Below are 72,089 nucleotides of genomic sequence, written 5' to 3' on the forward strand. Positions count from 1 at the left end.
CCACATTGCAAGTGGATCACAGAAAGCAAGTGGGGAGCAAAAAAGCACCTTGCTGTGTGAAATGGGTTTGTCTCCGGTGAGGCGGGGTGGTGTTAGACACCAGCGTTGCTCCTGCTTCGCTGATACTCCACGGGGCGCTGCAGCAGCCACGGCCAACCTGCTGGAAGGCGGCGGGATGGGGAAAGCCGCACCTTCAGCCACAGCGGGTTGCAGGGACCGGGGGGGGCTGTGGATGCAGAGAGCGGCTCCTCCGCGGCTCCGAGGGCAGGATTTACCCCTCGGCTCCACCAAGGCGGCTCCCCCGGGGCCGGGCGGGGCGGTCTCTCCCCGCTCGCCTCCCTCGGCTCGCCGCTGGCCCTGTGGGCTGGCCCCGGTGGCCGCCCCGCCCCGGCCCGCCCGGCAGCCTAGAAAAGCGGGGCCGGGGGCCGGGGCCCTTTCGGCGGCGCCGAGGTGTCCCGCGGCCGGCCGGCCATGAAGAAGGCGGTGCCGCAGGCGGCCGCGCTGCTGCTGGAGAAGCTGCTGCTCCTCGCACACCTCCGGCCGCTGCCCGCCGCCGGCACCGGCACCGACACCGACCGGGGGGAGCCGCCGCCGGCAACGGCACCGGCACCAGCACCGCCCGCCGCCGGGTGCTTGCAGCGGGGCGACCTGCTGGAGGTGCCGCGCACCCTCTTCGTCCACTTCGGCATCTACCTGGGCGAGAACCGCGTGGCACACCTGATGCCCGACATCCTGCCCGCCCTCACCGACGACCGGCGGCAGATCCAGCGGGTGGTGACCAACAAGCGCCTCATCCTGGGCGTCGTCACCAAGACGGCCAGCATCCGCGTGGACACGGTGGAGGACTTCGCCTACGGCGGCAGCATCCTGGTCAACCACATGGACCGGCTCTTCAAGGACCGCCTGCTGGGCAGCGAGGAGGCCGCCCGCCGTGCCGAGAAGCTGGTGGGAGCCACGGCCTACAGCCTGCTCTGGAACAACTGCGAGCACTTTGTCACCTACTGCCGCTACGGCGCCCCGGTCAGCCTGCAGACCGACAAGGTAGGGGGGCAGCGGGGAGACGGGGGGCGTAGCGGGGAGAAGCCCCTCAGGTGTCGCCTCCTGCCCCTCTAACCCCGCCGCCCTGCGTTTGTCCGCTTGTTTTTTTTTGCAGTTCTGCGAGACGGTGAAGATGATCATCCGCGACCAGAGGAGCGTGCTCGCCTCGGTGCTGGTGGGCTTGGCGGCGGTGGTCTGCCTGGGCCTGGCGCCCTCCACCACGCTGCCCACCATCCTCGTCACCTTCTTGCTGTGGATGGCGGGCTGACGGCGTTCCCGAGGGCCTGCGGACGGCGCCTGTATATAGGATGTACACTACTGTATTTATAAAAGCACAAATTACTCACCGGCGTTGTGTAACGTTTCTTAACCTTGTGTGCTGTTTTCCAGGACCGCTGTGTCTGGCATACAGCGCATGAGGCATAGCTTACTGTGTAAGCCGAGTAATAGATTTCCTGAAAATCTCAGTCGGTACATTCTCGCGCACCCTTAAAATCACTAAAAAGTAGGGGTGCGATGCAGTTCTGCTCCTTGCCTTTAGCCATAACTGATTCTGCTGATATCCTTCACGTGCTTTAATTTCTTAGCTGCATACCTGAGTGCCTCAGCTATTGATAAAATGGATGGTGCAGTGCCACAAAGCGGTGGATATGGAGAACAAACTACTTGCCTCTTACTTTGACAGATATGCTTAATATTCAAAAGTTACTGTCTTTTTAAGAATATCCTTTAGGGGAGATACAAGTAGGTAAACTGCCTCTCTCTGATAGCCAAAAGCAGCCCTCGCCTGGGTGCTCTGTGCTGCAGTAGTGTATCCGGCTGTGGTCCTCTGAGTTCCCTTCTGGGAAGTGCTCACAAATTTCTCATTTGTATTGATTGAATAAAGACTTGCTACGTATCGAACAACTTTCAAGGAAAGCCTGCAATACCTCAGCATTCTCCTTGCTGCTGGTGGTGGTTGGTATGGCTACAGAGGGGTTCTCGTTGGTATGGGAGAAAACCAGTTTGCTTTTTGAAAGCTAGTGACATATAAATATTGCAGATTTCCAGTCTTTCAGGGCATGTGGCTGGGAGGAGAAGGAAAACAAATATGAATGCCTATCTAGTTCCCACTTTCCCACAGTAACTGGAACTACGTGGGTGCTGTAAAGCATCAGGCGTTGTTGGTGTGGTTCCTGTGGTCACTGTATTGTTTTGGATATTGCCTTAAAACAGGATGCCTCTTCGTGAAAGAAGACATATTTTTATACTCGTCCCTTGCAAATAAGTTGTAAGCCAGCAGTCGGTGCTAAAAATCCCCAGTGTTGATGCCTTTCTATCAAGAATGTGTAAAGCTGGATTTGAAATCAAGTTCATCTAACTAATTGTTTCAGTGCTACAAAACATTGTTTTGTTGTCATTTTTCTTTGGCAATGTCTTAATGTATGCAGAGAAATTGTTCAGTTCCTGGAATGGCATGCTATACACGCACTTACACGTTCATGCACTATGCTCACCTTCTTTTCTAGTTAAAGGCAAATACTATGGTGTCTTTTCCAAGGACTCAAGCTCAGATTCACTTCTTTCTCAGCCGTGTTCAGTATCCTGATCAGCTCTGCTACCAAAGTTTCCATTTTTTCCTGTTTCTACAGTAAGACTCTGATTAACTATATTCTACCCCCGCTACTCCCTCCTCTAGACCTACAGCTGTTTGAAGATTGGGTTCTTGAACTGTGAGCCTCTTTGGCCGCCCTCTAATCTTTCTTCTTCTGGCTCCTCTGTTATAACCGACAAAGAATGTAAAGACCGGGGTGAAATTCCAGTCTCATAGGAAACAACAGCATTATTGCTGCAGTCATCAACTGAGAGGGGATTTCAGCCTAGCTTTCAGGACACGATCAGTCTGCAGCCTAGCTCCTAAGCAGCTGGATATCAATTACTGTTGGGTCCTTGTAAACAGCTTCTGTTCTGCTTTCAAAGATTGTAATGCTCCACGTAACTGTGGCTGGTAACCCTTTTAAAGTTAAGGTGTGTTTTTTTTTTTAAATCAACATGAATTGCTTTTTCATAGTGTATGCATTAGTAATATTTACATTAAATTCCAATGTGTTTTTTTACTTGCTGTGCATAAGGTATGAACTGTAGTCACTACTGTAATTATATAAATAGAATTTATTCATTTGAAAATGTCTAATGGTCTCTTGATATGGTGTATAATGCTGTAGCATTTCTCTTACATATCCCAGAAGGGCAGTGAACAGCCCATTAACATGCAGTTACATGGTGTCTGATTACAGGTGGGCTTTTATTTTCCCCTTTATTTAGCTGGGATTTATAAGAATTCCAATAATTCTTATGATTCACTTACACAATAAACAGCGGGGTCATGACCAGTAACCAGATTGTGAGTGGGATTGTTGGAAGGCAGAGAAAAGTTCCTGCTCTAGGAACAGCTTTGCTGATGGTGTTGAGCAGGAAGCATTCGGATTAATCTGGGGGACTAAACTGGGATTTTCATAGGGGTCTCTACAGAAGAAATGAAGCCAGCTCCTTGCGGACTTCCAGAAGCATTAGAAGAGAATTTTCCTTCAAAGCATAAAGTTTTAAGAAGCTTATGAAATACTATGAAATAGCCTAGGCTGTCCTGCTGTGTCCATTCATCAGAGACAAGTAATAGCATAGGTAAAGGCAGAGAAGTTCTGCTGTGTGGTAAGGAGTTTTTCCTACCAACAGTAATTCTAGAAGAGATCTGGAAATTTTGTGAAAGTCAGGCATGAATTCTCATGTTCAGCTCAGTGGGTGGTGTATGTGCTCTGAAATATTTTGGTAAATGTCAACGTCAACTTTTTTCTGTAATTGCTTGAGTAAAAATAAGCACTTGCCCTAGGTGGAGCATTGCATTTCAGGCTTGAGCTCAAACTATCATGCCATTGAAATGAAGGAGCTACTTATAAAAGAAAACCGCGGAAAACTGTGGAGTAGCTCCACTGCTTAAAATTGTGTGTGTTTAGGAGCAGCGTTGTTCATTGGTGACTGTAAGCAGTGGTGATGGGAAGAGTAAGTATGAAGCTGCAGGTCTTCTAGTGGTGGGGCTGTTTTGAAAAGTTGTGTGGTTAAACCTCGATGTGTAATGGGGGAGTGTAACCATCACCCCAGTGCCACTGGGAAATGCAAGTAGTGAAGACATCGAGTGAAAAGGATAGATATTTCACTTCAGGCTTTCCAAAGAAAACAAAAATAAAATGGGCATTCATAAGGCTCGAAATGTTTTTACAAAACGTGTGTTTAAAAGAAAAAAAAAAAAAGTTGCTAAATGGAGAAAGCCATTAGAACACTGAGCTTTCTGTTTGTGTTTATTTTAGCTCGGAGCGTAAATGATTACTCATTTTGTGGGTGAGCACAGCAGTCATCTGCTGCTTGATTTCACCTTTGGGTCCTCCTGTGCTGAAGGAGAGTGCTACATAGAAATGCCATTGAGGCTTTTAATGAAAAAAAAATCAGCAATAATTGCTGTAGTCAGGGGGGGTGGGGGGGGGGAGGGATTAAACCTGTGTGACTTGACATCATCCAGACAGGTTTTAGAAAGCAAGCTGCATCTACAAGAAACATTACAGCTGCGATCTCTATGTATTATTTACTGCATGTTCTCACACTAAATAGTCTCACACCACTGAATGATCCAGAACTGTGTTAGACGGTCTAGATAGCTAGCATCTCCTTTTACCATTGAAATTGAAAAGCTCTCAGGTGACACTCAAAGCGAGTTGTGATGTGGGCTTTGTAATTGCTCAGGACTGATCTCGCTAAGCACTTAATTGCCAAGAACAGGCTTCCTGCTCTGAAGGGAAGATGCTACCTACGGCTGGCTCTTTGCTGGAGTGCATTGCACTTTCTGGTAAGCCTTACAAAAATCTTTCAGGATACTGCACTGATAAAGTAAACTATCTCCTCTACTTTGTGAATATATCACAAAGTATTTGAGGGCTGTTTTTTGGCATGTTTTCTTAAAACTCAATTCTTGTCTGTATATCATGCCACAGCTTCACTTCTGAAGTCAAGGGAAAGCTTAGGGTACAGTCCTGAGTGCAGAGGGTGAAGGGGAGGAAATGGGGCAATCTTTAGGATACCTAAATCACAGTTACACTGACTGCAGCACAGCAGCTCTGTCTGGGACAGAACTGGAGATTTTACACTTAAAACAGCTTCTGTCTCACAGGTTAGAAATCTTTTTGTGAGGTGCTTTGTTGATTTTTTTGTTTGTTTGTTTGTTTCCCCATTTATTAGAGTACTTTATCAAGCCCTGTGCCCACGTTTTACTTGCTACCTCTTCTTTATAGCATATCTATGAACTGGAAAAGAATCACTGTCTGCTCTGCGATAGCGTGATTTTGAGCAACTCAGCTGCCCAGTCCCCTACAATGAATCACATTCAGACTGGGCACCCAGCTTTAGGTGTTAAGGCAGTGAAAGTGTGGGGGGGTAGGTAATGTAGGTTTTTTTTACTTGCAAAATCAGGGCATATTAAGCATGCTGTAGGACCAGTCAGTGAGGGCTGTGTGCGTGTGAAGACTGAGACACTGCTTGGTTTGGCATGCTGGGCACAATGTGTCTGCTCTCTTGTTCCCAGCTGGAGTTTAGGGGGGCTGAAATGAGGTTGTGTTAGGGCTGAGACTAAGGGAAGGCAAATTAAGCTGTTTAAATCGAGAATTACACCATAAATGCCACAGGCTGTAATCTAAACTGCTCAATAAAATGGGCTAGAGTCCATCTTTTGACACAGTGGTGGTTCGCTGTGACTCATGCCTATATAGCAACACCCTCACCAGCACAGCGTGGCTGCGCCTCTCACAGCTCTTGGAAGCACTCCCCAGCCTGTGCTGTCCCAAGGCGAGCTCCAAGAGAGCACTACTTAATGTGGGCTGCGTCTGGGATCATGCAAACAGCCGAGTAATATGGACGACCACCACACGAATAGACAAACCTATTCTATGACCTCCTTTCATAGATTCACCTGGCCAGAATTTTAAAGTAGACCTGGCTTAGCCCATTTGTTACTGAAAACCTTGAATTCCTTCATGGAGCAGCACTTGAGTGGAAATGGCAATCCTGTGTTCTTAGGTGTGCACTAATGTGATGTCTACAGCATTTCTGGGGACATGGGAGGTCTGGTCCTAGGGCCTTCTCAGTCTGCCTTCAGGAGAATCACCAAACTTTTGATAAAACTATGAGGTGGCTGCCCTTCACCTTTCCTAATTTTCTCTCATGATTAGGTCAGTTGATGACTGAAGTACTTTTATCAGGTTGGGCAGCACCTGTGGCTCCAAGTTTGAAGGACAAAATGGCTCCCTGTTCCCTCAGGGTTGGAGCAGGTTCTCTTGGGGCTCAGTGTGTTTGGCACCCCGAAGAGGGCTGTTGGTCCTCATGGTCCATGGGCCTCAGTGTGGTTCTGAGTGGGAACCAGGTACCTAGGCTTAGTCAGGAACTAGAAATGCTAAGTTTGGGATGTTTTCCTACTTTGACACAACACAAACTTTCAGGCAGATATAAGGAAGAGGCTATCAGGTTGGATCAAAGATTTGCTGCTTTGGTGTAGTGGGATTTTTTGGTGAAGTGTTCAGATACCTGCTGTAACTAACCATTGCCTTTAGTTTTTCTTTTTTTTTTTTTTTTTTTTTTTAATTCTTTCATATGTCTCCCATGTCTGTAACTGAGACAACAATAATCTTCCTGTCTTCTTTCCAGATGCCAGACTTGGTTAATATTTGCATAAGGTTGTGAGTTTCTTGCATTGAACATACCAAACAAATGAAAACATGGGTCCTTACCAGAAGGCAACTTCATTGCCTGTGAAACCCGAGTTTTCTGTGAGGCTAAGGAAATATACTACTTTATATAATTAAGAATACCAGCAAATTAAAGGTTATGCTCTGCTAAACTTGTCAAGCTACAATGTTCTGTACAAAGCTAATGTTCTGCATAGTCTTAGGCCAGACTCAGACTTGCACCTGTTTTCTTGCAGTTTTGTTGACAACACCTGCACACTTCCATGTAGCACTACACAGAAGCACAGGGAAGAGTGGGTCCGTTACTGCCACATAGTAGAAAAGAAATGAGTAAGTAATTCTACTCAAAAATGGGGATATGTGGGTGTAAAGATAACGAGAGGTATCCTGCACCCTTGGCTGAAAGATTTAGGTAGTTAGGGTTAGGTGTTAAACACAGTAACTTTTGCCATTTCCATTTGTGAACAAGATTATACTTAACTCCAAGGAAATGCTCAGGAGCAGGGAGGCTCCTGGTTTCAACCACATTCATTCAGAGTTGTTCTAAGCAATGTGCACAGTATAAGTAGCCCGGAGCCAATGATTGCCTGGTGGCCTCCAGAACCTGAAGTGTTATAGCTGTGGAAAACACGTAACTGCATCTAGCCCTAGGGGAAGAAGGCTATTTGGTTTGACACCATGCTATCACATCTCTGTTGCTTGTGAAACCCGAACAGATACCCTCTCGTGATCCTGTCCTGTTTTGTAGTCATACCAACTTGCCTGAAGTATGAGCTTAGGCTCTGATTCATGCAAATATGCCCCAGACTCTCAGTTCCATGCCAAACCTCATGTTATTCATGAGTTACTTTCCATAGGCTGTAGCTCAGCCAGTTTCTGAGGAGTCCTTCCCGAGGTATCTAACTCTTCCAAGTTTTGGAAGAGAAGACTGAATGCGTTACTCAGGGCTGAGAATCGCTCCAGACTGGAAGGTGTCTAAGGCCTAAAGTATACTTGAAGATGTAGCTCATGACATTTACAGTCATGTTGCTGTATCCCATTCCTTGGTCCTCCACAAAGCTTGGGAAGCTCCTCTGGAAATCAAGGTGTGTAATAGATTAGGACATGACCTGGACAAACAGAGGTAAACATAACCTCTCCTCATCCAGTGCATCAGCCATTGAGCACTGACAATTGCATGGAAAAGGTGACACTTTATTTTTTTATTTTATTTTATTTTTTAGGCATTACGCCCAACTTATGTTGGCTAGCAGACTGCTTTGGTCACACCATAAGAACAACTCAATTGTCATTCTAAATAGTTATTTGTACAATTTGATCATTTGCAGACCAGGGTTAGACTAGAAATGCCTTTCAAAAACTTGCCTGGAGAAAGCAGTATTTCTGCTTGGCCAGCAAACTGAAATTCCAGTGAGGAATGGAGCATTTCTATTTCTGATATATTTGAGCAATTCCAGTAACTCCTAAACTGTTAAAGTATTGAAAATTATACAGGCAGTAGACCTGATACATAGTCATGAAATACATTTCAAAATTATAATGAGGTTTTTATGACTTGTAAAGCGTTTTTTTACAAGCAAGCTGAAAATATCCACCCAAACCAGTTATAGAAATTACTTTCCCTCAATAACTTTCTAGTTTGCATTTTCAGTTTAGGGAATGTATGTGTTAAAATCTCTCTCACAGACAGTACTCAATCCTGCAATTAAATATAAATCTGTGTTGGCAACAACCATTTTTTTCTTATGGAAAAGACACTGAATTTGTGACGTTAGTTGTGAGCTCGCTATATCTGAGCAGGAAAGGAACGTGGGACAGGAGTGAGACATCTGCTTATACAGAAAAACACATTTGATCCTAACAAAAAAATAGGTTACCTAAAAGTTTAGATTTTTTTTTTTTTTTTTTTAAATCACTTTACTTGCAATGCATATTTAAAAATACCCCAGCAGGACACATTCTCAGCAATTCACCAGACCCACCACCAAGTACATAGTACTCCAAGCTTTTTTATTATAACACCACCATTCCGTTACATTTCTTCCAGCTAAAATCAACAGTGGCTTTGTTACTGGCTTCACATGGAACAAGACTAAATATGATGTACTCCCTTCCATTCCCTGATCTCCCCAATATCTTGTGCCTGCGGCAACGTAATGATGGTGTTCAGAAATAAACATCCTGAGCACTAAGGAACTTGCACTGAATTATGATTTGAAGAATCTTACAGGCCATAAACTGTGCAGCTTTATTTTTCATAGCTTTTCAAATCTATTCAGACAACTGCCTACAGCCAGTTCCTTCTGTGCTGCCACTTGCATTTCTACCTAGCTTTTTGCCAGTTTAGGTAATGCACCTTTCAGCTGGCTTCCCAAGGTCTCTTCCTGTGAATACAACTACTCCCATTATTTTTTAGGAAACTTGGACTCTTGATTCAGAGCTGAGACAAGCATATCCTTTACAACCAGACACTGTTAGCAGCTTAACTACCTTTGAGGGCCCTGAGCTTATAGTGGAGGGCCAATTTTTTTTCAGCAATATGGGAACAAAGGAATGAACTTGGCAATATCCAAAGGTCGGTTTAGCCCAATATCATTCTCTGCCAATGAGCAACAGTGAGTGCTTAGGGGCAGGGTATGGGTACAGGCAGAGTCTTGATGTAGTTTCAAAAATTTCCATAAGCAACAATTCATGATGTTCCTGTTTTGAAGCCTGCATTCATTACATCAAGTGTAATGCTCACCAGTGAATTTACCCTACCTGAACTTTTCTTATTCCTATTTTAACTTCTCTGTCTGGCCTCCAAATGGTTCAATGGCAACATTAGTTACGACTTATACAGAAAGGCACTTTATTTTAAAATGACTGTCTGATGATTAAATTAGCTGTTCTTCCCTTCTTTTACTACAGGGAACAATGAATATTCATTTTGCATGCCTTTTCTCCACTTAGCCTTAGAATTCTCAGATGTTCCTGGTACGGAACTCAGATTTAGTGCTTTCCACACATTCATGCTGGGATTCTTCTGAAAATGGTTCATTTGGCACCATTCTTCCGGTACAATGGCTGCTTTCAAAAATTTATTACACATTACACCCCTCAGTCCCACAGTATCATGCTGGAGTTTCTTTAGCCTTGAATATGTCCAGCCTTGCCAGTTTGTTACTTTAAGTTTACTAATTCCTCATAAAGCGGCTTCTTTTGATCCCTCAGTTTAGGACTAATGTGAGGATATATTTCCTGTAAAAAATAATTGTGAAAATTAATGGCTTTACTGTGGAAATCTCTTTTTTTTTTTTTTTTATTTTAAATATTGCTGATACACACACACATACACATATATATATAAAGCTATGGCTAATCACGGAACCATGGAATGGTTTGGGTTGAAAGAGACCTTAAAGATTTCCCAGTTCCAACCCTGCCATGGGCACGGACACCTCCCACTCGATCAGGTTAGTCAGGGCCTAGTTCAACCTGTCCTTGAACACCTCCAAGAATGGGGCATTGACAGCTTCTCTGGGCAGCCTGTTCTAGTGCCTCACCACTCTCTGAGTGGACCTCTAATCTAAATCTCCCCTCTTTTAAACTATTCCCCCTTGTCCTATCACTGTCTGTCTGTCACTCTCCATCTTTTTTATAAGCCCTCTTTAAGTATTGAAAGGCTGCAATAAAGTCACCCCAGAGCCTTCTCTTCAGGCTGAATATCCCCAGCTCTCTCAGCCTTTCTTCATAAGAGAGGTATCTTTCCCCAAAGGCCCTTTCTTTATTATGTGTCAATTCTCTGACTCTGGCAAATGCCTGACTTATGGTTTATTTTTAATGAGGCTTTTCGTTATTAGCTTTTATGTTAGCAAGGTGGTCTGAAACTTTTTTACCCTTGTTCCCTGGGGTTTTTGATGTAATGAGCTTACTGCGCTCCCTGTTTGGGAGGGTTGCCCTGTCTGAAGGGCAGCCCTCACAGCAGGCCTTCGCCTCCTGTGGCACGGGAAGGAGGGTGGCTTCTCCCTGGTGCCCTGTGTGGGCAGGAGCATTGAAAATCCCCCATTCGTCAAGACCTCGACGTGGTGTGGACGATGTTGCACCATCTGCAACTGATGGGAGAAGGGAGTTGCAGGCCTTGCTCAAAATAAGAACAGCCGTGGCTGACAGTCCTTCTGTTAAGATCAGCTAATCCCACCTAGTGGCTTTCCAGGGAAGGTCTTGCAGTCGTTCTTTACCCATGTTCTCCCACAGGCCTGTCAGCAGAACGCTGTGCCAGACTTTTCAGCAAACTGGGATCACTTAACGCTGGCATTGGCCCGTCACGCACCGCTACATCCATGCTTTTGGAGCTGGCAGAGCTGAGTAAGTATTGAAGCTTACTGAGGAGGCACAAAAGTGTTTGTGCTAAATTCCCGTTTCATTGGTGTAACACCTAACCAGAAATGGGGGAGAGACAGCTAAGCTGCAGAGTACTTTGATTTCTTCATAGGTGTCCACAGTGTGGTGGTTCCTGATTTAGTTTTTCATTGTAGTTTTGATTATGTCTCTTGGCCTCATAAGGAAAGCACAAGTTAGGTACAAAAAAGGCATTTAAAAATAATGTTGTTAGCCTTACTCAGTGAATACTACCACACACACACACACACACACACACACACACACACACACAAAGATAAATGATGACTTTCTATGTGTGTCTAATATATGAAAGCGTATGAAAGAACCAACAAAAGAACCACAAAAAAGCAGGTTGCATTGTTTCAGACTTCCTTAATTATGTCTCTAAACATAGCACTATCTCCTTAAAGTCTCAGGAAAAATACAGAGTAAATTATAAGGAAGTATCATAAGTTGTTTAATTGTAATTGGCATTGACAGTCCTGAGTTTCCTGAGCTTCCTGACTTAAAAGCTAGTTAGCAGTTCACAGCAGCTGGATAATAAATTAAAAGGATGTGAGCTTGATAAATCAATGCCTTTCAGGATTGTGAGAATAAACTGGAATTCAAAGTCAAGTATGAGTAGCCTAAGGAAACAGTGAACACTCCACTTTTTAAGCTACCATGAACATACTTTAAATATTTCATTCTAGGAAAAATAAAAACTGAACCTTGTTCTCCCCTGCTGCACTCAATATAATTTATTTCCAGAATGATTAAATATTCAATAGGTAAATCTTTAGTCTACCTTGTAAACCTTCAGTTAATATCTAGGTCAGATCAGATATGACCAAAGACTTTACAGTTTGATGCCTGTTTGGTTCCAATGCTGAAACCATGCTATAAAACTTCCACAGAAACTACCATAAATTAAAATATTTTCTGACAGGATTTGCAAAGAAACCAAAAACTGAGCAGTGACTGAGATGGAACCACCTCTGACCTTTCCAAGTCCTCCAGTGAGGACTGGGACACCAGTGGTATGACTAAAGGAAGCCTGCTCTGCAGCTCCTTGTGCTTCACATCGGTGTGGAAAGAAAATTCTGGTCTCGAGTTTTGTTACAAAAGTATTTCAAAAGTGCCAGAAAAGCCAAATTTCTTTAATTGCTGCTGTTGCAGACATGCAGGGGATATGCTGTCATTTCAGGTTATTGTCTGCCTAAAAAAACAGATGGAAAAGCATTGTGTAACTGTGTAGAATCAAAATACTGCAGTACTAAAGGAAAGGATTCTCCATCTTCTGCAGCTCTTCCCTCCTTCCCGTACTATCTTCCCTTCTATTTTCTGACATTTAGCTCTTCTTTCACCAACCCTCTGCAGTGTTACTTTTTTCAGCAATTCCAAGCTGCTCCTTCCCTTCTCTGGGTCAGCTGCATTCCCAGAGAACAGCCATTTCATTGATTAAAGGTAGGGTTTGTCGCACAGGGTTTTGAGAGCAAGATATAAAGGTGGAAGAAAGCAATAGCTCTGGAGGTCATGATGGAAAAAAATGAAGAGATTTTATACACCTCATTATAAACATTTTACTTCACTGTACTCAGTGATATTGGTTTAAAGTTGGTTTAGTTCAATTTACTTCAATAAAACTGTTGATATTCACGTTCATCTAGGTGAGCACAGAACATGCTTCAGAATTGATATTCTTTTCATATTCATTGCACATCTGCATGTTAAAAATCATATGTGTGTCTTGAAGTGGTTTACAAAGGAAAGAAAACAATTCTGTATGATGATTTCTCTACATTGTTGCCCCTTATGCTTCTTCCAGCAATATCAGATTTTATATTTAAAAAGGATTGCAACTCTTCAGAGGCAAAAAGCTGAACAAGAGCAAATGGTACTTTTCAAGAAAACAGACCCTTCGGGCACTGGGATGCCTTGTTAGGAGGATCCTACAAAACAGGCATTACAGCTACTTGATGAACTGGAACCTGAAAGAAAGTGGACCGACTGACTGAAATTAAGTCTTTCTGGACAGCTTGGTATAATTAGATTTACAATCATATTATGTCTAGGTTTTCTACAAAGACCTTTGTTTAAACTTCAAAGGATGTCTGCTTCCTTTTAAAGTATTTCCACTACCTACATATCAAACCTGTCAGAGTGCAGAAATACTACATACCCTCTTTTCCTGCTCCAGGCCATAGTAAAATTTACTCTGACCAAAAGAATTAAAAAAAAAAAAAAGAAGAAAAAAAGGAAAAAAAAATCTTATGCTTCTATTAAAACATATTACAACTGCAGTGGCAGTCCACTCCAGGAATATATGCTGGGGCTTGCTAGCATTCCAATGAAACAGAAGTTAAAAAACATCAAGGACTTCTGTGTTACAGCTACCTAAAATAACTTAAAGGAAAAGAAAAGCAACCGTCTGATGCAGTGCTATAAAATAAAATGTGTAAGAAAAGGCCTCTTTCACGTTTTCAAATTTAGCCAAAGGAATAAATGTCATAATCTTGGCATCTCTGCCCTCATTCCTCATCCATCAGATTTGTGACAGTTTCAAAAAGACATTCATGAAGAAACTAACTCAGTGTCTCCTTTATATTAAGAGGAATTGAATAAAGCTTTAGGGCAAATAGCACATTATTTGCAATTTTAGGTAATTTTCTAACCAGAATTTATGCCAAATACTTATGACTCTTGTAAAATAACCCCCCAAAAGGCTTCTATTTATCAGGCTTAAATGTTTAACAGGTATGTGCTATGGTACCGATTAAATAAGGCGGTAAAAACTAAGTTCTCTGATAAATAACAAACGTTCTTCTGAGCCTGGTCCTCTTTCCCATCTTTTAGTAAATCTTCATTAAAAATAAGTGCATTAAAATATGTCATGTCTTTGGATAAGTGGTATTTATATATGGGGGTGGGGAGAAGAGAGAGTAATAACTGAAACTGTCTCTTTGCTGTGAAGAGTTATCACTCCTAGAAATGAGAATTAAAATGTTCATTGACCTTCTCCTTCCTTTACGAATCACCTTTACAAATGATGGCTACTGATAAATGAGCTGTGTCTTTTGAATGCACAATGCAATCCAGTACTATGTGAGACAAAGGGGAAGACACGAAAGCAAGGCAGAATTCACTGGTGGCAGTGCCTATCTGGAGGAGGAACAGAGAAGGCTTGTCCCCTGCAACTGTTCCAAGTTACTTGACACAATTACACATTGTATAAAAGCATAAAATTAACTACATCAACTTTTTAAAATAAAAGATTGGCTGAGAAGGTTGCTTGTTGAGGACTCTTCTAGCTTTAATGCAAGAAAAGCTATGTTTTTGAGAGCGTTATCTGGGTTCAATAAGTAGATTTGTTCTAGCCATGACATGTTTTCAGCTATGCCAAGTCTTTTTTTGAATACCTGAAGTTATCCGATAAGCTGTTTGATATAAATATAGTATTGTATTCCCTTGTAAATACTTCCTTACTGTTAGAAAAGACTCAAAAATATTAAGCTCAGACTTTATCACATTTGACAAGTCACAGCAGAATCCAAGACAAATACAGGTTAGAAACAGCTGTTCATAGTAAAACTTAATTATACTGAGCAATTTGGATTGTCAGAAAGAAACAGCTAACACCTGTGGGCAAGGCAGTAGTGAGAGCTCTAATACCCAATTAGGACACATGGAGCAAAAGAAGAAAAGGATCTTAATTTCTGTTATATAGGGAGGGGTCAGCAAGAAAACCAACTGAGTCTTTAGTTCCTACAGCTGACTTTGATGTTTAATAAGAAATAAAAACTAAGACTTTTTTTGCTATTTTGATTTTCTTTTCTTCATGTGATGCCATAAAGAGGAAGATCTGACAGCAAAGTTGTGTGTTTCCTTAAGATCTGCTGCTGTTGAATTACTGCAATGGGTTAAAATTCCTTGCTGAGCAGCTGCTCATCAGCAAACTGTAAGTTGTACCTCAGAAATGGTTGTGCACGGTCACCTGCCCAGTGAGATGTCAAATTTGTGAAATTCAAAGAAAATGCTGAAGAGGTTTTTCACTTAGAAGTCGTTGCTCATGTTCTTTCAATTCTTTCCACTAGCAATAACAAATGAAACACATGGGGTTTTCTGCCACAAAATGAGGAGTCTCCAAGGTAACAAGGGCACTGAGTTACAGATAAAACACACAAAACTTTGTTTATTGTAATATACCTCTAATTCATTCCTATTAGAGGTTTCACAGCTGAGTTAGATACAGTCAAAAAACCAGCAGGCACCTGAACAAAAAAGGTGGTGGCATTTAATCTTGAAGGCAGTAGCATTTTTGGCCATTCGGGACTTTTAAATGGTGTCATATCACTTGTAAAACACACAGTGAGTGTATCATGCCATTATTGATAAAAAGATAAGCTTTTTCTTTTTAAAAAAGAAACTCAAATAGATAAATATTTAATATGCTCTATTAAAATACAATTTTATGATACTATATATTAAAAAGTAGACTGCTAGAAACTCTAGGACATATTTGTAATAAAGATGAATTTGCATGTCCTTAAGCTAAATTTCTTGGGATTCTCTGGTATATTCAGAACCAGTTTAGGCAAGGTGTGTAAGGAAGGAAGTTTCTGCTCCATGCTTCTTGTCAGTGAGAGTCTTTGGTTTGCTAGATACGGAAAATTGGCTACAACACTTGGATAGCAACAAATTGAAGAACTTCCATGCCAATTCCATACTTTTTATTGACAGCTGTGCACTTGATGCGTGCCCATCAAAGCTCTGTGCCTCCAGCGCCTCTGAGGAGCTTTAATATGGGCTCTGAAGCAGTGCTAAAACCACAAGGCCTTCAGAGCCCAACTGCTTTGGGAAGGGCCTGTTTTTGTTATGGCACTAACAATTATGTTATTAGGCCTGGGTAAAAACTGAACTACAACAGCAGGAATTGAGAACAGATTTATTTCACTGAAGCATTACATTTGCCAACAGGAACCAGCACAACAGTAAGCACATGCTTACACCACAGCCTATCCTAAATGCCCAGACAGGCCTTCCAAGAACAGTTATGAGCCAAAAAAGACACAAAAAAGCTGCCTCTAAGCCCAACAAGGGCGCCTCCTGCCTAAAGGAGGGACGGAGGCCGGTCCGAGGGGCGGCAGCACCCCGTGCGCGACCCTCAGGAAGGGCCCTGGGGGGGCCGCCGCTCCTCCCTCATGGCGGCCCCACCTCCTGCTCCAACGCTCCCGTCAGCCCTAACGGCCCGCAACGGCCGCCATTTTAAAAGAGCTCGCGTGCCCCGCCCCGCTGCCCTCTGCCTCACTCTGACTGGCCAGCGCCTGCTGTCAATCACTCTCGCGCCCACCTCAGCCGGCTGCTGATTGGCTGAGCCGGGGCAGGGAGAGGGAAAGCCGTGGCGGCGGTGTCGGCTCTGCCTGGCAGCGGTGCTGTGAGGGGCGGACGGGTGGCGGTGCCGGCCTGAGGGAGTCCCGCTCGGGTAAATGGCGCCCTGAGGAGACGGGCGGGGTGTTTGTGGGCTGCTGGCCGCGTCCAAAGCTCAAGGTTTTGAAGTCAAGTTTTAGGGGATTTTAGTTTTTTTTTTTTTTTTTTTTTTTAAATTACTGTTTTGTGTTGGGCGTCGCGCGAACGTTATCTTTCCAGAATGGTTGCTTACATAGGTTCCTGTCCCAGAATGAATACCTGGTTGATAGAAAAGAAAAATTAATATATATATATATTTTTTTATATAAATAGATCGATATTACTACCACAGATTTACATAAACTAGACCGTATGTAATTATGTACACAACTCACATTATTACTCAATACTGCTATAAATCTATAGGCTAAATTCTGTATAATTATATACACAAAACTTTTCTTTTTCTGGGATGGAAAAAAAGGAGTTGTGTTTATTCTATCAGTGTTCTAATTAAGGGACATGTATAGGCTCTTAAAGTGTCAGCTGTTGTGGAAAGACTGCACCAAAGAACAGGGCCATGACTCAAGAACAGGGCCGTGATTCAAAGCTTGGTTAAAGGGGCTAAGCTGTTAGGCAAAATAATGCAAACACAGAACAGTAATATCACAGTATAACATGCATTAAATGTAGCGGTGGAAGGGGCTTAATCATAAAACCAGTCTAGCCACAAGTATGGCATAAATCTTCTGAAAAACCTTTATAAATGTACACAGACTTGCTTTAGATTGAGGAACTGTTGTGGTTTTAATGGAATATCTAAGTGAAGAACAGTAAGACTTCTAACAACCATGGGGCTGGTTAATGTCTTTAGTATGGAGGCAAGAACTTGATCAGTGTGACAAACAATCATCTGAAAACCCTTCTATGTGAAAGGGTGGGTGGGATAAGTTTTGTTACGTTACCTATTATGTATGGCTTTATTTTTAGTAATTCTTGTTTTTTGTAGCAGTAGGAAGTTACCTGGATGGCTGTTGTGTGAAAAATAAGCTGTGTAGATAATGGTGCTCATTTGGGTAATGAAGCTAGAAGTAAAAGTTCACTGAAGTTTAGTTTGTACAAAAAAAACAAGAGTAACAAGATGAAGAGGACAAGGTGACTTCTGCTTCAGACTGTAGAAAATGAATGCAATTATAGCTGCTTTGGGATCCTTCTTCCTTTTCAGCAGCATTGATCAATTTAATGCAGCAATGGAATTAATTCAAGTTTGGTGCAGCACGTGAGCTAATTTGTTTCTTGGGACCTTGAGTGATGGGAAGTCCAACGAAGAGACAGGCACATAAACGCTTACTCTTTGTGGTTTAGTTCCCTTTATTCTCTGCTTTCCATATACTTTCCTAGTGAAGATCTTAACTAGGTCCAATGAAGGAAACTTCATTGTTCAGCAGATAATTGTGGTTTGACGAGACGTTTTTTGTGAAATCAAGCCTGGTATTAGCTGTTTTTCATGGTGGGGGTGGAGTGGAGAATTCTTCAGGATGTTACTTAGTGAAGCTTCAATTTCTTGAAGACAAAGCAAGATAAAAATATAAAGGGCATTAAAGAACAAACAGTTGTAGTTGATGTTTCTCATGGTGATTTTTTTTTTTTTTGGCTGCATGTCTTTTGGAGAATGAGGGACATACCACGTGGACGGACCACGGACCAGGGATTGAAGTGTTGAAGAAAATTGGCTAAGTATAGTGGACCTTACGGCATAAAATCTTGGGAAAAGAAGAAAAAACAGGGCAAGGAGAGAAAGTCAGTGGAAAAAATCTGACTTTGAAGTCAGACTTTTGTGAGTAGTGTGACTAGTAAAGTTCTTAATTACTGTGTGGTTTTCTGGGTGTGATTAGTTTCCTGTGACCTAGATAACAGAAACTTAAAGCTGTTGTAGGATATCTTGGCACGCTGGGAAATAGCGGTCATGGCAGCAACAAGTCTTTTGATAAAAGCTTGATATTGATAAACCTTTTTCAGTTTTGATGTGAAAATGGATAAAGGCATGAAAATAAGGACCCTGGGGTGGAATTATCTCAGCTTCTTAGTTTTGACAGACAGTTCTGCCAAGTTTTATTATATATTGGTTTTAATTAAATTATTTCTGTTCCTGAATTCTTTGAATTCTCTACATTAATTAGGCATGGACTTAGTGCATTTCTGAAGTCTTTTTTTTGGACTCAAATCCAGTTTTAAAATCATTGGTACTTCCATAAAATAGAGTAATAAGAGAGAGGAATTTGTCCCTTTGAGTAGCGTTTAGGTCTCTATACAACTGTGATAACAAGCTTTATGAAAGAATTCATTATTGTAACTTGAAGGACAGCATACCTAGAAAATAGTCGTGATACCATTTGTATAAAAAAAACAAAAAACAGAATGTATAATTGCTGCTTCAAGTTGAAGATTATTACAGCTACGGAACAGTGTTTTGAAAACAAGTATGTAGATGATAGTAATTGCATGTAGGATTGCAGTCTTACGCTAAGTAAAGTCACATTAAATAGCCAAATGTAGCATGAGTTGTGTTTTTCCGTGCTTTGGTAGTTTCTGTATACAGGCAACAGCTTAGACTTACCTGACCTGAAGTATCTGTGATATTCTGTTGAAGCTGTTGCAGATATGCATGAGGAAAATACAGCTGCAACGAATGGATGTGGCAAAACCAGAAGTAGTACTCAGAATGAGGCGGCCTTACTGGCCCTGATGGAGAAGACTGGATACAGCATGGTTCAAGAAAATGGGCAAAGAAAATTTGGTGGTCCTCCACCAGGTAAGCATTTCATTTGAGATCACAAAGTTGAGGTTTTTGTTTAAGAATAGCAATACCCTTAGTTTTGAGTAGAACTCATGAAGAGTGTTTTTGTTTAAAGACCTTGCAAGGGCATGCAACTGGCATGATTATGGGGATGCGTGAAACTAATGTTTTGTGCTGGAAATGCTGAAAGCTTATGAAATAAATGGATAAAACTCGAATGATTTTTGTTGTTTTCATTTTGACTGAAGAAACTTAAATACAGAAGGAGGAATAGTTCATTAGGTGTCTTTCTTAATTACATTTTTTTCATTGTTCTTGTATTCAAGAGTTAGAACACATGGTTTTGTTTTCTTTTACCAAAACATCATTGTGTTTTTTATTCTCTTTTATGTGTTCTTGAGAAGGTTTTAAGAAAAGAGGTGGTTTCTAAATCATGTAGTTTCAACTTCTTGGGTATTTACTTTCTCCTTTGTTGCTGCTGTGTTGAGCCTGATGACTTTTTTTTTTTTTTTTTTTTTTTTTTCCCAAAAATGCATTTTCAGAAAAGTATCTGGCTTTGATTTTGAGAGCCATGGAAGATGGGTTTGTCTACTCTACCCTTAGTTTGTTAAAATGGTTAACATCTTTCATGCTGAATTCAGGCTTTTTTTCTAGTCTGAAATAGTTTTTCTGAGTTTTCCTGATAAGATATTTAGTACCTGCCATTCTCTCTAACAATACTGTCAGTTACCTATATATAATAATTTTGCCATAAGTTGTGGCTGTAACTCTTCTTTTTGAGACAGATTATGCATTTACACAAGCAGAAAGATGGTAGATTCTTCGTGCTGCTGTTTTGGATCATTCTCCCTAGTGAGCTGTGATCCCATGGCTTTAAGTCATGTTTGTAAGCCTGAGCTCTACTGCTCATTCCTACATGGAGTTTAACAGACAGCTGTATCAAAATGATTGCTCTTTAGAAGCTTTTCCTGACTAAAATTACCTGCCCACTTTTATCAGCATTGGTAAAATAGAAGAAGAGAGCCAAATGAAATTCTTTTGAAAATGGCCCTGAATACAGAACTGCAGAGCTTTGCTGGCTGCTTTCTGAGAATTCAGCCTGTTTCTATGCTAATATATAAATATATTTTTTTCTCATAATGAAAACATTGTGTAATGTAAAATTACAATTTTAATTAGAATGTTACAGAATATTAGGTGTATTCCTTTGGTAAAAAGTATGTTTATTAATGGACTTTGTTAATCTTTCCTGAAATGAGATCTGTTGGACAAGATATTTTCCATAGATCTGTTCACTGACATTAATTATTTGTCTACTTCGGGTCTTCATGTATTTTCTTATTTGCTTAGGCTGGAAGTTGCCCTAAATAACTGTGAACGTTTTTCTAGGACAAGTGAGACTTGGATGTTTGAGATGGTTTCTGAGAAACTACAATTACTATTTGCAATTTTTTTGTGAATCTTGATTGTTTATGACATAGTTCATATAAGCTTATGTTGCTGTTGAAGGAGACATAGCTTCGTTTTTCTGTTACCATGCTGTTTGTTTGGCTGTCATATTATCCAGAGCAAGCAGTTGATCTGGCTCTAAATTAACCATAAAACCTGATTTATTAATTATTTTTAATTTTTCGTCACCTTCACTGTCAGTAGCAAGGTTCTTGTCACTTGAGGAAAGTATATCAGAAAAATGTTTTTGAAAAAACAAAACAATTTTAATTACTTTGTTTGTTCCTCTGCTTAGATTGCTGCAAACATAATATTCTTATATGTGTAATTAGTGTACAGTTTATAAACTTAATCTGCAAGAAAGCAAAAATTTCCTAGTGGTTCTATTTAAAAAAAATAAAAATTAAATTCAGGAGTAAATTACTTGCCCTTTGGTGATACGTATGTGAGGGAAAAAATGTAAGTTAATTACAGAATAAATCATATTTAGGTGATCGTGAAATTCAAGCCAAAGTGAAACATTTAATTATTTTTCTTGTTGTAACTTGATAACTGTCATATTTTCCTTTGCTTCCTTATGCTTTGTCATTTCATACTCATACTTAGTTACCAATTTTTTTTTCTAACAGTTTTGTACCCCTTGCTTTCTCTTCTGTAGAGAACCTTTCTTGTCAAAGCCTTCAAAAATATACTAGTTATGATTGAATGATTTGTCTGAGTTGAAACTCTTTTCTAATTTATTTGCCTAACTTAAAAAAATAAAAATGAGCCATTTTTTTTTTTTAATACAGATTTTGGGAAAATAAATGACATCATTACGGACCATTACTCCGCATTTTTAAAAGCGTATACTCATTTTTTAGATTATCTGTTGAACATGTATGAACGTGGCATGTATGGCAGAGATACAGTCTTTATTATACATCAATGTGCTTGGCATAAGGACAAGATGCATGGATCTGTTCTGTGGATTTTACTTTTTTTCGCCCCTTAGCATCCAATTCCAGCATGTGAAAACTGATCCATTTTAGGAGGAAGAATATTCAGTGTTCTTGGGAACTGAAAAAAAGGATGGTTTCATATCCTACCATCCTTAGGGATTTCTTGTTTTAGTGGATGAATGGAGATGGTGAAACCAAGATGTTGGACCTTTTGAGTGGTATTGAGGGGGGACAAAAAGCTCTGGGGACTTCCGAAAACTTCTTAAAATGTGGGCAAGAAGTGTGATGAAATGTTTAAAATTGTAAAATGTTAAATGTAGAAAGTAAAACAAGTTCTTCCTCTAGCAATTGAGTTACCTCATATCAGTTGTACTAATAAGTAACACATAGTTTTAAGGGGCAAAAAATGATTGAAATGTAGACTCTGACAACAAGCTTGTCAGTGTTTTAAATAATGTTAGTTTCAGTGGCTTGTCATCCAACTTCAAGTGAAAGAAATTGAAAAAGAATTTAGAAAAACAGCAAAAAAAGGAAAGAAAGGACTATTGCCCTATGTGTACAGTTTGTATTTAAACATAAATACATAAGATGAGAATATACCAGTTTTAAACAGAGACTGATAGTAAGTAAATAACTCCCAACCCCAGATTGTGTGTGGAGGTGTGCCTGTCTGGCATTTGTACTAAGGTTTCTGTTGGACAATTTATTTTAAGGTTGGGAAGGTCCTCCACCACCTCGTGGATGTGAAGTTTTTGTGGGTAAGATTCCTCGTGATATGTATGAAGATGAATTGGTTCCTATTTTCGAGAGAGCTGGGAAGATCTACGAGTTTAGGCTGATGATGGAATTCAGTGGTGAGAATCGAGGCTATGCTTTTGTAATGTACACTGCTAAAGAGGAAGCCCAGCTAGCCATCAAGATTCTTAACAACTACGAAATTCGTCCAGGGAAGTTTATTGGTGTCTGCGTCAGCTTGGACAACTGCAGACTATTTATTGGAGCTATTCCAAAAGAAAAGAAGAAACAAGAAATACTGAATGAAATGAAAAAAGTTACAGAAGGAGTGGTGGATGTCATCGTTTATCCAAATGCCACTGACAAAACTAAAAATCGTGGCTTTGCTTTCGTAGAATATGAGTCTCACAGAGCAGCTGCAATGGCTAGAAGGAGGCTAATCCCAGGTAAACCTCTTTTTAATTAAATCAAATTCTGGGGTAGCAGAATACGTAACTCTTTTTTTTTTTTGGGGGGGGGAGGTGAATAGTAATCTCTTTTCTCTTTGATTTATTGTACTTTGAGAGTTACAAAACTGTAGTAGTGCTTTTCAGCTAAAACAGTTTTTGTTTATGAATCATTTTTTAAAATAAGTGAAGTTTTAAGCAGTTCTGAGAACAAAAAAAAAGCGTTTTATTAACACAAGTTACTGCAATTTACAAGATAGATATTGGCTTGGGCAAGCATCCAGTCTTCATTTGCATGTACTAGTCTCTGCACAGGTGTTCTTTCAAAGCTGAGCTCAAATTGTGTCCCTTGTTTTCATTGAGAGGTATGAATGACGTTACTGATATTTCATATTTTAAAGATGGTTGGAAGCAGGTCTTTAATATTTTTGTAGAGAATCATTTGTTGTGATTATTTTCTTTAATTATTTCAGGTAGTAACATTTTACAAATTTTGCTTAAGTGGCAGACAACAGAACCGTCTGTTTCTGGTGGTGTGCATCATATTTATTTGCTTCTTAGAGAGGTAATCTATAAGAATGGCTTTGTTTTCCTTTGCGTCTTTCTTATTGATGTAATGCTTCTTTGCTGTAGGAACGTTCCAGCTCTGGGGTCATACTATTCAAGTAGATTGGGCAGACCCAGAGAAAGAAGTTGATGAAGAAACAATGCAGAGAGTCAAAGTGTTGTATGTAAGAAATTTAATGCTCTCTACTACGGAAGACACGATTAAAGCTGAATTCAACAAGTTCAAGCCAGGAGTGGTTGAACGTGTGAAGAAGCTGAGAGACTATGCTTTTGTTCATTTTTTCAACCGAGAGGATGCAGTTGCTGCCATGTCTGTAATGAATGGGAGGTGCATTGATGGAGCTAGTATTGAGGTAACACTGGCAAAGCCAATTAACAAAGAAAGTACTTGGAAGCAACATTTTAATGATCAGATAAGTCCCTGTTCTGAAAATCTCTTAGGGTTTCCCAGCAAAGAGGATGGTCATCAAAAATCTGCATGGAAACAAGCAAACCTTTCAGTTCGTCTTAATGGGCAGCACAGTCCAAGCCCCCCTGAAGTTGAAAGGTGTACGTACCCATTTCTTCCAGGAACAAAGCTTACTCCAATTAGCATGTATTCCTTAAAATCTAGTCACTTCAGTTCTGCAGTAATGCACCTGGATTATTTTTGCTATAAAAATAACTGGGTACCACCAGAATACTACCTGTATTCAACCACGAGTCAGGATGGAAAAATACTTTTGGTGTACAAGGTACTTGTTCCTAGTATTGCATATGGTTCCCAGAGTTACTTCATGCCAGACAAACTCTGTACAACATTAGAAGATGCGAAGGAATTGGCAGCACAGTTGACACTTCTGCATCTAGGTAAGCATAAATGCTTTTAAATAGTTCTTAAGAAACAAAGCTAAAAAAGTTAACTTCAACATTGTTCTTTGTGTATAGTTTTGGAAAGCTCTTTTTGCATTGCTCTCTATAGACATTTTCAGCACTATAATGGTATCATTGGAGGGTTCTTGAAGTGAAACGTGCTTTTTAATTATTTTTTCTAAACCAAAAAAGGGAGAAAACTGAGATACAGTTATTCTTAATTCTTTCGAAGTTTAGCATCTTCATTTGTATTTATTTCTTAAAATTAGAATGTGGCTGCTAGAAAGTAGAAGTTCTAATATAAAAACCTATGATATCTGTTCTTCTTGTAACTGAGAAAGCAAATTATTGCATTTCTGACAGTCCATTATCCCTCCTTCTGTTTGAAGTCAAAATACGAAAATAATATAAAATGTAATGTTTGACATCTGGTTCCTGTCCAGTATTTTTCAATTCTGTAATACTGTGCTGTAGCATCCAAAACACAGAACTGATTTCTAGTGCCATGTCATTTCATTAGTAGTTGTAGCAGCCCTCAGCTGATAAAACATTCAAAATGAAATCAGAATTTCGGCCCTTTTGTAAATGGATTTGAAGGCTGTTACACAGACATACCATATGCTTTAAAAATATGTATTTCCAGATGAAACTTTGTGTAATTTATTCCATCTGCTCTTATCAGCAAATGTACTTTCTCTTCCCTTCCTTTTTCATCCTGGTGTATTTCAAGATGAGATAGGACTGACCTTTATAGGTTTGCAGGTATTATGAACCGTCACTTGACTTCTCTGATCTGCTCAGTAATATTCTTGTGTATCAGTACCATGCTTTCTTTCAGCATGCCTAGATCTGTAGGTGCTGTATTGTGAAATGAATTCTTGCTAGACTTTTGTGCAGCAACAGGAATATTTTTCTGTCATTAAAAAATATTTCTAGTTATTTCTAGAGCCAGAGGCTTCCTTTCTTTCCGTGAAGAATTATATTGGAGATGATAGGCTGTTCAGCTAACACAAACTAGTTCATTGTCCTATTCTATGTAAAAGACTTTTAGGTAGCTTTTATTACCATTTAAAAGAGGGGCAAAGCAAGAGTTGTTTGGGCCAAGGCATAGTTCGGGTTTTGGAGTGGCCATAGGCATGTTACCTACAAGCCTTATCTAATATCTAGGAATTTCAGGCAGTTTGTACTTCTGTTACTTTTATTTCAGTATATTAAAGAGACCACAGTGGTTTTTACACTTTCTAGTTTTAGGAAAAACGTGTTAGAATGTCAGCCTCCTGAGGCATGAGCTTGCAGGTTGAAAGGCACAAAATTCCTTACAGGCAGTGTCTGAGGCATCGGGCTTGGTGATGCTGGATTGTGCAGCTCTAGATAGCGGCATGGTAAGATTGCACAATGCAGCTAATAGTCATTTCTGATTAGCTGTGCATGCATCCAGCGCTCAGAAATGCATCCACATTGAATAATTGTTTTTTTTTTTTTTTTTTTTTAAAAAAAGTAAAATTATGTATGGCTTACTGCTTTCTCTTCTCAAAGTATCTTCTGCTGCTGGTTATAATTTTTTGGTTTGATTCTTTTTTAGATACGAAGGGAGGATAAATGAGATTAGATAAAGAAGCGTTTATTATAATGGCTTCACTTAATAATTTTGGTCCAGTAACCCTAAATTTTTAGGGGAAAAAATGATAACCACAAGGTTAAGTGTGCTCCTGTGTTAGTGACACTTCATTTCCTAAGAAATGCTTCAAGACAGCATTCTCCATTCTGTGCTTTGTTTCCCTGCATATCTGGCCGTGCATATCTGCCCATTTTGTGGCTTAAAGCTACCATTATAAAAAGGTGTGCTTGAAATTGTTTTGGTGATTCTTTCTCAGAGGAGTATAAGAGAGAATTCTATAAGAGAGAATTTTAAACTGAGAATGCCTATCCACAGCTGATATCAAATCCAGAATGCAACAAGTTTAAAAAAAAAAATAAAAATAAAAATGAAGTGTGTGTTGAGCTTTTTATCTTCAATTATAGTTGTAAGCTCTATAAGGGAAAATGTTTTAAAGTGAATTTAAACTATCAGTATTTTAAAGCTTTGTAACATTTCAGGGTTCTATGTGCACTGCAAGTGATATGAGTTTTTACCAGAATTCCCAAATCCCAGGTTTGGATTTTTAAAAGCCACCTAATGGCTTGGTCTGGTAATGCTGTGTTGTTATCTTTGAACTCTGAATGTTCTTTATTCTTCTGTTGTCTCTGTGCATCCTCTTTTCTGAGGATTTGGTTCAGCACAAAGCATTCACAGCCTTCTTTCAGAGCAAGTGTGGCTGAATTCTGAAAGACACACCTTTTTCATGTTGATTTAAAAACCTCTGTTTGGTGTTTCACATTGTAATACCAAAACATAGCTTTAAGGACTGCAGAAATAGTGTTTTGTTTTTCTGTATTTCCCCCCATCTAATCTACAGAAGTTTTTATTCTAAGTTAATATACTCTGTTGAAACAAATACCTGTTGCTGGATGGGACAGAAGATCCCTCTTACTCAGTGAAGTGTCTGTCATATGGTCTGACATGTTAAATGATGCTGCATGGGTATGTGTGCTTGTACGTAGCAATGATTTTGAGAAAAGTCTCTGTGTACTTCATCTCGGAAGCAACTTGCTATAAATATAAGTATGCAAAGATGACCCAGAATAATTCCAGCTGGTAAGTAATTTTCTTACAGGAACATAAAGGTGTTGCCTGCTTAATTTTCTGTAATGTTTATAGTTTGTTTCTTTTAAAAGTCATGTAAGTAGATTAAGGTGAATGAGAAAGGGCTGCTCTGAGAGAATTTGAAAATAGAATACATGGAGAAAAGCTGTTGGAAACCAGAATGAAAAAGTCTTCTTAGTAATCTGTGCCATGCTGAAGTCCAGAGACTATCCAAACAGTGGGGCAAGAGTATGAGTTTTCCAGAAGGTATAAGAGGTAGCAGCAGAACATAATTTTTGCCTTATTTCAGGAAGAAAAAAGGAATTGTGACTGTAAAAGTTAAGAGAATATCTGTACTTATTTTGTTTGCTGTTTCAGTAGTTGTCTTTTTTTGTGTGTTTGAAAGGCAGAGTCAAGGTTTTGTCGTGGTTTTTTTTTTTGTTTTGTTTTTTTTTGTTTTTTTGCCCCATAATGACTTTCATTAAGGTTTGAAGGGTGCATTAAGTTGAAGACTGTCTTTCTGACCTTTATGCAAAAGGATTGAATTTCAGGTTCCTTGTGCTATCATTTGTGCTGAGCAGTCACAAACTTTGCAGCTATATATTTTGTTTGGTGTTGATAGGCAAACTGTTGGTAAAGGCAGGCTTCCCCTAATCATTTTTTCCTTACGCCTTGTTTTGGTTTACTTGGTACACTTCAAGATGTATTAAGTTTTGTTTTGTAACTCCTCATACATTGCTTCTTAAAGCAAAAATACGTGATTTGACAAAGTTTCTTAATTCTTAAAGCCGAAGAAGACAGTCTTAGCTAGTCCTGTTTCTTGCAAAGGTAGACAAAATTTCAACAAGATGCATCTTGTTATTTCTTCTGTTGATAAGGAGATGAATTGGACTTACTTTGGATATATTTATTTTTTGTGCGTAGACTGGCACTGAGCTTTTTAAAGAAAGCTGTAGATGTTCTGCAGAGTAGATAGTGTTTTAATAGCTTACTGCAACTCTTTCCTTTTGAGGTGTGCAGCCCCACTCCCCAGGTGACATCTCTGAGGTTACATGGTGTCAGAAATAATGTCAACATCTTAACTCTGTACAGTAGCAGTAAGTACAAAAGCAAAACAGCAGCTTGTGGTTGGTCAACACCTCAAAGCTGGTATGGGGTAGGTATGCCATCCCTGGAAACCTGCTAGAATACAGGAGGAAAAAAAAAAAAAAGGCATATACTACTGGTGTTGCTACGTAATGCAGAGTATTGAGGGGCAACCAAAGTAAATCTGCACTTCTCAGTTTTCAGAAAACACTTTTCATGATGCTGCAGTGCTGCACATAGAGTACAGGTAATCTCCATGAGAAAAGAGGATTTATTGATATTTCTCTCTTACCATGTGTAAGTCTTGGGGTATGTAGAAGGACCTTGTAGATTCAGAAAGGTCTCTGTTCCTCTGAATTGGTGTATTATTGTTTGAGATCATCTGGTGATCTAAGATCACATTTTTACACAAACAGTTCTTTTTATGTAAACATTCACGTTTTGATCAACTTAAGTTGAATGTCAAAACAATATATATATATATATATTATATATATATATATTATATATATATATATATATATATATATATACACACACATATATTTTTATCAACCATGTTATGCACCCGGTAGAGTTTGGAGAATACTCAGTCTGTTTTTCATGAACATTTTGGGTGTACCTTGTATATAGTCAAGAGAAGAAAAAGGAGAACCGAAACCGCAGGAATAAGGGTTTTTAGAGAAAAAAAATATTGTAAAAATCATAAAATACTGATTATGTAACTTCAGTATTTTTCTGTTGGTCATTGCAAATAGTGTATTTTTATCTAAATGTTATACTACAAGTAGAAAGTTATTTTTTAATGTTAGAGCGGGTTTTTTTTTTTATCAACACAATAAGCAAGATATATAAAATCAGGATATTCACATAGTAAGGACATCTTTACTAATCTCCTGTATCTAGTATAAAGCGCTCTATTATTAAAAACAGGTATTTCTGTATCAACAGTACTTGCTTGTTGCCATATACAGTAGTTCTGAATAGATAGCAGTACAACAACTTACCACTTGGTGTCACCTGAATATTTTGAAAATGGTTCTCAGATAAGACAGACACGATTTCAGTGAAAGACAAATAAGCTATATTTTAATGTTACTAGATAAGCCTGGAGTTTTTTAATTCCTTGTTCTGTTCGTGATTTATTTAAATATATGGAAACTATATATCTAGGTGTTCATTTTTGGGATATGGAGCCAGACTGCATGTTGAAGGTCCAGAAGAAGGTGACAGTTTACAGTTTGGGTTGGGAGGGGTAAGAGGGAAGGAACAGAACAGAAAGAAAACTCTACGCCCTGTAGAAGAAATGATTACTTTCTCTGTTATTTTGAACATTGTTTCAGTGTGGGTTTGTCTCTAGAAGTTGTATGACACCTTGGTGTTCGCAAGTTACGCTTTCCTGTCAAGTGTGGTGCCCATGTAGAAAAACATGGTTGGTAACGCTTCCAACTCCTGCCTTTTTGGACTCTGTCCTTCAGGCTAACTAGACATGAGGCAGCTCCAATTTTGAGACTATATAGCTGCATTAATTAATGCAGAAGCTGCTCCAAGACCAGCAGTGAAATAGTGCAGAGCCAAATTGAAACTAAAAAAGTCTGTTGAGAGGCATTATTTATCTGTCAGGTACCTTGCATCATTAATACAGCTTTGTAGGTTCTGGAATCAATTTGGCTCATCCAGATGACTTTGAAGTACAGGTAAAGGAGAACCTGAAGTTGTGTAGATTTGAGTTGCAGGAGAATTTCTACCTCCCTTTCTTCAGTGAAGGTAATCATCTGAGGCCTGAAAAAGCAGAACATTCTTCTAAGAATGATTTCTGGCTTTACTTACTGCTGGTGGAACTCCACTGGTATAAGGAAATTTTGACTTGTTTGTTAGGTTACACATTAAACTGACTTTATTTTAATTGTGTTAATTTTTTTGTATAAGAAATGTATTTGGATATAATTGCTTGTTAAATTATATCCAAATAAATTCTTATATACTACATTTTCTTGTGAAATACTAGCTTCTGTTTGGTGAATGTAATTGCATAGATAAGCATTTATTTTAGAATGGACGTATCAAAATGGAGTCAACTGTAATAGTGCGTGCAGGCATAAATACAGCGTTAGGTAGCTGTGACCCCTATACTTAGTAAACATACAGGTGCTTTAATATCTAAGAGTTCTGAAAAGCTTTTCTGATGTAACTGTAGCACTGAGGTCCATTGTGTTTACTAGTGACTTCTCTGCTTGGTTAGTGACTGACTATCAATTTTCTATTTATTTATTAAAAAACAACAACAACCCAACACATCCAGTGTTTGGTTTCCTGCGTGTGCTGTAGTCATGTTCCTGTCTGGAAGTGATGGAGATTCAGGAAGGTCCCTGCAGTTGTAGATCTTCCTCTCCCATCTTACTCATTTGCGTGATCTATTTTGGAGGCTGAGGATAGTCCCTTCAGTTTCTTTCTGTTATGAGTAAAAAGAGTAAAGCTTTCATAGTCTTGTACCAAATCCATGTTATAGCAGGACTCTGTTTTACATAGTCCCAAAATAGTGTTTTTTGGTGGAAATTACATCACTGTGCACTAGTAAGTACTCTGTTAAAATCTTGTTAGTCTTAGAATGTTGTGATAGCCTCCTTAAAAATTAGTGTTGTTTTTACTGCTGTATTTTGGAGAGAGAGAACCTGAATTGTAATTCAGATGTTTGGCAAATTCTTGTTTACAAAAATGCAAGTCTATATTGTTATTTAGCTAAAGTTTTTTTAATTAAGATCAGCTCTCTCCTCTCCTTCTCCCCCAGCTGAAACTAAATTTAGATGGAAAAATACATGAACTATATATACTTGGTCCAAGTGAAGACCTTCTTCATTTATTTAAGCAAGTTAAAAAAAATATAGTATTGCCTTTCTTGATAACAAAACATCAGATGTCTTGTAAAACACGAAGATAGACAAAACATCTAGAAACTAAAGTTTTATTTGTACTGTTTATCTGCAAAATAAATTACTATTTCTGTTATGTTTTTCTTATAAATAGTTAACATTTAAAATGGAAAACTTCATATGTTCTACAAAAAATGAGAACTTAGCATAGTCAGTTGGAAGGAACCTACAAAGGTCGAGTCCAACTGCCTGACCACTTAGTGTAAGAAATAAAGTACTCAATTCAAAACTCTCTCTGTTAGGATTCTAAAGCATTTAGGAAAGAAACGGTATTTTTTGCTAATGTTCAATATTTTCTAGGTAGCCCATCTGATTTCAGTGGAACATTGTGCAGAATAAATTATTATTAGATTACCGGGGTAAGAAAACATGGTTCTTGACTGTAGTTAATATAGTCCCTCAACTTGAAACAACTCCTTTATATTTACCAGAGAACTCCTTTATTTTTTTAAGTTTTGATTTCTTAAAGAGGTTTAAAAATAATAATAAAAAAATTCTCTTAATTTCCGGCAGAGCTCTGTACTGATGTGATGATTCATTCCTTCCCATGGCAGGGGGGTTGGAACTATATTATCTCTAAGGTCCCTTCCGACCTGAGCTGGTCTGTGATTCATTCTGTGATATTCCCTATATAGTAATGGGAAACAAAAAATGAGACTTAAGCAAACTGCTCTATTAAAAATGTACTGGACATCACGTTATTTTTCTCGTTAGAAGAGACAGAACTACAGTTTTGATGTCTTTATGGAACAAGACACAAATGTTTTGTGTCTTGTTTCCTTTTAGACTTTGTCCAAGCTGCTTCTCCTTAATCCTGTGTTGCAGGGTTTATGAAGGGCTGTTGCATGGCTACACAGCAGTTAGTTACTTTTTTTTCTTGATTAGACATTCCTAAAAATCAAATTTCTTCACAAATCTGGTGAGAGAACTATAAATCCTATACTGTCCTATAACAATTAAGTAAGCTTTGCTACTATCCATCTGGTTATTAACAATTTGGTTCATATAGTGTCAAGGTTTCTGTGTTACAAGATGTCTGTGCAGTGTATCATTCTTCCAGTGCTGATGCAAATGGTCTCCTGAATTTACAATTTAAAATTTCATTCAGGGAAACTCCATCAGCACATGGAGACCTATGTAGCACATTGGAAGATGGTAGAATCTCTTTCTAGTCCTTAAGATAATACTCTCTGCAGCAAGAGGCTGGGTCCTGGGAGGTTTCTCCTTGCTGAATCTGACTTGGGAGTTATGGGGAAGAAGTTTCATTAAAATTTCCTCAGTTTTAGGGATCTGCCAGGTTTTATAAGTGTATTCAACAATAAAATATCCTTTGTTCCCCTGCACCTGCTATTCCACGTGACATCGCACTGTGACACACTTTAAGAAGTTAATTTTCTGGTAGAAGAAAGCATTTAGAAGCACTAGAAAAGTAAAGATACTACTACATCTGTGAATCAAGGAAAAGCATTTTAGTGGCTTATTAGAGCATATAAGTAGCAGTTTAATTCCAGTTCACCATGTGGTATTGTTTACTGCATGCATTCTGAAGTGAGTGGATTGAGTTTCATATCTTACTGCAGATTCACTTGTTTAAGCTTTTTAACTATCGCATGCAGTAGCAATTCACAAATCAAGGATAAAACTTATGTAAACTAGTTCAAGAGTATACTCAGCATCTGGCTTTTTGAACAGTTGTATTGGTAGACTTCTGTCATGGATTTGGGACATTTAACTTAAACGTGTCACAGTTGATTTTTTTCTTCTACTATTTCATTATAAGCATTTTCTTTACTTCGACATTGCCTTGGTTTGTGTTATAAAAATTACCTTTATTGCTGTTCGAACAATTAACAGCTGAGTACAAAAGGTAAGATGCTTAAAAAATACATACATGTAACGTACTGGCTTTATCAAATACAATCATAAGTGGTGGTTGGTATTTTTTGTTTGTGATTTTTATAATGTAGTATAGGATGTTCCTTTTACAGTATGAATTTAAATCTTAAATATTTATCAGATGGCTTACACAATTGTTTTTGTCACAATCCTGAAGCAACCATATGCTTTTTCTGTCCCTAAAAGCACCAGTGAGATAGTAGGAATGAGCAAACATCCCAAGATTACTTGCTGCAGTTTTCTTTCCATCAAAAACATTCTCAGCACTACTGTTTGGGCTGTTAGTTAGAGCAGTTGGGGGTGTGCATATAGCAAAATAACCTTGAGACCAGCAAGGCTCTTAGAAATACCTAGTCCGGTGTCTGTTTTCAAAAGAGACTGTAGCACTCCTGTTACAGACCTGCTGATGGATCAGCCAGTCTGATGTTCACTTGGATAGTACAGCACAGAAGTTAGGGTTTTAATTCCTACAATGACTTTAAACTGATCTCTGAATCACTTGCATTTCCAGATAAGGTTTAGATTTGTGTTAAGAACCAGAGTTGTTACTATACTGATGATAGGGGCTATTTCTCCGGGGAGCCAGTTCCATGTAAAAAAAAGTCTGTGTTCCTCCTCTCTTTTGAAGAAAATAAAAATAGCATTATTTTAAACTTTCTGCATGATACGCCACGATGGTAAATGTTCTCTTTTTTTGGTGTGTGTATCTGTGGATGAATTTAATGTGTCAATGGCTGTCATTGCTGAGGCTTCGCCCATTTTAAGATGGGGATTACCATTTTCTCTGAGTGTTGTGAGATAGCTTTTTAAAAGCTTATAAGGGAGTTTGAAAATAAAGTTAAATCCATGCTTCATGTTAGCTTCATTGCTGGGAGCTTCTAATCTGAGTCATCCAGGATTTGTCCTAAAGATTGTTATTTTTCTGTCCCTGCTGCTCACAGACAGGGACCATAAGCTTGTAAATCTAGGCCTGTGTAGGAGAACTTGGAGAAAAACAAGTCAGAAAGATAGAACAAGGTTGGTCTATGTTTATGCATGAAATAATTTGACTGACATCAGTAGAGTCAGTAACTTCAAAATAAGAGTAAATTTAATGGGCTTTTCTAGTCAGTTGCTGATTATGCTGAAGACAGAGGTTTGTTTATGAAGTAGGGCTGGCAGAACATGGTACTCCATCGTTAATGCTCACTTTGACCTAAAGCATTAATATGAAAGACTGCTGCTATGATAGCGTTATATGTAAGAAATTGAGACAATTTATGCCTATTAGATCATTGTCCTATTTAAGTTTTCTTCACTAAAAATTTGTTCTCAGTGGAGGTAAAGTAGTATGGTTAAATATAATTTCCTTAAGTATTTGAGTTAATATTAGGGGTGCAGAATAAAGGGAAGAATGCAGCATTGGGATAAGACACTGAATGCTTTCATTACACCATTATCCTAAATTCCTTATTTCATCTTTGAATAGGTAATGCAGTATGCTTGCTGAAATGAAAAGTTGTCTTCTCTTCTCTCCCCCAACTTTTTTCCCTTTTTTTATTCCTTTTTCCTGTAGCGAACTGTGCACCATACTCTGCTTGAATTGCCATGAAGAACAAGTTGAGCAGTTGAAAAGTTTGAAATTTGTTACACTGGATCTTGCCATCGAAGGAAAAAGAACACCACACTAATGCACAATTACTGGAAATTCAGATTACACGTTTCTTGATGAATTATTTTTCAAAGTACATTTTTTTTAACTTTTGATTTTTGAAGATTAGTGCAATTGAATGTTAAATCGTTTTAGTTACATTTGTTTTGAAGAGAGAACTTGTTTAAAAGATTTTTATTACCTGTAATAGTTTCTACAACAGTAGCTTATCTTTAGTGTTGAAATAATTCGGTGCAATTCCAGCGCTTGTATTGTGAGTTACATACAGAATATTTTTTTAGTTTCAGTTGTAAGTAATAAATCTGAAGTAAACACTTAAAAAAAACAAAACAAAAAAAAAAAAACAACAAAACAACCTGGCAACCCTGCCTTTTAATACATAAACATAATTCCCAGTATTCCAGTTGGAGCTCAAATATGAAATGCAAATGAGATACTCAAAAGACTTGTTTCTGTAACTTAATGCCAAATTTTATAGGAAGAACACATCCAAAAAAATTTTTGCTTCTGGAATAGCATTATGTCAGTGATGGAGTGGTATTTTGAAGGGCCTTACGTCAACATGCTGTCAGGCTACGTAAGGTATATTGCTGTAGTCATAACACAGGTTCAACACTTCAGATAATTCTTAAGACAAAAATTGGCGAAAGAAAAAAGTGTGACACAAAAATTGCAGCTTAGTGAACTGTACATAAGATACATGTCCTAGGAGAGAGACCGTAACAAGTACACATAGTTCTTCTGAGTTCATGGAAGCCTTACTTGTACCTAGGTTATTCCTTGTAACCAGCAGTTCTATTTGCCTGTGGTTGTCACGTTGAACAGCAGCTTGCTCACTCTAATCAGGCCATATGCTGCTTCAAAAAATCTCTGTTAGCATTAAATGGAAAATAGTTCTTAAGTTTTTAAATCGGGTATATGTAATTCATTTTGAGTGAGCTATCTTTACTCCTGTAGCGTTAACTATTCAGCATTTCTCAGTAAAGTGCCTTATTTATTGAATGACAATTTTTTTTTCCTTTTATTCCTGAAACAAATACAGTGGATCAACCTCCTTTTTAAACTTGGTATGTAGTTTCAGTTCCTGGTCAAGGAATGGGCCAAATAGCTTATGTTAAGAGTCTAACGGCCTGACTTATACAAGTATTGGTTGTAAGCTGTTTTGTTTGAAGAGCTTGTCAAAAAAATAATATTATGTAGACAGAAAACAATGCAATGGAGAGATTTAAAGTTGAATATTTTTTTCTTAATTCAGTCAAATATTGACGTTACATATTTTAGTTGACCATGTTTCATCAATACATTGAATTTTTTTGTGTTAATTTAGGTACTGATAGAGTAGTTAAATTTTATTTGTATTTCATATTAGCTACGTAGGTGTTTTAAGTGTTGTAATTTTTAACGTTGAAATCATTTTTGACTTCTGTACTTGAATTTGAACATTGATATTAAATTTATGCTGTTAATATTCCGTGTGTTTACTTAAATATTAGAAATGTACATATAGTACCTTTGTAAACATATTTTGTAAGGTTTGCTTTGCTCTCTCCAGTAGCAAACTTTGGCCAGAGGCTCCAGTTCAGATGCTTTGTTGAACACACAAGTCTAAGTGAAAAAAGAAAATGAAAACACCCTTTTTAAAAGTGTGTTTGCTTAGGAGCTTCTGTAACACTCAAAAGCTGTTAAACTCCTAAAATTTCCTAAGAAATTCTGTTGAGAGGAAAGAAGAGGGGGCTTGCTTAACTTTGTGTTTAAAGTGAGTGGTCCCTGAGGCCAAGACAGAAGTCAGTATCTGAGGTAGAATAATACCATATCATGCTGATAAAGTAGGGCGGAACTAAGATCATAGTGATGCCTGGCAGCTTGAGAATTGCCCTCTACAAGCTGCTGAAACAAGCTTTGTTTTTGTCATGAATCTTGCTTAAGATTCACGTTCTTAGGGCAAGATTTTCTAATTGACACCTTAAAAATACAATAGACTTTTCACATGTGCAAGAAAGACTTGATAAAACAATGTTCTGTGGTCCTTCTAATGGAAACCTGATACAATGAGCATGGTTAACTACTTACAGGAGTCAGGTGATGAAGTACACAGAGGTTGCGTAATACCAAAACATTTATAGACCTGCAATACTACCCATCCTTCCTATCTGGGTTTGTAACCTTGCACCCATATTTGAAGGTCTCGTACAAAAAGCAGTTTTGCTACAAACCAGCAACTTCCATCATTATTAACACAAGCATGTACCTTTTGCAATTATTTTAAGTATTCCCAGTAAGCTTGACTGTACAAAAGCACGATCAAACATTTGAGTGTAACGAGTACTGGGCAGCTATAAGCAAAGTGCAGCCTTCAGCCACAGTTTGGTCTTTGTTTTGCAGATAAGAACAAAGGTGTAAGGAATAAGCAGCAGGAGCACTAGGTTGCTGTAATTCAATGTTTTTGAAGTTTATTTAGAACACATCATTAAAACTCTCTATAATCAGTGTTCAAAAATGCAAGCATATTTTTCATATTTATAAAAGTCTCACTGGAGCTTATTAACCTTTTGGAAAAAACTGTATTCTAAAAACATTGCAAAACCATATTCTCTCTTTGCCATGTATTTTACAGTACTACTGTATAACACTGATAGAGGTGGATCTATATAGAGTCCTGTTCTAAAATCAGTGTAGAAAGTAGAAGTCCTTCTGAAAGTGGACGTCACTGACTGCATTGAAACTAAGTTTTGCTCAAGTTCCCTTGCACTAAACCCACTACATTGAAAAAAATGCCCTGTATAAGAAAGGGTGGTCCTTAATCTTAGTTTCCTTCTTATCTATTCCTTATTTTAAGCCTTGGCACATGGTTATGCCAATGTTGTGAAGCAAATGTATTGTGGGCAACAGCCTGCATCTTCCACCCCGTGTTTTTCTGGGGGAAGCTAAGGCCATTTGTCACCAGCAGCTAGTGTCTTTTTGAGTAACACAAAGGGAAGTTGCTAAATTAATAGGAATTTCTTTTTAATAGAAAACTATTAAAGAACAAGTCAGCTGGTAGTTACTAAATTAACACAACCTTAAGGTGAAAGCAACCCCCAAGAAGTCAGTTTTACAAATCTGTTCCTTTGAATTCCTTGATAGAGTTGTTGCTGATCAGCTTAGCCTCTCCAGATAGTTTAGCAGCTATTTGGTGTTCAACTTAATAGGAAGAGGAAGGAAAATAGATGATGATTTAGCACTATTAGATACAAGTGTCCTGCACTTAAAACAGTCAAGATGAAGGACAGTTTAGAACAATCAGTTCTTCTACCCCTCTCAGTTTTTCACCATGCTAACAAGGCTGTTAGGAGATGCTACAACCTGAAATAGTTGTTAGTTATCTGTGGGTGTACTATTAAGCTTAACAGTCAGAAAAAGTAAAAAGCTGTGCCCTCCTTCCTACATCACCAGCGACACTCAGTACTGCAGTAACTAAACACCCATAACATCCTCAGGAGGCAAAGCCCACGTTGCCCCATGAAAGCACTGCTCAAACCACCTGATGGCACCAGGGCATCAGCAATGGTGCCAGACATACAGGACCATGGCGAAGGCAGGCCACTTCCAAAGCAGGGCCATAAAAGCAAAGGCGACTGCAAAACTACCACACAGAGGCATTCATCAGCAAACAAAATAAAAATATCCAAGTGTATCTCAGTAATAGCTTTTTTTTTTGTTTAAATGGTCTTCTGTCATCCAACTGATACAATTTTGGCCTTACACACAGAAGGGCTTAATTTTTATAATCTTTGTCCTTTTCTTGAAAACAGGCTTTTCTGTCTCAAACTATAAACAACGGCCATAGAAATAATATAAAAAAAAAACATAATACATAAAAACAAAAACACACACACTGTTAAGCTAGGTGGAATTTTTAGGACTCTAAAATGCAAATATGTGTACAGAATTAGGAAGAAAGTTACACATACTGCTCAGAGGTGGGTGGAATTTAAAGAAGTGTGAGGACACCTAAACATCTTCAAAAAGAAGGCAACAAAAATAAGGTAGTTTGGTCTCAATTCCAGTCTTACATTTGGAGAATGCAGTGATGCTGAGCTAGCAGGTAAAGTTCTAGACTCGAAAGAGTTGAAAATACAAGGTAATAGCCACTGAGAACAGTACTGGCTTGTAGATCAAACAGCAGCGATCATACTCCACACTTACAAGCTTGTGGTGCTCCAGAAAGAACGTGTAGTATTGCCATTTTTTACATGGGGGGGGGGAGGTCATTCAGGCACAGGAGCTTGTCAACTATTTGTTGACAGTGATAATCAGAAATTGAAGTTAATCAGTATGAGAATCAAGTGTTTACAAAGGCAAACTGCAGCTCACTGAGGCTGGTCTGTATGTTACAGCTCAGTTTAGGTAGGAAGTCAAATTCCCTTAAAAAGCCACGGCAGAATGTGTCTGACATGAACATCTTTTCTCTCTCTCTCTCTCCTGTTCTCATCCCACCACGCAAGGAGGTTAGTATTTCTAAGCACCTTTGGCCAAAGTTATAATATTCAGTGTGGATATTGGCAGAGTACTTGCTGTCAAGAGCCAGTGAAAATCTGTGAGACTCAGTGGAAATACCTTGATGGAAAACTTAGGTAAAACACAGCCATACCACCAGGGCAGCTGGCCAAGAAACAAGTACCCATTTCTTTAACTACAAGAATTACCACTTCAGGTCTTGAATGTTTTTTTCTGCACTACCACAGGCTACAGCTGCTATTGACTTACAGTTTCCTGCAGAGGGAAGTATTCACTAATGTATAAAAACAAATACTGAGTCAAACGATCTTTGTCAAAGTTGGAAATGTCGCAGTGTGTGAGTGAAGAGCGCAGAACTAGAATGTCAGGAATGGTATTCACTCAATTAGTTTGTACAGAGAAGTCAAAACATTTCAAGGGATAAAACAGTCAGCTTTCCAAGCAAATGAAAACTTACTAAATCAATGGGAAATTAAAAATGTGTCTTAAATCTCACCCCTTTATGATTTAGGAGCCTAACTCTGTGCTTTGATACTGACATTATTAACCTAATGAAGAAGAAAAATAAGACATTGCTACTTGTGCTGAGTGCTTCAGGTGGTCCCTGCACCAACAGGGCCCTTCTGTCCGAAATCTTCATGTCTCCCTTGCTCTGTTCCACAGATTCAACAGCAAGGACAAAGACAAATGTTAGAATGTTTCTCTCCTTTTCCCAAGACCTCTTCCTAGCCAGAACTTACTCTTTGCAATGCACTCCTAGAGAAGTCAGATTAGCAGGTTGGATTCAAACTGATGAGGGAAGAGTACTTTCATCCCTCCCTTTCTTTTTGAATAAAAGAGCTATGAGGGTCATTTTGTTGTTCAGAGGTACATACTTTAACACATGAACCTGCATCATAGGTAAATTGGGCTCTAAAAGAATAGAGTAACATCTATCAGGAAAGTCTGTTCATGCTTTCAGAAATGAACTGGTTCTGACTGGAGAGGAGCTAAATGGCAAAGACAGGCTTGGGTGCATGCAAAACAATCATCTCACAATTTCCACAGAATGACAAAGATTTTGAGGAGCACACAATGTTTTGGACTAGGTAACTTTAAAAGAAAAAAAATTAAAAAAAAAAAAAGCCACCTCCATTGTCTAAGGCGATGTTCATAAGAGAAAGCTACCTGGACTCCTTTGAACACTAAAGGTGTATATTTTGATGAAATTTTTATTACATGTTTTTCCTTTAAAAAAGCATTCGGTTTTCAGCTACCATGAAATCATATTTATTTTATTCATTCATCCCCTCCAAGGATTTAGGCTATGGAAGCGCTAGATGAAGACCAGAGGAAACTCCTATCACCCTGTTCAGCCAGCAACACAAACATACACACTGCTGAATTTCATTACATGCCCTGGAGCGAGCCCAATAACATACCTAATGAAAGCACATCTTCCAGAAAGGCATCAGAGCCCACAAGGTGCCAAATCTTGCAACATAAATTGGATCAGGGCTTCTTAACTTTGAACAGAGGCAGTACTTTATTTGCAAAAACTCAATTTCTCCCACATACAGGCGGCATTTGCTAAGCTCCTGAGAACTCCCCTTGGTTCAGGAAACTTTCAAAGCTACCTACCACTTTTACATGCTGGTAACAGCTTGTCTTCATGAATACATCAGCTACATTTTCCTGCTTCTCTTTCACAGCCTCATGTGAAGTTTGTCTAATATTTCAGTAGCTACTTAATGCTGCTGTGAATAAAACAGTGGGAGTATTCCACGAGCACGTGGAGATCAGCTGTATTTAGCTCTGGTTGAACCTGCACCACAGAAATGAGTTTAGTGAGAGGTAAAGCTTTTCCAAAAGCTAACTAATACATAAATGCTGTGGGCTTTTGGGAGCTCAGCTTCATGTCTATGTACCCCCCACACCGCATATTCAAACCCCACTGAAAGAAAGCAGCCACAGCTGCTTCTTGGGCTAGGGAAAGGTTGGCACAGGAATCCTGTTTGAGTAGTGGCTCCCAGAGTTTTTGCGTTCCTGCTCCAGAATTACATGCCAGAAAAGCCATTTGTTCCATGTCATACTGGATTTGTGCTTGTTAAACCCACTTCAATTGCATGATATTCCAGTATTTCAAAATGGAAGGAAGGTGTACTTCTGTATAGGTAAGATTTGACTTCTTGGCTATTCTTCCTTAGATTTACATTAATCCACTGGGGGTAAAGAGAATGATTTTTCAGTTTTCTGCTCCTAATAGAGCATTTTGCATATTTTGAGGGTTCTTATATTGGTACTAAGCTTTCCACGTTCCTTCTTCCCTCCTCCCTGTATACTAGTTCTGCAGCTTTTCAGCTTCAGGAATAATTAAATACATGGTGGGATCCCAAGATGTTAGAAAACTATGGATAAAGATGCAAAGGACAAACTGTTCAGACACTTCCCCAGGTTTTTAACAGCCTCGCTATTACAAGCTAGCCAGAAATAATTTTAAAGCCTCATCTCCTTTGGCTAGGAAAACAACAACAGAAAATATATTTTATGTGCTTACATTCAAATAATTGTACATTACTTGCTAAACAGGAGTGGCGTCTAACCAAGTAAGAATATACCAGCAACCTGAAAAGGAGGATCAGCATAACTAAAGGAAGCTTCACTTGAGTATTTTGTTTAAAAGTTTATGAAAGAGTTTGATTTTTTTTTTTTTATACAACATTTAAAAAAAAAATTAATGGAATTTTACTCATATTCTTGGTGGTTTAATAGTTCATTAAAAAAAATAAAAGCAATTTAATTACATGGGAAAGAGTTGCAGAGAAGATGAGAAAAGTAGGGATAAAAATCTAAGTACCAGTGAACAATTTTTAATTGCATTTACACGGATAGCTGCTTCTTAGCTTCTTTTAAATTTGTTGGATTTTTATGATTCATAATTCCAGGGTAAGCATATGTTTGTTTGGGTAGGATATTCTCATTTATAGTCAATCTTAGTGTAGATAAGACACAGATATATTACAACCCTGGAAAGCAAGCTGTGATTAACTTTTTCAGTATATTTTACCTTAAGTATTTCAGAAATAATTGAACATATTTCAGTAAGTACATGCAGTAGCTGTTTAATGAACAACTTGATGTTAACAGTTACTCAATTTTTGTAACTGCTGAAGGAAACGAGCTATCTTATTTTTGGAAAAGTTGTTCTGATTAAAAAATAAAATAAATAATAAAATAAAATAAATAATAAAATAAAATATCACATGCCTCAGCACACCTTTGTCTCCCCCTGGACAGATAAGAGCACCTCACAAGACAAAGGAAGTAAATCAGCCTAAGCCAATGAGCCTGAGTGTGGAATGAAATCCCTGAATGAAGTAACCTGGTAGCAAGCACGTAAGACCGCAGTGGTGGTTCAGCCAGCTCTGTGTATGGGAGAGCTGTAAAACATTTGCTACATCATCTCATCTTCACTTTCCTCCTTCTCAAGGAATTCAACATGACAATGCTTCAGAAGTTGCTTCATGGTCTTTTATTCCTCTGATGGGAATCCTTCCATTTAGTTTAAGTGTTTTCCAATTCAGGCCCTCCAGGTTGCACTGGAGAAAGGCCCAGGAACTGAGCTTTCTTAATGCTTTAGGCATCCCAAATCAAATGGCTATGCTTGAGAGTGGGCCTGCAACACAGCCTCACTTAACAGTACCAGGAAGTCCTATTCCTAAGCTCCTGCCTCCAGACCAGCGAGGCAGAGAGGTCTCCTTGTATAAATGAGGGCCAACAAGGTGGCCACCAATTTCCAGAAGTGTCAGACAAAGTGCAGTTTTAACATTCAGTCTGTATCAAGAGAAGAATGAGATGGGCTGAGGGGAACCCCACTGCAGAGGAGGGATGTCAGGAAGCTCATATGATACTCCAACTCCACTGTCGTGTGCCTACTTGTGTAAAAGAGGGTGTTACGCACAGGTTACTAGTGAGCCACACCAAAATAAATAAATAAAAGTTCTGAGAAAGAAAACATTTGCTGGTTTTGGCCTAATTTCCAAGTCAGCTCAAACAAGCTGTACCTCAAGCTGCATTACCTTTCTTGTCAGCTCTCTTTAGATTCTTCTGGTTTCATTTCTATCGTATCATTTTGTAGACCTTCACGTGGCATTTTTCCTGCCTTTTGAGGACATTTTTCTATGTCATCGACTTTTCTTCCACAATAGACTTCAGGCTACTACTGTATTTAAGTGAAAATTATTTGCTGTTTCTTTCTTGTCAGCTCACACTTTTTTCTTTAAAAAGAAATCCCAAACCCAGAACACCCCTTGTGTGTCTGATTCTTTTACTTAAAAGCTTGCTGACTGCTTGCAGTTGCACTGTTTGCGATCAACCTATTCTCCTTGTATGGGTTTCCACACTATTTCCATATAGACTATATCCACCTTTAGGGTTGCTTTTGAGATAAGATAGTAGAATATTACTTTCAGCATTACCAGTGTACAGACTTCTGCCTGCTCAGATGTGTCTGTCACTGGTTATATTTTCTCTTATCCTTAACAGAGCTGTGCTGTAGGAAGCCTACATTACAGACTTCTGCTAAGTATCAAATATAATCTCAGCTCTGTTCGTTATGAATAATATTTTAGAGATATTCTTTTATTTTTATTTTTTTATTTTTTTTTTACAGAGGAAGAGTTTGATACAACTATCACATGCATACTCTAATGATCCTCTTTGCCAACAAGATACCCAACCCAATGGAAAAATGGTCCCATGTGACTGAGACATATGTTATATTGATATAACTAATAAACAGGTACTGTGGTAGAACCAAAAGAAAGGATAAAAATAAGTTTACTGGCTGAGGATTATGACACAGATACTTCATCACATGCTTAAAAGAACTTTATTTCCAGTTACTTCACATGTAGGCACTATCTGCACCATCTCAGTTATCAGTGCAGTATATGGGGTAAAAATCCCCAAAGCTAAGCACAGCTTTCTGAAATGAGAGTTTGAGCTAGGGAAGCAAAAAGGCAGCAGCTGCAGAAGGCACTGACTGCACAAACCCAGTACATCACTAATGCTCCTGGGCTGGATTCCCTGACTGCGAACTCGCCCAAGTCTCCAGTATATACAAGTCAGCTGCTGTGGTGGGTTGGGTTTTTATTTTTGATCTACAATTTAACAAGTTGTTATGCACTGAGACATGCATTTTTGCCTCTACCTCATTTTCATTCATTTTTAGCTTCCAATCTTTTAGGACTTGCCTGGTGCTTCCCAACACCCAGACGCATTAGGCTGGACTGCTAGGACCTGGTTAGACACAGTCCCCGATGCACAAAGCTCAAAGAATGGAAGAGAGAGGTTTCAAGCATCTGACCGCAGGAAAGTCAGTCACATGCTGAGGTGCTGGGATAATCCAAGGTACCCTGCTGAGAGAGATAACGGAAGTCCTGCAAGGCTCTAACCAGCCCTCAAGGTAGATCAGCCTCCGTAATTGTTCTGCTAAGTAAGTTAGGGGTGGAGAACCAAAAGGGCTGTAAACAAGTCATGTTTAAAGCAAACGCCGGCCCAAAGCAGGAAGAAATACATGGTGCATGTGTGTTATTTGCTGACGCACACGTGTTAAGTCCTGACCTACATGAGAAAATACATGCATTATTGGAGGTACAGAGCATCTGCAGCCTGGAAACGTTCCAGTTATCGATGAGAACAACGTACAGATCCAGGACAGAAAGTAACATGTTTTTCTGGCTGGAAAATATGGAAACTATTACCTCTGGGGAAAAATAATCCAAAACAAAGACATTCACAGGCAACTCAGAGAAAAGCATCAAAGTGACTGTGGATTTGGAAGGACAAATATATGAGGAAAGATTATGAAAGCTGAATATGAATATTTGGCTAAGCACCAATTTAATAAGGGATCAAGAGATAAGTCTACAACTATTTAATTCACAGAATGTTAATGTCATTGGTGAAGCAGACTTTTTTTTTTTTTTTTAAATGCACCGAGAAGTTTATTTTCTAGTGGATATACATCCGAATTTTAGAAAGCAGTAGGAAGAGAGTGATTTGATTAATGTCCCATACAAATGTTAAAGTCAGTTCTTAATCAAATCTTAGCTGAATCAGACTTTAAAGTCTTGAGCGACTGAACTACAACATGGGGAAAAAATGTAGAGGCTAGTTTGTGATTTCTTAGCTTGGTTCTTTTACAAATTTCTACTCCTGGAATCAAAGTTTTTTTTGCTACTAGGAGTTTCACACCATATGCTGGCTTTAACTGGAAAGGCACTTTATGCCTAGGCCAAGAAGAACATGAACACAAGCCTGACAAGCAAAACAACAATAACCAAAAAAACACAAACTGACAGCAACAAACTAAAACATCACCCACTTTTCAACCAACACATGTTTTAAACTGCAGTTTCAGATGCAACTGCATTATCCCTATTAGACAATCCTGATGGAAATCAGGGGAGTAAAGTCAGTAGCTCCAGCTAGGCTTTGAAGACAGGACAGCTCAGTAACAGCAAGTGAAAGATGAAACATGGTATTCACAGTGAGTCCTTGTACTTGCAAGGTACCAGACTGAGAACACGATGTAACATCACTCATTATTAATATCAGACTACAATGAAAAGACAACCAATGGTAATTTAAATTAGTAAGGCAATGAAGGCTCTGATTATTAAATGAATTTACAGCTTTATGAAATGGAAGATAGTCTAATTTTCTAAAGGTGGGTCACTTCTATCTCCATCATTGTAATACTTGATAGCAACTGAAGAATTTGAGGTTTTCGAGAAACATTCTCATGTGAATGAACTTATTAAATATTTCTTTTTTTTTTTTCCCCTCCCCCCAAAGCTCTTGTTCATGCTATCATACTCAAAGACACTCACTGCAATAACTTTACAGAATAAGTTCTCACTGAACAAAGCCTCTATACTGCAACTAATTCATGATTTTTTGAGAGAAGAGAATGAGTTTCACAAAAGGACAACAAGATCAGTCTTGAGCATGCATTGGCTTTATTCAGCTGTGGTGGACCACAGCCAAAACTCAGCACTAAATTTGCCAGCATCAAATGTCTAAAATGGCATCTGATTTTGAAAAGTATATGAGGGAGCTGGGCTTGTTCAGCCTGGAGAAGAGGAGGCTCAGGGATGACCTTATCGCTCTTTACAGGTACCTTAAAGGAGGCTGTAGAGAGGTGGGGGTTGGTCTGTTCTCCCACGTGCCTGGTGACAGGACGTGGGGGAATGGGCTTAAGTTGAGCCAGGGGAGTTTTAGGTTAGATGTTAGGAAGAACTTCTTTACCGAAAGGGTTGTTAGACATTGGAATGGGCTGCCCAGGGAAGTCACCATCCCTGGAGGTCTTTTAAAAAGACGTTTAGATGTAGAGCTTAGTGATATAGTTTAGTGGAGGACTTGTTAGTGTTAGGTCAGAGGTTGGACTCGATGATCTTGAGGTCTCTTCCAACCTAGAAGTTCTGTGATTCTGTGATCTTTTATTTGTGCATACAGCCTTTTTTTTTTTTTTTTTTATTCACTGAGAAAAAAAAAAAAAGTCAAACAACAAAACTAAACACAACAGAAACAAATACCTTGCAAAAGTGTTTTCTTCAAGATTTTTTTTTTTCCAGACCTAGATAGTCTCTTCTCAGGATCAAATCATCTCCTCCCCTGAAATATCCAGGCAGGGTAGAAGAGAGGCAAAGGAGATGGAATCAAGACTTGTGATGAAGCCTATCTTTGCTACTATTGAAGACAAGCTTAAAAAAGAACGTTGAGGGACTGGACAGTGACATCCCAAACCATGCAGGGACGACTGTGGATGCTGCCATCACCGGGTCCCCCTGGCAGGAAAGGGCATCTCCCTGGGAACACCTGCCTTAGTGGGAGCCCACTTTTGGGGCAGCAAAGGGCTGTTGCTACACAAAAACTCCCAGCCATACTATAAATTTCAGCACACTCAAAAGGTAGGGATTTGCCTAACTCCCAGTTTTAAAGAAATTAAAAATGTCTTCCAAGTCTCTAAGGCGGCCAGATCCTATCGGTTCTCAGTGTGCTTCGAATAACGATGCTGGCTTTTGTCCAGTGGGAGCAGCTTGGCTTTTTCTGCCACACTGCTGTTATTTTGAGCTGGTGCCTCAACACACAGGCACAGAAAATGAGGTTTTAGAAGATTAATAATAATAATAATAATAGTAGAGTCCGAATTCTAACACTATTGCTAAGAGATTAATCTGATGGAGGGAAAAAAGCCATCTTAATTACCTGACTTAATTGGCCCAGATGGATGAGCTATAATTCTGCAGTAGCCTGACATGTGAAGAACAAGGCATGTGCAGGTGCTGTGGGGCACCCCCGGGCTCCAAGTGCTGGGGCAAAGAGAAGGAAACATCCAAAGGGGCAGCCCCTGCAGCTGCAGCACACTCTCCCACTTGTCCTGCCCCTCAGATTTCAGTGGGAATACTTAAACAAGCCAAAAAACCTTAGCCAACAGGTTTTAGCACAGGTACTGGAAGCACAGCCATTTGATGTGGGTAATCTTGGAGTCCTAGCTCTGTGTCCCCTCCTGTATCTTTAGTCTTCCTTGAACGGATTACTGGAGACCCTCCCAATCCGTTGCACCTTGAGGTAGAAATCCCATCCCTGCTTCTTCTCTTTCCCCCACCTCTCCATCCACTCTCCTCAGGCTTGAAGTACCTCCAGCTGTGGAAGGGGACAGCCACTGCAGTAGCCTGGAAGAATTCAGATGCAAGTGGCAAGGAAATGGGGGTAACACTGTTTGCTTTCTGTGGAGCAACCCACCACTAACTTGTTACAGAAATTACCTGGAGGCAAGACAAACGGAAGCTTACTCTGACACAGGGAAGAATTTCACTGAATTATATCTAGCTGAATTCCCCACAGGCAATGTACTTGCATTCCTGACTGATCCCAGCCTTCCTCATTCAGCAGAAAAAGGGTGCAAAGGAAGCTCAGCAACAGCAGGATTATTGGCAAAAAAAATCCCATTGACTTCAGTCAGCTGGTATTTCAATGCTGAAATTTTGTTATGCAATACTTTTTTTTTTTTTTTTTTTTTTTTTTTTTTTAAGTAGTGGATTAGAAATATGCTATTTTGTGTTTCTTTCCCCTAAAAGGGAAAGGGACAACTATTTTATGCTTACCACTGGCTTTTACTTCATAAATATATATATATATATATATATGTATTAAAAAAATCAAAATAAGTGTTAAGAGAGACTTGCTGGAGAGTATTTAAAAATACTTGATGATTGTACAGTATCATTTTTATCATTTAGGCACCATGAGCTCTGAACTAAATAGTAAAGCAACCTATAAATAGCACTCAGCTTCAGCAACAACTTGTCAAATTTTGCTACGTTAAGAAAAGGATTAAGTCGCAGCTTTTTGATCTACTGAGGGAATGTTATCAAACCAGGGTATACACGAATACTATGTTGAATGCATATTATTTACACATAGCATGCCAGCGATAGGATGGAGGAGCTCAGTTATCCCAAATCACCCAGCATCACTCTAGAGCACTTCTCTACTGTCAAATGTTGTCCTCAGCAAGAGGTGGGCACTAATCTCATCTACACAGCGATGCAGACTGTGAGCGATGGAAGCGTGGTCCGTGCAAAATGGGATTCAGCATGTGGGGAAAAGGATTACGTGGTAAACTAGAAGACAAACTCAGTCATGCTGGGTAGCTGCAGCAAGCTGGCTGTGCATTTGGCAGCACAGGCTAGGGACAGACTTGGAGAACAGCTCTGCAGCAGAGAGGGGGTGGGGTGTTCAGCACATCAAGTCCCTTGCAATGCATGCCAGGTAAGCCCTCCTGTCACTGGCCTGCAGGAAGAGAAGCCTTCAAAGATTTCATCTTGTAGTGTCTCAGCTGCACAAAGTTTCCTTTCTTTTCTGTCCTGAATCTTCAATAACCTCTGCAAGTTTGAATTCCATAAATAAAATATTTTTGTTTACTTTAACCTCAGCCTGGCTTGTATTAAAGTGAGTCTCACAAACTTTAAAACCAAGGCATTATTTAATCACATCTGTGTACTCCTAGTCTATCCAAAAAGTTATAAACTGCATCCCCCTGTAACTGCTTTGTGGGAGCGAGGAGCTGGTATGTAACACAGTGTCGATGTCTGTGTGGAAGAGACCAGTTGCCAGCAAAGGATATAGCGCAGAGAAGTGCAAGGGTGTCCTAACAAGACGCTGACATGACAGCAAGCAGGGCATATCAGCCCTGAAGATCTGAGGACCTTTTACCATTTTTCATAATAAATTGCAATAGTTCATTGAGAACTGGGTGTTAGGGAGAAATAAGCTCTTATTTTTCCTTTTAATAGGTCATGCAGACACATCAGCTTTTCAGAGCAGTACATTTGTGAGAGCAAGCATCTTGTTAGAGGTGGCATCAGATGGGAAAGGTCACTTTTATTCACATCAAAATATTAATTGCATTTTACTACACTATACTTTGAAGCAAATGATCGTACGAGCCTTCATTTAGATGGTTCAAATCCTGTTTCTCCTCTCACAAGTTATATCAAAGAAAGTTTGAGATGACCAGAATATTTGAAAGAAACAAAAAAAAAAAAAGGCTGTGAAGTGCTTAATGTTTTAGACACATAACAACAACAGAGCCACAAGCTAGAATTAAACAAGTTCAAATTACTTTTCTTTGTTCCTTTTACATCTCCCAAAATCATGCCTGGCCAGCATTGCAGCATAATCTGAGAGACTCTAATGAAAGGCACAATCTAACGCATGCAAATAGGGCTTTTACTCGATACACAGTTAAGTACTTTATAGATCATTATTGGTTTACATCTCAAAGAAAGTTTCACAGTCTCTTACTGTGGAATAAAAATGAGAGAGTTTAAGTTAAAACATTTTGATCTCCTTGTAGGAGCACTTGCTGTTAACAAAAAGCATCACTGGGGGGTTGCCACAGAGGAGGTTTCTCTTTTTAGGAAGACCAGGATCCCTACTAAGACGCTCATGGAGAAAGCAGGGTGCCAGACTCAGTTCCTTTCATGAATCCAGTAACCTTCCTCTCGGAGGACAACTACTGGTCCCATGACTATTGCAGGGGCTTGTCCAGAGCTTTGCTCTTCTGAGTTAGGACTTCCTCACATTTTGCATCCAAGGTTTACTCGCAGCCAAGTTTTCTCCTGTTTTTCTTGACAATAGTTTCTGGTTACATAGCTGTTTACTCACTGAGGTTCACAGGAAGTAATCTTCTCCCCCTTACAAAGTTAGTTGTTTCTTTTAGTAATGTATTTTCTAATGCATTAATTCAAATTCAGTACCTTCAGCTTTCACAAATTTGCTGAAACTTTTTGTCATAGGGTCCTCCAGCTGCTGGAGGGAAAAAAAAAAAAAAAAGTCTAGCCAATTAAATGATGTTTTCTTACTGACTCTGGTTTCAAAGAAAAACTTGTAAGTATGACTCAAGGGAACTCTGGAATCTCAAAAATCAGAAGGTAAATTTTTAACAAGACCTAACAAGAACTGTGCTGTATATTATTTTAGTGCTATGGCCATGAAGTTTGAGGGATCTGTCTATCTGTCTCAGGAGTTTGGTAGTGTTACAGTAAGTGCATGATTTTGAGAGTTACTAAGTCTGAATGTTTTCTTTCAGGTGGTTGTTAAAAGTTAAAAATCACATAGTGTAACAAACACAGGAATTGTTGGGTACTTTTCATACACATAGTTTTCCCCCCAGCTCCTCAAGGTCATCTCTGTCTCTACAGACTGTTTGAGGAAAGCTGTCTATCAAATGCAGCAGCAAGAGCTTTGCTCCCTCACAGAAGTGGCTTTCATTATGGTGACCTGATGTTACTGGACTATTGCTGCAGAAGATGTCAGAAACATACCAGTTTTTCTTCAATGGCCTCCTCCCACCCAAAATAGAAGTACTTCAGGCAATTTTTCCATTGTTCAGTGGTGTTTAAGACCCCGAGTTGTCACTCTTAGTGGACTGTCTAGCAATACATTAGTTCATATCTCCTTTCACAGCAGGAAAACCTCTGCCCAAAATGGAAGCCAAGCAGGGCTATGTTTGAGGCCACCCTAAAGGAGCTCCTCTCAAACTTCCCTACTCCACGACTGGATGCACCCCCATCTTAGTACAGTAGGAAGCCCCCAGGGTCTGGAGCATGCTACTGCTACCAAAGAAGTCACGTCAGGAGCAGGCTGTGAGCCAGACAGGCCCCAGGAGAACTGGCACACTGTCCTGGATAATTGCTGAGGCACCTTTGTTCTAGGAGATTCGCTATCAATCTCCTTTATTGGCACAGTGCTGCACTATAAAACCCTGAAAAGCAGTGTAAAGGAAACTGCTTGGATGGAGTTTCTTGAAATATGCTGTTCAGCTTGTTTCTGTTCTCCTGTTGTCTGCACGAATGTTTTGCAGAAGGAGCAGCAGCAGTTTTATGCCTTCACTCTTCCCTTTGCACTAGGTGCCCCCAGTATATTTTAGCCCCTTCTTCTCTTTCCCCACCTGTACCCATTCCAAGTCTTCCTCCTCTTAGTGGCATTATTACAAATAATCTACAAATCTCTAATGGTACCAAAGTCAAAAGCAGAATTCATACCAATTTCATCAACATTATTATATATTATTAAATGTGGGGAGACTCAAGTGGATAAATTTTAACTATAGTTACCTTGCACATATCACTCAATACTGGTGTTAAAATACCACATTGTACTGTCGTACACATGAACCTTCCCTCTTGCTCTTACCCATAACTGCTGGCATAAACAACAGCCAGACACGGACATCTGCAATTTTTGATCTTACTGTGTGTAATACAATGCTTCCTGAGCCATGAAATTACTTGCACACATGCAAAGCCCAGTGGAATACATGACATAGACATTTAAGTACAGGCTTGCCTCTGAAGGCTTGATGCCCCATGAGATCTGCTGCAGCTACACCACCCTTTTCAAGCAGAGAAATCTAAAGGACTGCAATACACAAGCAGACTGCTTGGAAGACACACCAACTGTATATAGCCAGAGCCAGGACAAGAGAGGACAAAAAGGCTCTGCTTAAAACAGACTGCTGAGAAAGCAGGACCAACGGAGGAGAACATCGATGGTGGTCCCTGTGAGCCCAGACTGTCAGCATCTCTCAGGATCAGACCCATGGGGAGTGCGACATAATTAGGAAGAGTATTTATAGTTTGTTAATAAAACAGATGAAATGGAATGAGGATTAGAAAGGATCTTCTAATCCTCTTCGCAAATAATTTTTTTTTTAAGATGTAAAACTAGTATGTGATTTATAACATTCAAAATGAAAGACAGACATTTCTGATTAAGTTTTATTACTACACTAAAAATGAACTTAGTCATGATGAATTTTTCTGGTACTAAAATGATATAAAATGCAAATCCAAAAGGATTCTTCATCTGCTTGGTATTAATGTCCATCTATGAAATCAAATTTGTCAAAACTAAGTTAAGGGCCACTCTTTTAGGAAAAAGAATCACCATTTTGGGAAGTTGCGTCTATTTTTCAGTAGCACAGAAAGTGTTATAACTCTTGGCTGGTGCAGCTGTCATTTCAGATGAAAAATTATCATTTCAGCAGCCATTGTCAAAGAAAGAAAAAAGGCTGCACATGAAAACAACTACATTAAAGATCTTAAAATATATATATACAATTTACTGAAGTTTTTTTAAAAAAGTTAAATGTGATTATGACCTTTCTGGCAAAAAGACAAAGCTTAAATGGTAAGTTTGATATCAACTCCCATTTTTACACTGGTGTGCATCTGCTATAAAACAAGAAGGTATCTCATGAGAGTGCAATCCACAGTACTAACTTCTGGACTGTTTGTGTGTTCTCACACGCTGCTCAGCATCAGTCAGGCTAAAGCAAGATGAGGAGAGAGACAAAATACCATAGCTTGTTCATCTTCTGATGCTCAGAAATACCAGTAAGGAGTGTAAGGAGTATTTTTTTTTTGTTGTTGTTGTTGTTGTTTTTTGTTTTGTTTTGTTTTTCTTTTTTTTCCCACAAGTTTGTCATTGAGAAAACAAAACCAGCACTACCCCCTTGGTCTTTTAGTGTGTGTGTGCACGCGTGCGCGTGTTTACTGAGCAACAAGTTACAAATTAAGCTTGGCTAATTTTAGCAGAGGTGAATCATACAGATCCCCAAGAACCAGCCAACTTCTACATTCAGCAGTGTTCTTTGCTTCTCATAGATTTTGGAAGGAAAAATTTGTTCCACATGTGTACAAAACAATTTGAAAACAAAACAAAACATATGGCTCTGCTAAGGACTCCACCTTTTTCCTTTCCTCTGCCTGTTCCATACCATCACTTTGAACAGCCAAACAAGCTCAAACAAGCTACCTGTATTTGTGGCCAGACACCACCAGCATTCTCCTGTACCAATACTGGACCAGCAGTAACACACCACTAAGCCAATCTCCAAGACTCCCAGTGAAAACTTTCTGTAGAAATCAAGTGTCTCTTAACAAAATAAATGCTTCACACACACACACAAGTTTTTTTTTTTTTTTTTTTTTTTTTTTTAATTGAGGAGCAGGGAAATCTTATGCTCCACACTCAGGTTTGAGGCAGGGGTGAGTGTGCTGAGGCAGGTTTGAGTGGTGTTGCTAATAACTTTCACTCTGACTAGTTTTGTGCCATAGCACTTGGAGGCTTCAGGTGCTCAAAGAATCATACAAATCCTGGATGCAAAGCATTCACTATTACCCCTTTGAGAAGAACTTCATTAAACTGTTCAAAACCACTGACTTTCTTCCTTGCTTGGGGGAAACACTACATCAACAACTTAACTTCATGTTTCTGAAGACTTGTATAGCTAGATAAATTTCACTTATAACTGAAGAAGATGCCCAAACAGTGCCACCTCTAATCACAAGATCTGCTATGCAGCAGCCAATGAAGAAAACCAGACATTTGCCTGCTATAAATGGGTCCCACTGGCCCAAAATATAATTCCAAACCTAACAGAGTTTAGCCACATTTTTACAGACCATTTCCAAATAAAGCAGGAGAGACACATGAACATATCTTTCTGTGTTTCCCTCCCTTCCGCATTTCTCAGAAACTGTAATTCAAACACAGACCAGATCTAGCAGACCAGATTCAGAGAAAATATAATTTGCATTTAAATCAGTGAGTGCTACTGGTGACTAGAAGGCAGCATTAAACCACGTGTACTTATTAAAGTCCTAACAGAAACATGTATTTTAAAACAGATGGTAGAAGTTGAAAGAAAATTGAATCACAAAATAGAATCATTAACATAAATGCTTCCTCTTGTAATTAGCTACCACTGTGTTGGTATCAGCTAGGGTGTTGGTGGGTATCATTCATTTCCTCATCTCAGAATCTAAATGTGTGTATTGTTTCACTCCCAATTTCTTTTTTCCTTCTGCACAGGTGCTTTGTTTTCCTCACAGTGTTTCCCTGGTTAGTCTCCTTAGTCACTGAAGGCTTCTGCGCAGACCAATTTATCCTCTCTTCTCCATCCCACCAGTAGAGTTCTCCACACTTACTGAAAGAACTAGTAGGTGTTGACAGGGGGGGATATTCTGGGACTACATTTCAGACATATTTCTCCATATAGCTACCTCACACATCACAGCACAACCTTCCACTTGCAAGCATGATAGCCTGGAAAGACAGCTTGGGAAGTACAAGACTAATGTAAAACAGCAGAGCATGGTCAGGAAGCTCTATTTTTTCCCCTTTTCCTTCTCCCTCCTCAACAAGATTTCTGCAGCAAGAATTAACCACCAGTTTGGCTGATTCATGACCCAGGACATTGTTTAAATTGCTCTTCACTGCTGGTAGCAGTGATAACTGTCTTGCTGGTGAACAACACCAATGGGATTTAGAGCACCAGTAAAACCCGGTCCACACAAGAAACAAGAACACGTAAGTAAACTAGCACCAGCATAACTCAGAGCATCAAAAAGACTCAAAAAACATCAAAGTTCAAAAAGAAGCCATATAAAGATGGAATTCCCTTACCTGATGGAGCTCTCAGCAGCATACATCCAGCATGTATTCCCCTGCAAAGAGAAGCATGCTCTTGTGTCTTCTCATTGAGGAGCAAAGAAGCTGAGTGCAGGCCCCAGCTCATCTGCAAGCTGTTGAGCTGCCTGGCTCCCACCTGAGCCCCAGAGGAGCCCCAGCTGCCAGTGATGGGTACTTTGCCCTGCAGTGCCCTCAGGCAGGCAACACCACTTCTCTTGAAAACAGACCTGCAGGTCACCATGAATTTCCCCCATATGGTTCTGTGCAAGGGACTGCTGGCCTCAGGCTGTAGGTCTAGGTACACAATTGTCATTTTAAGCACCTTCAGCCAGATGGAAAGAAAAAAACAAATCAAAACTAAAACTGAGACTGTTACAGGTCATCGCTTTGGACTCCTGGGAAGGCAATAGCTGTTTTTGCACATTTCCAGTCTAAATCAGAGCAGTTACATAGGGTTTTTGATCCACAGGAACTTAAAGAAGTTGAAACACGCCATGGAATTTAACCCCAAGACCTTGTATTTTCTTTCTAACGTTAGAATGCTGCAAATATTGTGGTAGCCTAGAAAGGAGATCTCAAATGAAAATTGAATGACTGTAGTTATTTCTCTGCTCTTTGAATCAGTGTCTGCAGGAAAACAAAAACAAAAAAACTGCAAGTTTGAAGGAGTCAGGCTCACACAAACAAAATTACACATATGGAGTTGTAGGTAAAGGCCTGAGCTGCAAAATCATTAGCTGCTTCCTCTACACCAATTTATCAACAGTGATTTACACATAGAGAAGAAATCACTACAATTTTATTTAAAATATCCATGGTTTTGTTCTCCTGTATGGAAAGGAGCAAAACTTCCACCTATTATTTTCTCAGCTGGAAGTTAATCCATGCTAATTTTTTCTGCAGTGTTGAAGATTTCTGAAAAGCTTCACAGATAATTGAATTGCAGCTTCGATACGTGGGATCCCTCAGTAGCCAAAAGAGCATCATCCCCTGTTTGTCATAAACATTTTTAAAACTGTAAGAGGAGTGGTGAGAAAAGAAGGACAGATGAGCCTGCTCAGTGATTCTGGTTGCATTACTTCTCCCAGCAGTTTTTACTAACTACACTATAATTTCACATGGTTATTTCAAGGTTTTAGAAGTTAGGGGACTGACTGAATTCAAGCCAGTGGTTCTATAAATGCTGGCTAAAGCCAAGTATCCCAGTTCTCCATGAACAAAGCCAGCTTGTTCCTCTCTCAGTGGAGCTATCATCTCTTGACTTTTCTACTCAGCTGTTTCCAGTGATGGCTCATTTTCAAGGTGGGCTCCCACTGGGAGTTCTTCTGTGTCCTGCACAAATTGCAGGTTCTCACCTGGCTCAGTGTGGGCACCGAGTCTGGAACAGAATCAGGTTTCTTCTGGTGCTTGTTAGCACAGTTTTGAGGCACTTTTGTCTGTGTAGATGACACTGAATTGTTGGTTCAACAGAACATAATGACATATTTGCAGCATAAGATCTGCTATTCAATTACAAGATCTATTATTCACTCCTCTGCTCTGTCAAAGTTCACTTGAAATTCTGACCTTTTTTTTTTTAGTGATAGTGGCTGTTTCATGGCACAGCGATTTGGGAAATGATTACAAAAGTTAACATTTCACTCATCTTTCAGCTCCCTCGGATAATTACAATTCTGAATATTGTAAAGCCAAAGCAGCTCATTTACAGATGGCAAAAACTGTTGGTGTTGCAGGAAAAGAATGGTGAGCATATAAGCATATAATCCTAGCAGATGTTCTGAATCTCGTGTATGTACAGGGGCAGCAAAACACTTTAAAAACTTCTCCTTGCACAAGGAGAACTAGTTGCAAGCTCTTCACCATAGAAAGTTCAGCAAACCTCCTTAAAACTGCTTTGCTGAAGGATCTAAGGTTAAAACAACCCAGCTTCTCCCTATGAATGAGCCCCTCTTTTGGGGCTGCAATTTGAAGTTTTCTCTTTGCAATTCTGAGTAAGACAATTGCAGCATGATATGTTCCTGTAGCAGAGCCACCACCTCCCCAAGACAGAGGCTGCAGTTCACTGCTTAGGACTTTCACTACACTTTATCAGCACACGTAGACCTCGAAGACATCTGTCTCTGGAAGAGAATAGCTCCATAAATCAAACATCTAATCATTAAAAATTACCTTAAAAAGCTGCTTCCTGCTTTTAAGAAGTAATACAAAGGATGGGACAGAATTAAACATTTGCAGAATGGTCAAAACTGATAGAGGCCATGATTAATTGATTTCAAAATCCCAAACGGCACAATCACTCCTGGCTAAGCAGAGAAAGCAGAGCAGTTGGCTCTCTCCTCCCAAACAGGTTAAGATGGTTAGTTTAACATTACATCCCATTTCTAAATATTTTGCATTCCTGATGTCCTGGGCTAACACAATAGGAATAACTCATACTGCATAGGAAATACTGCTGGGCATTAAGCCTGAATCACATGCAGCTCAAGTCAGAGCCCTTGACCTCTCTGAGCACCTTGTTGCAGCTGGGACCACCTGCAGTTTTGGTGCAGTTCAGTCCTCTGGACAAGGCACTCAGGAAGAGCGAGGCATTTCAACACAGAGAAAAGATTTGTTGGATTGTGCATTTTCTTGGTGAATTGCTTTATACTGATATATTCCTCTCTTCTTTCCTGAACCTGTGAAGTATGACTGCCACTTAGCAGCACCTTGTTGTACAAAAAGACGCACTGAAATAGAGAAATTCATTGTGGTGAGACAGCAGTCTGTGACAAGAGATCCATGTCCCTACTCGTCTTCATAGGACATTTCCAGACAGTTCAGGTGCATTTTTTAGTGTCATACAGGGATGTTTAGAGTCACAGTTGATCTGAAAGTCTTCCTGTGCTGTAAAACGTAACTGCACACATCACTGTCATTATAGTTATTACTACTGTTGTTAGATTTATTTTTCATATGAACTATACAACTGTGAGCTACATGTGTTCACAGCACAGCCACAGCCACGGCTCTTCTCCTTTCTGCCCCAAAGCAAGCTGTGTGTGCTGAAGGCCAGCTCCTCCTTTCTGATGCAAATGTCATCGCAACAAATGAATCAACCCTTTCTTCTGGTGAGGCAGAGCCAACAAGCCTGTCTATAGCATGATGGAAAATTATAGTAATAGGATAGTGGAAAAATTACAGTTAGTGAAGAATTGAGTTTATTGCTTTTAAATTTAACAGCCCTGTGGAGAATAGGAACAGCTTTTCTGCAGAAAGACTTGACGTCAGTGCCAAAAATTTGAATTGACACCTTAAAATAACCTGCCAAAGAAGGAAAAAAAATAACTTTTCTTCTTGAAATACTACTGCAGAGTTAGATCAAATTAAACCCTTTTAGTACTGCTGCCCAGAGGTATGAGTTGGGGAAGTGGTGACTATTAACTGTAAATTTAGGACCACGTTCATAGAAGAGCTGCAGGGGTATTCAGCAGGGATAGTTGTTCTGGGTAATTTGCTAGGAAATTCTAATACTGACTAAAAACCCCTAAGCTTCTACTCAAATGGGGAGAATTTTACTGTCTTCAAGTAGGTAAGGGCAATCTGACTTTTCTATATAAGAGCTTCTCAAGAAATTTTGTTGGGACACTTTATTTTTATTTATTTATTTTTTTTGTATGTATTAAAGCTAGTACAGGGGTTTTTGAAATTAAAAAAATAATAATAATAATCAAGACAAGACATTGCATTAAGTCTGAATACCTAGATTAGTCTTGCATATTTTGGTGTTTAGCTTGCTATATTTAAAATGTCATTCATACGTTTGCGTCTGGTTTCCTTGCAATAGAGATGATCATATCCAACTTTTCAGTATTGACAACACCACTGACTGTCTATATTTCTTCAAAGTACAACTTAAAGTCACAATTAAGTCAGTTACACAGTTTGCCTTTGCATTCAGTACATGTACTTGTCTTACATGTTCAAATTCTGAGGCCTGACTGGAGACCCACCACAGGGTCTCCTTAGTTCTTCAGAAAAAGCAGACCCCAGTATAAAATGCCATGCAACAGACAAATATATTTATTTCTATCTTTTGGGTACAATTAGAAAGTCTTGCCAGTTGCCGTCACTTAGTAAAGCTTTTAATAAGTGTATAGATATAAAATCTAATCTTTTGGACAGAAACTAATATGACTAATTACATTCCACTATCTACATTTCCCCCAAGGTTTCAGTATTTTCTGCTTTATTCCTGAAGTGTAAGATTATACGATTGCTATTTGTTCCATAACATGTTAATGATTCAAACAATACACAAACTGTATTTCAGTTTCTACCTGGGAGAGAAATCCATCACCATCTCCACTAACATAATGGTGAAAAAAATTACAAATTTACAATTTGAAGTTTTGTTTTTATAGAAAATCAGCATTAGTGCACAAGCTAGACCAGTTTTCACAGGCTTGGTGAAAATGTTAGAAATATAAAATTTATTTACCAAAATGCAGGTTTGGGTTTCTTCAAGCCAATGTGCAGTAAGAACAAAATGAGGAGATCACTGAGTCACTCCTTGAATTACTCAACTGAGGCAAATTCACCTCAACAACACCCCAACCCTAACATTTCAGGGACCAGCAAAGGTGCTTATGTTTTTTGCCTTTCCATTCCTACAGCTGTCTGGCTGAGCTAATAAGAAAATTGTTAAGGTCAAAGGAAAAGTCTCTTCTCTTCTCTTCTCTTCTCTTCTCTTCTCTTCTCTTCTCTTCTCTTCTCTTCTCTTCTCTTCTCTTCTCTTCTCTTCTCTTCTCTTCTCTTCTCTTCTCTTCTCTTCTCTTCTCTTCTCTTCTCTTCTCTTCTCTTCTCTTCTCTTCTCTTCTCTTCTCTTCTCTTCTCTTCTCTTCTCTTCTCTTCTCTTCTCTTCTCTTCTCTTCTCTTCTCTTCTCTTCTCTTCTCTCCTTTTGTCTTTTCTTTCCTATCTGCAGTGTCTTTTCTTCCTGTCTACTCCTGTGGGAGCAGCCTGTGTCTCTCACTGGTGTAGCTCTCAACAACTGCTGTACAGAGGTGCTCTCAGTGAACTTCAGCAGTCATTCCTTACAAATTATGAAAGACTGAGATGGTGTAGTTTCAGTTGCTGTCTGTCCTTCTACCTGAAGATACATATTTATTAAGGTACATTGTTGGGAGAGACCTAAAAAGCCATGGCATTGAGTCCCCTGCTGTAAAAAGGGGTTTGATTTCTTCCAAAGTCCAGTGCTCTTGCAATGAGCTACTGATGGATGTGCGAAACCATTAAGCCTTATCACACCACCAATATTCGTATTCAAATACACAAAAGTTACTTATTTGGAGTATCTATTAATACATTAACGATCTGTTTTCAAAGATCTGCTGCACTGGCAGTGTGTGTAACAGTGACTGTGATCACACTGCTCTTTAACAGCTGTGATCATGTGTCAAGTATTCATTGCCATACCATGTACTTACCATATCATTACCATTGTAAGCTCAGTGAACTCTAGTGTTTACAGCACTTGGAAAATTATTTACAATTTATTCATTCAAGAATTGGAAGAAAGAAATATAGATGAAGTACTTGTTCCTTGTAGCCTCCTAGCATTTCATGGAATTAAAAAAAAAAAAGAAAAAAAAAAAAAGAGGAATATCCTACAGCCTGGGGGAAGGCTGGTTCCTCTCAAGAGTAAATCTCTCTTGAACAGCTTGATATAGCACTGGATTGTATTTCTAGGGACACTTCAAGTTCTTGGGACTCTGTTGCGGAAAATCTTAAAGTGCTATTATTTTTAAAAGGTCCTATATAAATACTATATAAATGTTAACATAAGTGTACTGCTATCATTCATCACTCTGCAACCATTTCGTTCATACTGCCAAATGAGTTTTGCATGCATTACCTTCCTGCTAAGCTCCATCAAAGGTCCTATGAAAATGCATTTTACTCTGCCAAACCAAATAATCTGTTGCCAAGAAACCCACAGAGGTTTTTTAATCATTCTTTTTCTACCTTCATACAGTTTAGACAAAAATAGCTTAAATATTTGATTGAAACAGGTCATTAATCAACATTTCCACTGACAAGTGCTCTCTGTCTTTAATGAGAGGTTTTTATTTCAAGCATTTTTTCGGTCCAGAGAAGTTAACTCTTACAAATTACTTGTCTTACAAAAAGCTTTTTGATACCATGTACGAGAAAGCAAAAGGCTCCAGCGGTACACGCAGAGGCCAGGCCACTTTGTTTGCCTCCCAGTGGCTGCAGATAACTTTCATTGATTTCACACCACATCTATTTATTGTACAGCTTGCTTACGTGAGCAGTAACCATAAACCAAGCTGAAATTGCAGCTACAGCATCCTAATGGATCCATGGTAACTGCTTAAGTGTGCTTTCATTCCCAACAGTGGGAGTAAGGCATGTGACCTGCTTGCTCTTGCCTTTATCTCTCCTTCTTTCTCTTCTAAGAAATCTTAACTTTACACCAGGGTGAAACCAGGTGAATTCATACAGTCATTGTCACCAGTCACCAGCCTTTACCCAAATGGTTTTGTGGTGAATTAGCTTATGCTCTTCGCCCTCATGGCTTCATTGCTGCCTGCCAGGTAACAGACTTGGAGCATGAAACCAGCCAGAGGGCCGATCTACTCCAGCAGGACCTGCGAATGGATGGCTTCCTATGGTTGGGTGGCAGGGAGGGACTGCATGGTCACTCACATATTTTACTTCACATTATGATGCAAAATATTTAATGAAGTGTAATACTTTTCATCGCAGTTCAGTAATGCCAAGGCTCCGTGCCTTATACTAAATAAATAAATATACTAAATGATAAAGGTTAAATATACAATTTTAAAATACTAATTTTTCAATGTAAACATAAATAAATAATGTAAAAGTAAAATATAAATAACCATCAAGCTTCAGTAAATATACTAAATATTAAGGGTTCTTGCCAGTCACAGACGGACTCCCTGCGTCTGAGGACAGCTTGTCATCTCCTTTCAAGTTCTTGTTGCTGGAATTTGTCATTTGTTTTGTTCTTCTAAAGTGCATCTATTTAAGTGTGTTTTGCTAGAGGAGTTGATAGGTAGTTGTGATAAACCTGTTCTCATGTAGCCAATTCAAAAGATCTTTGAAAGTCCTCGTAAGTACAGCTGATCATGCAAAGAGCCACATGGAATATGCAGTGCTGCTGGAAAAGCCTCACATTCAGGCACCAGTCACAGGAAGAGTTCATGTGTAACACCCCACAAGGGGCTGCTGAACTGCATTTAAAATAATGTTATTTGCAAATGAACTTCTGACAGTTTATTCCATTATTCTTCCAATACTTCTGTGAAAAAAGGATTATCAACAAAAAATAATCAAGTCTTTGGTACCTGCAGTATAAGGACAGCCATCATCAACAACCTCTTTGAGAGAATAGAGTCATGTCCTGAAACATTTTTTCAAAATTTTTTGAATACCCATATGAAATTTGAGGCTGTCTTTGCACTAGACCTGGCACTCATGTTGTTCGATTCTCTAAAATTAATAGGGCCTCTGGAACGAGCAGTCCAGCAGAGCTCATGGAGGAACCCTGGAATTATACTGATGGACTCAGGAACAAGATGATCTGAAGTGCAAGACAACACAGGTCTGATGTAACACTCTTTTTGTTAGACCTCTTACCACTGCTTTCTAGCACCATGTTGTTTTGAGCAACTGCTGTGGACCAGGGCACTAGATGGCGAAGTTAGGTAAACTGTGATTGGACTAGCAACTCAAAACAAAGGAGTGAAAAATAATATGCAATTAAGTTTTGGAGGGGGAGAAGAAAAAATGAGCAACAGAAAATGTTCTCAAAGTTCCTGGGATGCAGAGAAGTGCCCTGAATCCTACCAGCAGCCCTTCTTTCTCCACAGTCTCTCTGAAAGGTTAAAAGGGTGGTAGCTGCGTGCTCTCTGTTCCAAAGGCATGCTGCTCCAATAGAGCTTCTGTGCAGAAAAACATTCATTGAGTAACTCTCCGTGGTGGCTTTCAGCCTATCTCCTATGGAGTTTGCAGTCCTTCTCAGCAGAGATCAGGGAAGGCACTATTGTGATGGAGCAAATGGGTTATTTAGTAAAACAGCTTTAATGCACTAATTGTATTCCCCCTGTAAATTACTGCTGAACTTCATTTTTCCTGCTGCTTCAGAGGTTTCGAGGTCATGCTTAGAGCTAGAAAGGGAAGGTGGGAGATAGGATGCTTACTTAGTTCTAGTTGCGCCATTTTCCTCCCCTGCCTTTCCCCTTTTCTTGCCAGTATTCCCCTGCCTGTAGTGCTGTGCTTACAAGGCACACGATGTCACCATGGGGCATGGGAAACTTAGAGAAAAATTGCACTTTGGTCAGTAACTCTTCCTAGTCCTGTTGCTTCTGGACTGAATCCAGGCTTCATGCCAGGTGGCTTTGAGGGAAGGAAAGTCCGTGGGTGTTTGAGAAACTTGCAGAAAATGGTGAAAACATGATTCTGCCAAACACGGTTTTTGGAGGAGACAGATGCTGCTGGAGTTTGCTGAGTGGTTTGAAATTCTTTGTGGTGTCCCAGGCAGATGGGTTAGAGACCTGAATGCAGATACAAGGTGAAGAATTGATTGGCAAATTATACTTATGTAACAGTGTCACAGTGCTCTGCAGTCTATTTCAGAGCTGCAAACACTGCAAATTTGGATGATATATCTGTATTTGTGAAGAGGGTTACATATAGGTGTGAGAAAACTTACAATATGTCTAATATTGTGTTTTCACCACAGAAATGGAGACAGGTGAGATTTTTTGAGGACCAGTTACTTGATAGCAAATGAATTTTGCAGATGTTGCCATGTCCTTCCAGCTGTCACATCTGGAGCTCAGAGCTGTAGGGCTCTCCCAGAGGGTTAGCTATCTGCCTTGACATTGCAGTGATCGGAGAGGAACCCTCTGACTGAACACTTGAAAACCATCTCCTTCCTCCTGTGGGACGCTTCCCCCTTCTCCTGTGGGATATACCATGGCTAGGAAGCCTTCTCTGGTGCATGGGAGCAATTACTCTGCTTACAGAGGTCCTGCAAACCAGGAAAAAGATCCTACTCTTTTTCCCACAGTGACCATAAAATATACTGTCTGGCCTTGAACCAAAGGGCCAAGGAATAACATGTTACCTTACAACATATTCAGCAGGGGAAAATGCTTTGACATTTAAAGGGATGTTTGGAAATCATCTTGTACACACAGTGGTGAGAGCAGGGCAGCTCCCCAGGGAGGTGAGCCAGGGTGAGGACAGTCCCATGGCACCAGAGGAAGCAAAAGGCCCTGGCAAACCCTTACAAAAAATTGTGCTAAATTTTCAAACATTTAGATAGATCCACAGGCTGTACATTGAGTACTCTGTTTGTTACTAGCTCTGTGGTTGATCTGCACACCGAGCCTGCCAGAAACTGATGAAAGTACTGGCTATCTGTAAAAATCCTTAGCCAGAAACTGCCTGCCACTGAAGTCAGTAAAGGTTTCTCCACCAGGGAGAACACAAGGATAGAGTAAGCATTTTGTTTTCCTCTTCTCACATCTGACTTCACATATTTTAAAATGGCAAGATTGATTGCAGCAGCAAAGTCTCTTTCAGAGTCATGTTAGAGAGCTTATTCTTTATGTAAAATACATGAAAGAAAGCAACTCCATCAGCAATCAATTCTGTCAGTGTTGCTTTTTATGACCCTCATCAGAAGTTGCTGCAATTACGCTGTTTCTAGAAAGACCAATGTTCATCTTGTTCAGAAACTTAAATTTGTTTGCCCAGACCCCGTGGCCTGAGCATCAGGCAGCAGAACCCAGGTGATGTGTGGGCTGACTTCAAGACAACTCATTTTCAAGGCTCTGCACTGGAATAAGCTGTGACATGTTAATGACAGGTACATTGCTGGAAAATGCTGTTTTGCTGAGAAATTTTCTTGGGTCCAAGGTACTTTTCTTGTTGTTGCTGTTCACTTTTTTTTTTTTTTTTCTTTTTTTTTTTTTCCTTGGTGAAGGGTGTGTGTGTCGATATTTATGAAATGTTTTGAAGCAGTAGATTTTGTTCTAGGACAAAAAGTCTTGAAAGCCTACACTTCAGCCCCCCTCAGTTCTTGTTTTCCTGTTTGCATTCTTTCCTCCTGCAAACTGTTTTTTTAAAAAAAATGCCTGCCAAGTCTGTGTTAGCATGGAGATGCTGCTGACAGCTTCATACTGACCATAGAAGATCCATCTCTGGTATCTTCTGTGGAGAGAAGGACGTGTTGCCAACGCCCCCCTCCCACTGTCGGGCATGCAATAGCTTTGGTTCTGCGTTGTCTAACTTCTCCAAAGACTGCATTAGGAATAATTAATGTCACTGCCTTGTCTTGGATGAATTGATCTGTCCTAAGGGCTTAATTTGGTCTTTGGTCGATCTATCCTGTGAGTTGTTTGAAGTGACTGCTTTTGCAATGTATGACTGTTTCTTTTCTTTGTGCGGGCCATCACTGCAGACTGCCTATTAATGGTGGCAATTTTATTCCAAGCTAGGGGTAAACATGCACACACACACACACACACACACACATGTTCTTCAGTATTTTTTTGTTGTCGTTTTGTTTTGTTTACAGAATAACAACAAAGAATATAGTGATAGGATAAGGGGCAGTGGCTTTAAATTAAAAGAGTTTGGATTTAGATGATATACTCAGAAGAAATCCTTCGCTCAGGGTGGTGAGGCACTGGCACAGGCTGCCAAGAGAAGCTGTGGATGCCCCATCCCTGGAGGTGTTCGAGGCCAGGCTGGATGGGGCTTTGGGCAACCTGGTCTGGTGGAAGGTGTCCCTGCCCAGGACCAAGGGTTGGAACTGGGTGGGTTTTAAAGGCTTTTCCAACCCAAACCATTCTGTGGTTCTGTGATTTTATGATTCTATGATTCTGTGAAAATAAAGGGACAAAATGCCAGGTACAAACAGTGAAAAAGTCAAGGAATTAGTCTAATCAATACAGGAGGGAGTAGTTGAGTAGTAGTCTAATTATTTACTGATACATGGTGTTGATTCTTACTTAGACAAATTCTTTGTCAATAAAAAATTAATTATGCAAGGATTAGTAGCATTCAGATAAAAGTGTTCAAAGCGATAAAAAGGTACTGTGATTCTAAAGGACACTATCAATATTTGTGGAGTGTTTATGGCATCCACAGGCTCTCAGAAGAGACACTATAAAAGAGTCAGGATTATTAATAAAACTCTTTAGTGGATTTTATCATCTAACTTTTTTTTTTTTTTTTTTTTTTCTTCTTGCTTCTGCTGAAGTGTTTGGATAAAATAAAATATCTGCTTTATTCCCTGAAATATTCTTTGTAAGGAACAAAGCTTCAGCATGCATGGAGGTTTGTATGAGCCCTTTGTATTGGAGACTTAGCAGTTTACTTCCACTCTCCAGTGCAGTCTTGCAAACACAAATGACAGATAACACATCCACAAATATCGGTGGCTAATTCAAAGTAAATCTTACCCATTCCTTGCAAAATCTTTATATGCAATAATCCAAAAGAGGGCATAGATAGGATAGGTAGGATGACAATTACTTCTAGTGCAGGTTCAACTAGCAGCAGCTCTTTGACTAAAATTATCAGATGTTGATACTGGATATAAGCAAGTCTGTTGAATCAAGACATCTTCAACCTTCTGCCTAACAAAAAATATTGCTCCATTGTGACATCAATTACGTTTCTTTTGAAGTTCAGTACTCTCCCTTCAGCAACGTGGGAGATGACACAGTATGATGACTTCATGACAATGCCAATCATAGTGAAACAGAGGATCTGGGCGGTTGGATAAAATGGCCTCAGAAAACCTTCCCTTTGGACCTCAGACATGCTCAATGACACATTTTAGGAAAAAAAAAATGTTTATGACATAAATCACCAACTTCTGAATCAGTATTTCAGATTGTTTGATGAAATGTAGTTTCTTCGTTAAAAAGTCATAACTTTGTGTTTTCTAGGCAGTCTGTCCAATTTGATTATAAGTGACTTACCTATAGCTAAATAATAATTTTAGCTGAATAGGTTTATACAGAAGCTGGCTTACTGCCTTTGTTGCACTCCTCTCCCATGTTTTACCAAGAAGCAAAGCCTATAAGGAGAAATAGAAGTCTCCACAACTCCTTCTGCCAGTCTTGAAAGACACATTTGAGGTGACTTCATGAACATCTACATCTGTATGCGCGCAGCCATGCATCCATCCTGCCTGCATGTCAAGACTGCCTGGTGCCAGCCAACCCTGGAAACTGCAGTACAGCACTGTGATGGAGTCTGTTATATTATCTATATTCTCACAGAGCCAGGGTGGTAGCTTCCTGGCTGCAAGGTTTTCAGAGCACAGCGCTATTCAGTTAGTTCAGGACCATTTCTGCTTAGATTGTGCCTTAATTACCATTCACCTTTTCTGAAGCAGCAGCCTGACACAGAAAAATGGAAAGCATTTGGTGTGTCAGAAGACACTTGCTGCTGTAGATACAATTTATTTCCATTTTGCATGCCACAGTTTGGGAAAGTGTTTATTCAGCCAGTCAAAGCAGTCTTCCCAGGTACACTGCCTGACACGTTAGCATGTACACTCCAACAGGTAACCAGTAATTAATCTTGTGCAAGCAAGGCAAAGTGACAGGGAAAATGCTGGCCTTTATGAAACCTTCAGAACCTTTAATGAACATCACTGCTTGAGCTGAAACTATCTCCAGCTATCTCTGGGATTTCTCCATGCTTAAGTACCTGCTGTGATACCTGATGTATTTGGATCTGTTGCATTAAGCAGCTCAATCCAGGCTTCTGCTGGAGGCATAAGCATGCAGAGAAGACTTGCTTTCATGGCTGGTCTAGGACATGACTTGGCCCAGCCCCCAGAGGGTCTCTAACTGATTTAAACTGCAAGGATTCCTCTTTTGCCCAGTGGTATTCTACACAGGAGCCTGACTCACTGACCCTTCCACAGAAATGACAGGTTCAGGATACTGAACTACAGTGATGTGTGCAACAGAAAAAAAGGGTTTGGGTTCATTGCTGAAGTAAAATTGTTCTTCTCCTAAATTAAACATCATGTTTTATTGAAGTACCCTGAATTCTTACTTATAAAGCTAAGAACCAAACAAAAATCCTGGATTCTACTGATCATATAAAGAAGAAAAAAATTCTAGACATGCCATTCCCTTTACTTCCTTTCAAAAGACATTCTAGAGATAATGGAGTATCTCCAGATCATACAGAATTATTTATGATTATTATTATTAATTTATGTAAGCATCATACTTTTTTCCCCATTTCTTTTACACTTTTTGTTTAGTCCAATTATCAAATATATTATTGCAAAAAGAATTTGCTGACAAGACCATTTCCTGTGCAGATGTTGAAATGAGAATGTTATTGCCATTCATTCTTAGCATATGATGGTAAGATTGCTTTTACCACATGATGTGAACCACAGCAAAACAGGAAAGGCTTTTAAGAAGCAGGTCCTCTGAAACATCCTGGCATCTCCTCTGAGGAATATGGATATTTCAGGTTTGTAGGAGCTAGCATACAGCATGCCCCTATTTATCCATCTAAACCAGGGAAAGTAGCTCCTGGGTCTGAAACAGCGCGTGGCTCTTGAATTGTGTAAACGAAGCTCCTAAGCTCAGGTATGTCATGTCATGGACAGCAGGGGCTGAGCTGGCACAGCAGCTGGCTATCTGAATACTGAAGTGGCAAGCCATCAGGCCAGGGGGAGGATTCAGCTAGGTTGTTCCAGCTCATTTCAAACTGGAAGAGGAGCAGGGAGCTGGTTGTCATCTTCTGCCAGAAAATGCCAGAGCCAGAGCCCTTCTCCTCAGCTCTTGGCAGAGACAGAGATATAAAAAGCCCAAGCTCTTCTCTGTAGCTCTCACCCTACTTATTAGTAATTCACATCAGATCAGGAAGGGAGAAGAGTTTTGTTCATAAATATTGAAGTTCCAGGAACTTCAGAGTGAAAAAAAAAAATCAGGATGAATCTCAAATACGGACCAAAGTCTTTATGAAACATGTTTCACTGCTGAGCTGCAAGAATTCATTCCTCTTCCCAAAACACCACTTGCTAGTGATGTAAAGGAATCATTGACTTCTGTAATAGACTCCAGAGAAGCTGGGGAACATAGTTCATTTCTTCTCTCATGGCTACTACCTGGGTACATGAGCGTTTATGGAGGGGTTCTGCACTTTCTTCACATCCACACAGATCTCATGAAGCACAAAAAAGCAGAGTTCAGAGAAGGAAAAAAATCCAGTGAAGTCATCTTAGCTAAAAATGCAGTAAAATTAAATTAGCAAATGTGGTTCATTTGTAAATCTTCAGAATAAGGATGAACATATTTTTGAGAATTTTATTAGGAAACATTTACTCATTTACTTTTTTTTTTTTCCTTCTTTCTGGCTGCTAGTCTAAAGTTAATTTCTAATTGGTAGAAGGGAAGTGGTATTGTCTGAAGGTAAATAAGAGTTTTGAAGTAGCAGATAAGGGGGATAATGAACCAATCCAGGGAGACATTACTTCTATTGAGGCAAATGTTATCATTTTTCTAACAGCACCATTCAGCCCTGAACTTTCTTAAATTTTTTTCCCTGGTAAAAATAGTCTTATTGACATTTTTAATTTTCTCACTGTAAATGGGCTTTGTGATAATAACAGTGGTGGGTTTTATACTACCCGAGCATACGCTGCTTTGCTTAGTGAGCACTTGACCTTAAGTCATTTGCACTTGGTACAGTTGGATATCAGTGGGAGGGGGAAATGTCAGGAATCTTACTTTTGCAGCTGTGCTTTTGAATTTTACCTCTCTCTCTCTTTCTCTCTCTCTTTTTTTTTTTTTTTTTTTTCTTTCTTTCTGTGAGTTCTCTCTTCAGTTGACAAATATTGTGATTCACTGTGCCCCATTGGGCTTGTTGCTTCATAGCTGTAGGGTTGGTAGAGCAATTTTGTATATGATTCATTAACAGAAATGTTTTTAAACTCAGATTTGTAGGAAATCTGTTGGGACCAATGAAGAAAATCAGTGTGCACACAGAACCAACATCATCTTAAACATTACCTGCTTCCCTAGCCTTTATGCAGTTTTCCAGTGTGGGTACTTGTCAAAAAAGGGAAGTAAAGAGATATAATTTGGATTAGCTACTTTCACAGTTTGTGTTGCTTGTTTGTTTGCATGATACTTGCCAATAGGGCTGTTTATCTCTGAATGTTCTGAAGAATCCCTAAAACCCACTCTGAATAGCAAATAAATACCATTTGCTAGATAAGGTTGGTGGTATTTATGGTTTTAACATTTCCTGTGCTAGATATGCAAATATACATGCTATGTTTATTATTATATTTATTATTATTATTTAAGAACCTGGCAATGCTGATATTTATATTGGTAAATTCTTTGGCATTACATTCTCCCTCTATCACAGAGGATACCTGGTAATTCTGCTGTACCCTATTCACGTTTAGAGATATGTTATTTTGAAAAAACTCATTTTAGGAGGTTAATTCAGGAAACACAGTAACACAGACAGGTACTGTTTCTTCCTAATTTACTGGTCAAGGGAATATTTTCGAGGCTAGTCCTTGTTCAACTACAAGGAACTTCAATCAAAAAATGAAAATAGACTACTTCACCCAAACCATCTGACGCTATTTTCTCTTCATGTTCACTTACTACCCATCCTTGGCACAGCTGCACCATGTACCGACAAATCTGTGTACTCTTTTCTGTATTGTTTGTTTCTTCCTCTTATAAGTACTACCCATAATCTAAAATGTATTTCAGTGTGGATGTTACAGAAATTTGGCTTAACCTGATGTAGACTCAGTGTCGCAGGAAATGTGATAGCACGCTCGGACTAGATATCTTCTGGAGGCCACCTTGTGAAAGGAGGTATGCAACAAGGTCTCCACCAGGGAAGAAGCTTCTGGAAGTCTCTGCAGCAGCCTCCTGAGGGGTATTGAATGTGAGAGGTATTTTCAGAAGTAAAACAAGCAAACACTGGAAAGAAACAAGGTCTTCTGGAAAGCTGGGTAGCTGTAATGTGCTGCATGCTGATGCACCACTGTAACAAGGAAAGAGAGCAGAGTCGCTGGCTGTGTGAGCAGAGAGTTTGGGGCTGTGAAAGATATTTGTCACTAAAAGTGTTACTAGTTGTACACTAAGTGTGAGGAGAACAAAAACAACACAGAGGACTGTGATGTTGATGAGTTATATTCATATACTCTGAAATGCAAAATGCTGTATAACTAGAAATGCTTATATTATTTGGCAAAACAATTCTTTGGTAATTGAAATGACAACAGTGACTCACCTCACAGCAAGACTAGTTCTATCTCTGCAGTCTCAAAGAGACCAGCAAACAAAAGATCCAATCAAGAAACCCATCTACTCTAAGCTGAAGCCTAAGTATGGATGAGAAAAAAATATTATTTCCAATGACATAAGGAATACATTCTCTTAAAAACCCTTTCAAATGAAGGGTTAGGTTATATAGTTTCATGCAAGATTAAATCACCCACCAGCACATATTTTCTGAAATTAACTGTAGAGCAGTTAGCGGGCAAAGTTCAATCAGTTTGAATACACATATAGACGGGCACACTGTCTATCTGCTACAATAACTTGATAAACTGATAAAGTCCGTTGTCTGGAATGTGAGAACATTACAATTAAAAAAAAATTGTTTATTTTTTATGATTTGTTGTTATTTATTTATTGCCAGCATCATAAGTTAAGAACTCTAACAGGAAACTCATTTTCCAACAAACCTTTCTGAGCTTTGGCAGGTGTGATACTTTCTTGAAATCCTCTAAAACTAGACAGAACTGGCTTGCCACATGTTGTATTTTATTTTATATTACTTATTTATTTATTAAAATGCAGAGGCTGTTACTAGTGAGGTACAGGATCTGCTTTCATATCAAAAGG

The 72,089-nt window shown here is 39.3% G+C and overlaps 1 protein-coding gene and 2 long non-coding RNA genes across 4 annotated transcripts; 2 read left to right on the forward strand and 1 right to left on the reverse strand.

The window, feature by feature from the left end:
- Window positions 1-453: 453 nt before the first annotated feature.
- Window positions 454-35,603, forward strand: LOC311436460 (putative RNA-binding protein 46). 2 transcript variants are annotated; one of them, XM_084518673.1, is made up of 6 exons: window positions 454-1,041; window positions 1,154-1,241; window positions 19,219-19,380; window positions 22,469-22,936; window positions 23,570-24,352; window positions 34,506-35,603. In XM_084518673.1, the coding sequence occupies exons 1-6, from the start codon at window positions 472-474 to the stop codon at window positions 34,529-34,531; spliced, it is 2,097 nt and encodes a 698-aa protein (XP_084374799.1). In that variant the 5' UTR covers window positions 454-471; the 3' UTR covers window positions 34,532-35,603. The 2 variants fall into 2 exon arrangements, with proteins under 2 accessions (XP_084374799.1, XP_084374798.1); XM_084518672.1 differs by lacking the exons at window positions 454-1,041; window positions 1,154-1,241 and adding exons at window positions 16,539-16,644; window positions 18,240-18,405.
- Window positions 4,860-14,614, forward strand: LOC311436462. Its single transcript, XR_014692870.1, has 3 exons — window positions 4,860-4,912; window positions 11,037-11,147; window positions 12,991-14,614. It is a non-coding gene; the product is annotated as an uncharacterized lncRNA (long non-coding RNA).
- Window positions 16,675-55,192, reverse strand: LOC311436461. Its single transcript, XR_014692869.1, has 3 exons — window positions 55,122-55,192; window positions 29,752-30,576; window positions 16,675-16,847 (listed from the first exon to the last, which is right to left on the reverse strand). It is a non-coding gene; the product is annotated as an uncharacterized lncRNA (long non-coding RNA).
- Window positions 55,193-72,089: the final 16,897 nt, after the last annotated feature.

The sequence above is a fragment of the Aythya ferina genome (genome assembly GCF_964211825.1).
Source record: "Aythya ferina genome assembly, chromosome: 4".
Taxonomy (NCBI): domain Eukaryota; kingdom Metazoa; phylum Chordata; class Aves; order Anseriformes; family Anatidae; genus Aythya; species Aythya ferina.

Bases quoted from the DNA above. Each gene is read 5' to 3' on its own strand.
- LOC311436460 (XM_084518673.1), top strand. From the start codon at position 472: ATGAAGAAGGCGGTGCCGCAGGCGGCCGCGCTGCTGCTGGAGAAGCTG. The intron at 1,242-19,218 runs GCCTGGCGCCCT...ATTCTGTTGAAG, and splicing joins GGCGGCGGTGGTCTGCCTGG to CTGTTGCAGATATGCATGAG. The intron at 19,381-22,468 runs GTAAGCATTTCA...ATTTATTTTAAG, and splicing joins ATTTGGTGGTCCTCCACCAG to GTTGGGAAGGTCCTCCACCA.